This window comes from Ruditapes philippinarum, unplaced genomic scaffold (genome assembly GCF_026571515.1).
Source record: "Ruditapes philippinarum isolate M1 unplaced genomic scaffold, ASM2657151v2 ctg3815_1_1_1_1, whole genome shotgun sequence".
Lineage (NCBI taxonomy): Eukaryota > Metazoa > Mollusca > Bivalvia > Venerida > Veneridae > Ruditapes > Ruditapes philippinarum.
The window spans coordinates 125286-197374 of record NW_026867207.1 but is presented as its reverse complement, the minus strand read 5'-3'; the positions used below and the strand labels follow the sequence as shown (position 1 = coordinate 197374).

Genomic DNA, 72089 nt, shown 5'->3' with positions numbered 1-72089 from the left:
CCAACAATATAAAAAGAAAATAGAAAAGAAAAAGAAAATCAGACTTAAAATTAAAAAATATATTTTGTGCGTTGTAATTGGCGAATTACAAGCTGAACTACGATGTACAATGTACAAGCCAACTTCACATACCTGTAAGTGTCGAATGGTGTAAAAATATTAAAGAAAATATATAAATAAGGACATATATATATTCTACTGTTTTATGTTGAAAATCATGGACCTGGTTCCCTAAATTCAAATGGTTAACCAATATTTATCGTTTTGCTCAAAACATGTTCTTTCATTTGAGTCAGTATTTGATAGATTAGTGTCTGTTACAATGATTTACAATGATTCTGAAGTTTTTTTTGGATCCATTTGTTCTTTACTTATATAGAATTTCCAATAATATAATATGCATGTATATCATTAATCAAAGGGCTGCAAGCTCTGTGGTATTTTCTGATCTTTGCAATCTAAATTGTACTGTATATATGTATGTATTTTCCTGTATAAGTTTATTTTTTTATACTATAATTCATCTTGCAGGGCACCGAGATGCAGCGATTGCGTTTAGATTTTTTTACTTTTACAGTTTGAGTCTGAAACATACAGAATTTTGCATGACTAGAGTTTTATGAAAAAGCATTTATGTTCATTTTTTATGACAGCCACACTTTATCCTTGCATATCTCGGATACTTACTTAAAAAAGACACTTAAAAAGAAATAATTGCCTCGACTGGGATTTGAACCCCAGAGCTCTCACATCCTAAACGAGCGCGTTTCCTCTGCACCACGGGGAAGTTATACGAAAAACTGAATAAAATCAAATAATTCTAAATTCAGAATGTCCATTCCTTATTAATTTCGAGGTTTTTTGTTCACGATAAACCTGTTGTTTAACACAGATGTAAATAATTTAGCGAAAATCTTCTCGCTGTTCAAGAAGGTATATCTGCATGATTTTATTTTTTATTAAAAGTAGTTAAAGTAAGTGTCACAACATTTTGGCTGTCTTAAGAATTTGACCACTTTTCTTTACTAAAAATAGAGAGTCCTTAAGAGTAAAAAAGGTACACAATTATGTACAGTTTTCGAGTTCTTTTAAATATGTTAAGCTCAAAGGCCTTTAACACAAAACGCATATCATTATTAGTACAGGTGAAAATTAAACGCTATAGCCGTGACGACTCTGAAGTTCCTTGTATTTTTTATGATGAATTCTTTAGTACAGCTGGTCAGAGTTGTTCATTATAATTAAGGTACATATAAATACAATTGTACTAATGTTTAAAAAATACAAACGAATGTATCGTTCTATAATACAATAATACAAAACAATCACGATTAAGCAAAGCAGCAGCAGTATATCGGATCCAATAAATGTTTATTTCATTGCGTAGAATCATAATTAAAACAATTGCATTGAACTTCAGACACTTTCATTCTTGTTTCACCTATTTTTCGCACTTTGAATAATTCACTGACCCCTAATTACACCCAAAGAGTGTGTATGTCTGCGGGCAATGTTAAGTCCTTTGTCCTTAACATAACCACGAACCATCATTTTAACATTTCTAAGCCTTGTACAATGTGGGTACAAAATATCAGTTATTTTGGATTTCTCTCAAAACAAATTTTAGCATCAAGCGTGAATGTGTAGATAAAACAAATTTCTGTGCAGTCCGGAAAATTGGTACCGTCAGTAAAGAAGCATTTTTTTTTAAATCCATAGAAGTATTAAAGCTGTAATTTCACACAAATATGAACGATGACATAGTTATCTAATATATGAGATACAAAACGTTCATTAAAAACGACACTTTATATAAATTTCAAAATAGTTCATTCATAATAGAGATAAAATAAAATGTGTATCTTGATGAACAGAGCATTAATCTCCTGATTGAAATCTAATTAACAACACCATAAGAATAACCAATTCTGTCATAGAAAGTCAAAAGAAAATATATCATTTAATGTCTTGTAATAGATGCAAACATCATAAATCATCATTAGTTATTACAATATCTTATCAGCGTAAGGCTTATATAACTTCACAATGTCACAAATAGAATTAGCATTGACCTTTACGCCCACTTCAGATCTTATGTTATTTCATTATTTTAGATCTTTAATAAATTAAATTATCTGAAATTCGATTCATGGCCTTACAACACGAATGACAGGAAAATGATTATAAATTGTACATGTAATACATAAGTATGATACTAAAAGGAATTTATCTATCCAGTCTATTGAAACGATGTTCTGCTGTCGAAATGAAAATTATCTAAGAGATGCATTTATTAGAACTTACTACAGTTCATGAATTGTAGGTAACAGTATTTCCAAAATACATAAAATAATGTTTTATTTAGCTGTATTTATGTACAAACAACTTTTAGGCTTTAATATTGTGTACGAAAGCATCACATTTTCTATTGATGAAAAACTGTAAGGTTGCCCCAAACTGCATAATTGAAAATGAAGGTGGCCTAGTTTGTGCCTGTTGGTAAACGCAATCTATAATCCCCTCCCCATAGCACCGGGATAGACAGAACTGAAACATGTCAAAAGTCAAAGAGAAATTTTACAAACGCAACATATTATGGGTCTTTAAACAATATTCAAGTAGGAATAGTGGACCCAACCTACTAGAAAAAGATTCAAGTCAATTGGTACAATTGACAATCCGATATCACTAATAGAACTTTTTTTCAAAAGTATTTAGAATTTCCTACGAGTAGTGACAAAAAGTCAAATTGCGTTATTCTAAATGTTTCAAATTCAGCAATGCAATACAGATCAAACCCAAGGGAAATACACTACAATTTAAAGGGACTAGTACACCAAGACGCATCTCAAATTGAGTTTTATTTTGTTGCTATAGTAAAAAGGAATGTCACAACGTTTGAAGGATACAAATTATTTTGTTTCATAACAATTAATAACAATAAATCCAAATAAGAAATTTATAATTAATAATTCGGTCTTAAATATAGCCCTATATGCGATATCGGCGAACAAATGCTTGCAAACAATGTAGGACCTTGGTCTTGCGCGCGACACATCGGCCTCTTATGGTGATAGTGTACATGTTTATCAATCACGCAGAAGTTCTTGCCCAAATACAAACTCTAAAAGCACCTTAGGTTATATGACATTTGCTTAAAATTCAGTCCCTTGCTGTGACCATGACATTCATAAATACAGAATTTACGTACCGGACACGAACTCAAACTGCACCTAGGACTGCATCACAAATACACTTTGTTCAATTACTTGACGTTTCAGCTTAGTTTAAACATATCTGTGCATTGTTGGCAATATTAACCTGAGACTAATTAATTTTCGGATCAAATGCTTTTTCCTTAGTTTCCGTAATTTATTACGATTATCTAACTAATGTTAACGGAAAGTTCTGGATATTTAATTTTATACAAATGTCCCAATGGCCTAGTGGTAAGTATGATAGCATAGCAATCCCGAAGTTGTAAGTTAAATCCTCAACAATTTTATTTTTCAGATTTCTTCATTTTTTAAAATTATATGCAGAATTAGTGGATGATGCTTATTGTATATGAAAATTTTCATAATTTTATAATTTCAATTTGAACAGTCGTACAATGAGTGATTGGCATGCACAAGAACTTAGCAGTCAAGTTTCGCAAAATATAATATAGAAAAAAATCATTGATATTAGAACCTGCAGCCTTCAATGTGAAACCTTTAAAAAGTCTTAACTCCTTATCGGCAAGTGTTGTGTTGGTAACTTTAATGAATATGCTGTATTAGTTTTAGACAATTAACAGATTTTTCAATGTTATGCAACATATTTGGATCACGATTTTATTGGACTGTTACCAAGACTTAAAAACATGTCAAATCAGACACGTGTGTCCTTCAAGCATACAACTATATGAAGGTTATCCATGTTGCTTGATAAAGCAGAAATATTATGGGAGGAGTAGTCTATACTGAACAAATTTGTCCAAGGACAATGTCTTCCATCAAATAATCACTGTCACCCTAATGACGTACACAGTCTTGTAACAGATAATGTGAAGGTCTGTGATGTTTCCAGAAAAACTAGCGGATATAGAAAAATAAGAAAAGGTGTTGAAATAATTGCGTAATTGTTATCATACCGGAATGTAATCATGTAACGAGATTCTACATTAGAAGATAATTATAAGTCATATGATAAGACAGGCTTCTAATGACATTATTCATCCTTGTAATTATGTTTTCATACATGGTTCCCCCCACCCCTATATTGATGTGCATTGTAGTAATGACGTCCATACGTTCATAATGAGCTATTCACCGCTTTCTAAACTTTTAAAAGAACTCCACTGAACTCCAACAGCCTAAAATTATTAAATTTGAAAATCTTACTTAAAATAAATACGATACGTAAACAACGAACACTATTAAAACAAAGAAATAAAATCAGAACTAAGGTAAAAATACATATCTAGTGCGATTAAGTCATTTTGAAAAAATAAAAGACAAAAAAGGGATGATAATTCTGAAGAAAAGAACTGAGAGAGCGAATGGTCCGACATTTTGCACACAAACTATTGTTATAAAGAGCTACTTCGAATAGTATAAAAATATCAAGAAAAGATTTAGTTCGTTGATGTCATGTCCATTTAAGCGGCCAGAATGTTCATATTTAAATAAGGACATGTATATATCATAAGGTTTGACAATTATGGATCTGGTTCCCTAAATTTAAATGGTTAACCAATTGGCATCGTTTTGCTCAAAACATGTTCAAAACATGTTCTTTAATTTGAGTCAGTATTTGTACCAGTTGATAGTGTCCATAAGCAAGAAACAAGAAAAAATCCCAGTACTATTTTTGGCTTTAATAACGCGATTTTCATTTTTAATAAAGAAAGAAATTCATTTATATACGAGCATTGAAATGGAAATAAAAGACATTGACACTTGAAGACTTGGCTTTCCTTTCTAAACTTTTTACTATGGCTGTTATATAAATTAATTATCATTGTTATATAAGTCAATTTGGGAATACATGTATATACATTCAAAATAAATGACACAATTCATTAGAATATGGAACATAACTGTGTTTGCACTTGGTGAAGAAACTTCCCTAGATACTTCCATATATTACATTTAAATGATTGCTGAGAAAAAGCAAATTATGTTAAATGAGTTGAAATATTTCCTGTATACTATATTTCAAAAGAATAAAAGCGTAACAATTGCGTGAAAAAATGTAATGGGTGAAAAAGTAAAATTTTAATCACGAACATAGTAGTATTTGTCCATTTTAGATAGCGACAAATTCTATAAAGTTTTGTAAAACTTCAATCAGTGGTCATCGAAATATAGCCCGGTCAAGAATGCCAAGATGAAAATGACGTTAAAGGGCAACCATTTTAGGAGAAACCGATGAACTGGCACTTGCTCCACTAACCCTAACCCTAAACCTCTTTCAAAATTCCATTTTATTTAGTCCCGCCCATTGTTTTCTCGTTTAGGGCAAACTGCATTCTTTTACTTGGGGACCATACGCCGCTTTTCATGGAATGGCACTACTGTGTCACATTGAAGGTTCCATGATAACCGCCGTATGAACACATCTGCGGATGTCTCTATATTCAAAATTTCACCATTTTCGTGTTAAATGTTTAATTCTGCTTAAGCCGGTGCAAGGGGCGTGGACGGTAACTTGCACTTTCCAGTATCGTCCATGAACGGGCTCAATCAAATCGAGCCTGCAACATTTTCAATTTTGTTGTGTTGGAATTTCTTTAGGGATTCTGTTTTACTGTATTTGATAGTTCCAGTGTGCTTCCTGTGAAATACAAGCAACAATGCATTCTCATTTTGTACAATACAAAATTTAAGATATGAAAATAATTTTGCAAATGCTAAGGCATCGTAACCGCTTTATGTTAAAGGCAAAATTATGGTTAAAAATTATGTTACACTTACATCGAATGATTAATAATTGGTCTGATTGATTGGCTAACACACTGCGAAGGATGGCAAACAAGAACAAATTTTCAACTCTAGTAACATTCATTAAATGTTTACATGATGTTTCTTATTACATGTAATGGACTAACTTCAAACGCACAATAAGATGAAAGACACTGAAGTGGTCCCTTAAAGATCCTTAGAGTGATTTTAAAAAAATTTAACAGCTGTTTATGTAAGTTAGGCGATACACAAATGACACAGGTTGGTACACACTTCTGTACCATTCTTGTATCTTATCATGCTATAGCTGCGAGACACTTGTGCCAGATAAATATATTTACATTTGTCAGATGATAACTGCCATTATCGTGTTATTGTCCTCACAATACAATATTATCCCTTGTCTGATAAAATTTATATCAATGTACGATAATTTTTCATATATTAAATTACGTCTCAGTTTCATCATAATACATTTGTAACTGTAATACAATGTATTTATTATATGTTATTTTGGTTTTGGAGTGATATATGTGGATATATTACCTGCTAAGATTTTATATCACCCGAGCCGTTAGGCGAGGGTGATATTTTATCTTGGCAGGTAATATATCTACATATATCACTCCAAAACCAAAATAATAATTTTATTACCCTTCCCCTGTCGAGTTTAAACGATTTTTTAAAAAATCATTGCTGTTTCAAATGAAACGTCGAAATAAGATTCCCTTTAGGGTACCTCTTCATCACAACATGACGTCACATAAATACATGACGTATTTTTCCCGTACCTAACGAATGTAAACAAGAGAAAAGGAGTAGTCTATTGAAAGCACTTTTTTGTAATTAATATCAAGCTTTCACAAGGTCATATTTGTTTTCAATATTGATGGGAATTTGTATCATTACTCTACTTTGGTAAATATTTATCATTTGACAGTTAAAAAGTGCTTGTAAATCGGAATTTACACCGCATAAAATCGAACCGTTCGCGCATCACCTCAGCGCATGTCGTTTACAACGTTGGGTACCCAACGGGGACATTTAATGTGTATATTACCCGTCTGGCTCGGTTATATCAATTTCTTTCGGGTGATCAATATCCAATCAAAAAGGCGGAAAAAATCTGGAAGGGTAATAAAATATTATATTTCATAATACTGCACGTTTGTAACGTCGCTTTTCATTGGATAATCGTGACGTTTATATAAACTATCATCATGACAGCTGTCAATTCATTTAGTACATATAATTTCATTTTTTTCTCAAAGAAAGGAAGTTTCCTGTATTATGAAATCGTTATAAAGATTATTGTCGGGTTATATGACCATACATAAACGGTTGTCTGCAATATTACCATTTAAATGGGAACATATAACATGTGAAAAAATCTTTATAACTGGCAATATCTAGGCTAAAGATTAAATACAGCCGAAGCCGGAGCTAGGGGCGTGAGAATATGCACATACTCGATCAAACCGATGCTTTCGAGAGTTCACCCTTTTTCAAGATTTTTTCTTTTACTTCAGTGGCTCTATAGTGGCGAACATTTTTTTATGATTCTCTTGAAATTAAAGTCACATTGTCATTGTAAGCATGTGTCAGGTGCTGTGAGGGCAGCTGTAAAAAGTTGTTCCATAATTCACTTCAGTGCTCTAATATTTTGTCTGGTCATTTGGGATCATTGATTCTAGCATTGTAAATATTGAAGATTAAATACCACTAAAGCCGGTGCTAGGGAGCGTGAGAGATGTTGCAATTTTCATTTTCTGTCATGAAAAGACACAATCAAACCGAGTCTGCAATTTATATATTATATTGATGTTTTCAATGCTTCCTTGATATCATCCTTTTTTACTACAGTGATTCTATACTGGCGAACAAATTTTTAATTTTTGCATAATTCTGTTGGATTAAAGTCATATTGTCAAGGTCATATGACCACCTTTCTTCCTTTAATGGTTAAGGAAGATGCTTTCTGTGCAATGTTTTATATGATTGGACTTCTGACCTTTCATAAGCTAGATGACTACCACACCGACATATCCTCTGACGACTCTGAAACCCATCGTAACTTTTAGACATTTTTTAATTCATTATATCCACTTACACATGAATTATTTATAGATCTACAAATGTTTGTAAATTCAAAATCCCATTATTTTCATGTTAAATGTCAAGTTCTGCTGAAGCCGGTGCAAGGGTACATGGACCGTTGCTTGCATTTATCTCTACTGACTATGAACAAGTTCAATACACAGAATCCTACAAGACACATGTCTTTCTTATTCAAATTATCAGGTTTCAATTTTTTATTCTAAATTTAAAGAAATCACAAAACATAGGTAATATTTTATATCTTTATTTCAAGATCATGAAAATCCCATTTTCATTTCTTATAAAGTTTCTTTAAAGTGAAATAAATCAAGAAAATCATACAACAATTGAAAATCATTCATATCTCAACAAATTCATAAAAAATAATCACCATTTTCTCTCATATAATATTAATATATATATATATATATACTTTATTAATATATCCAATCAAATATATAACAGAAACAAATTGACCATTTGTGCTGTTTCAATCTAATGCTATATATCGTTATAACATGTTTTCATTCGCAAACAACTATGTTCTAAAAGATTGGTCCCAATATTTCAAGAAAGCCTTTTTTCTAAACAAGAAGCTTGAGCTAAAATTGCAGTTAAAATAATAATGGTCCACTAACTAAACAGAGGTAGAAAATAAGTAAAAATCCCATTTAAATAGAAATTTGCTGTTTATCAATATGATTGAGTTCTTATAAAAGAAATCAAATCAAATGTATAATTTTGTATTTAATCAAATAAAATATCACTGCTATGTCATAGCTTTCCCCTCAATCTGTGTTTCAGCTACATAAGTTTTAAATACAAGTTCATACATTTTTTCACATTTCCATTTTTTCTCACATTTTTTTTTTCCATAAAATTTTCACATTTTATCATTTAAAATCACCTAGAAATACTTCAATAACAGATTTTGTAACATTTTCTAGAGACATAAACAATTAAACAATCAAATAAAACATGGATTCAATCAAACCAGTCAAACATAAAAACCACTCTTACAAAAATTCTCACTCCTTTTACAATTTGCAAATATAACAAGGATTTCCTATGAAGGGTTTGCAAGTTTACAAAATTGTTTACACTTTTCATAAAATATTAAATTTAAACCATGTATATGGACACGTGAATCATACCATGCCAAACTTTTAAAGTCTGATTTACATATAAAAAAGAAGATAATTATGGTAGCATTTTACAAAGCTGAGGAAATAGAATAAATATTTTGCTAAAAGCCATCATAAATTTTCTCTTACAAAACAATTTTAAAATTATTAGCCCTTAAAAAATGTCCTTTGTTTATAATTTTGTCTGCTTTTTGCAAGTAGCTACCAACTGCCACAAATAAATCATTGGAATTTATGATAGAAGACAAATATTGGTTAATAAACAGCACTAATGCAAATAATTGAACAAGCAATTTTTTGTTATAGTTTCCTGGTCCATGAGAATCATTGATTCCAATACTTTTACTTCTGATGATATACTGCTAGAAGATATTATAATTATGGTGCATGAAAGATGTTGCTCTTTTTATTACAATTTGTATCTCCCATATGAACAGACTCGGTAAACAATAATTAATTATATACAAATTTTAATTTCTAGAGCAATTTTTGTGTTGTTTTTTAAACTTCTCAGAGGAATCTCACTTTTTTTTCAAAATTATTTATCAAAATCTCAAACAAATTGACCTCCACCATCATTGGATACCCACAGCCAAACCATTAACATTTAATGATTAAATTTCATGTCACATTTTAATCAACTGTGGGTATCCTACATGGACCTCTACTGAAGACATTCTAAAAAAGCATTACATGTTTGCTTAACAGTTTGGTCACATTCATTGTAATATGAAAATTATGCCAATAGCATTTTGGTGAAAATTGAAGGAAGAAAGAAATCTTATGATGGCTTCTAGCAAGAAAAATGAGATCAATAAAGATTGAGACAATAAGAAGAGATAAATTATTAGAGAATTATTTGACAATAATTTAAAACTTTAATTATTAGAGACATAGAATAATCTCTAATCAAGATTAATGTACATTTCAAAGACAAATACATATTTTTAAAAATTTTATAGTAAATTTTATGTATTGGTCAATTTACCATATTTATGAAAAAATGCAAGGAAATAATCAAACACCCAAAATAACTAATAAAGATCATTAAAGTGTCTTTTAATCACAGTCATACCTTTTTGTAATTCATTTAGAAACTTGACAATGATATATCAATCCCTAAATTGTCAGATATGACTTTTTTCAACAAATATATCTAGATATTAACAATAATTTATGATGCAATGATAATGTCAAACAATTATTGGTACCCGGCATGTTGAATATTATTTATAATTCAATGGATAATAATGTCAAACAAATTACTGGTGCCCGGCTTGTTGAATATTATTTATAATTCAATGATAATGTCAACTGGTACCCGGCTTGTTGAATAGTATTTATAATTCAATGATAATGTCAACTGGTACCCGGCTTGTTGAATATTATTTATAATTCAATGATAATGTCATACAAATTACTGGTGCCCGGCTTGTTGAATCAGTGTATTTACAAAGCTTGCATGTTTTGAACAAGACATAACAAATAATACAGTCCATCACCTATATACAAAGTGAAACTACTTACTCAAGCTTCTTAGCCATGACGGGTAAAATTAAATGAAAGATATGACCCAAATTCTTAACAAAGACTTCTTGCAAGAATTGCAAACAAAATGAAAATATTTATTATGCTAAACTGCACTTGTACAAAAGGGAGAAATATGCAACAACAGTTAAGCAAGACAAACTGACCTGCTCAAATTCTACTTGAATAAGTTGTTAAAATAAAATCATAAAACACAAAAATGTCGTATAAAAAAAGTAAAAGAAAAATCAACAGTATTTTAAGTGTCACTCACAAATAAAATAATTTAACCACATAGAAATTGTTTATTAATCAACACAAAATACAAGCTTACCTAGGAGGTAAAATCCTCAAACTCATTATCTTTATTTTTGTCATTATAACAGTCTATAACATTAAAGAATGGTCTCCACGGACACAAAGTGGGTACTTAATAAATTGTGAATTGAAATTACCATGTTGCTTCAACACACAATAACAAGTAATAACTTATTTGTTTTAAAACCACACTTACAATGTTGAATACTCTGTATATATTTCTATATTTCTCTTAAAACAGATCCATTATAGTGTTCTCATGACATTTTAAGTCACAATTGCCTTTTATCAACCCTTTGTTACTGTATCAAATTTTGCTGTGTTAGTGGATTTTTATATATATAATACACATAAAAATAATGCACACCTTGATATATTGGCTTGATATATTGGGTCTATAGATTGCTGGATTAAGTTGCATTAGCCAAATAAATTATAACCATCCCTTGAGATCTTCGTAAAAAAAATGTAGAAAGCATAAAAATAACCGAGTAGTGGAAAAATTTGAAACACTTCATCTTGTAAAATTGATACAATTTACTACATTTGCTGGATATTACTTTAAACTGAATATCTGCAGTTGGTTCAAGGGAGATAAATCATGTCTTTATCTATAAAATCAAGGGACAGAAATCATATATAGGGAAAAAAAATGTCTACATAAAAGACCAATGAAAAAAAAATCTGGTCTAAATAATTATAAAGTGCATTTATTACATATACAACACACTTTTGACTGATACAATGTTAAATAATTTTCAACTTAATAATTTACATGTTTTAATAAAATTAAAGAAAATTAGAAACAAATATTTGCCATCAAATTGAATGCTCACTAAATATGAAAACTAAATTAACAGTAAAAAATGAACATTGTTATGTCTTCTTTACAAATTATGTTTTGCCAACAATAAACTACAGGGGTAAAAAAAGCATCAAGTATTCCATTTTAGCACAAACTTGTATTAGTGTCATTGGGGTCTTAAACACACCCATTAAACACTGTTATATAATGATTTGAAAATAAATCATTTTAACACTAAAGTCAATTTCCCTCAATTTTCATACAAACACAGTGCCATAAATTTCAATCTTTTAAAGTTTAAGAGGGAAATTAACTCCTGTATTTATCACATTTATAAAGGCACTTGTCACTGCTTCCTCCTTTGGACAATAAAACATTTATTCTCGGCTATTGTTCACATTTACTTCACTACAATACTTTCTAAATCCAGAATTGAGTATAGGTTCTATCACATTTTGCTTTTTGAAAAAAAAGTCATGAAACTTTAATGATTCTATAATGCATTGTTTATTTCCGGTAAATCAATTAAAATCAAATCATTTAATTAATTTCTCCCATCAAATCATGAACAAAACATTGCGAATAATGCATCTACGAGCATTTTCACATTTCATTATTGCATAACGTCATTTACAATGAATAGGCGTTTAATAAACATCACAATTTGAGCAATCTAGATGAGATAACATGATTTATCGCTCAGTATTTATTCATTTTTTTTGCCTATTATTGTATAATTAGAACACTTTGTGTTACGATATCGGGACTATATATTGATATATTGCTCTCCTTACGTTAAATCACCATGAATTATGTAATGAACGGAGTGTTTTTATTTGTTTTACCTCATATAATAAATGAGCAAGGTTTGCATCACAGATTTGCAATATTTTGGCTGTTTTTTTTTTATTATATATTCTCTCACTGAAGACCAACTCTGTCAAAGGCTGCAGACGTCACTTTTGCATGCATTTGCAATCTCATTATATCGTTATGCCTGAAACAATCCTTTCGGCTTAGTACCTCAAACTTTATGACCAAACAAATTAATTCATTTTTCTGTCACTGAAGAATACATTACTTCTACTCTTAACAAGTAGAAATAATCCGTTCATATTTCATACAACTTTTGCCTTTTTCCTATAATTGTCTGAATCAAGTTTGTATACATTTTTTCACCTTATCCTTGCCTTTTATAACAGCACTTTTGACAAACAGTCACTTTTAATCACCCTTTAAACGAAAGACATTGTTTTGTTTTTTGTTTTATTATGCCACATAGTCTCTATCATAAGTAACTTCTATCCAGTTTAAATATCTACACCTTCGATGTCCACTAGATTTTTCAGCATTGACCTTGAAAATGTCATTCGGTCCATAATATCGCGTCGGCAGCCATCTTGGATTAGGTGCACCATGCTGTACGTGGTGGCACATCTCTCCTCGTCTATATACGTCACAAAATAATCATTGCGCATGTAACTTAAAATAATTTTTGTGTGGTCATCGAAGAAATTCACCTGAAAATACAAAAGATTTATGATTATTTTGCTTTTATTGAAGTTTGATAATATTTGCATTTAGATATTTGAGGATTTAAAGAAATGTGAAGGATTTCTAGACTTGATATTTTTATAAAGACTTTTTTAACCCGTAACCTGCTGTATTTGTGAAATGGATTTGTCCAGCTTTGAATTTAGAACAGTCCATTCAAATTTGAAGGGATTTCAGTATCAAAATACATGTATATAATTAAATTCCTGCAGTATAGAGCCTGGTCAGACTGCATAGAAGTGCAGGCTGGCCTGACTCTATACAAGTGGAAAAGGCTTATATCACTTTAGTTTTAGGCAGATAAAGAGTTAAAATGTTAAAGATTTAAAGAAAGATGTTGCATTGATCGCATAATTTCTGAAATTAATACAATTATGATTTGTTGAAATGATAAATACATTCTCTTTCTATAGTAAAATCATAACTCATGTATATATGTGTGTACCTGTAATGTCCCATCATTGAGATAGAGAACAATTGCTTTAGCTGTTCTGAACCACTTCTTCAAACAAAGGGAGCCAACACTGATATCATCTGAATCCTTTGAGCACTCTATATTACCTCCCTTTAATAAGAAAAAATAAAATTATGATGATGGATATGATATGAATAATTCAACAGAAAATTTTTCATCTTTGCAGACTACTCATTAGACAGTTTAATTATTCTCTAGTTAAATAAAAAATAAGAGATTATATTTATTTGTTTCTTTTTAAATAAAAAAGAAAAGAAAGAAAGTAAACTGAAATAAAAAATTATTGTACCTGAATTAAATGCTCGTCCATGTATTTAGCAAAATACATTAGGAGAGTGGTCTTCTTGTCAAGGTCATCTGGTGGCTGGTCTACAGAGAATGCCATTAGATGTCCGGTCATATCATAATACTGTACGGATCTGTTCATAGAATAAACAAAATATAAATGTACACAAATTTAAAGATACAAAACACCCTATAATCTCCGATTAAAAGTGTATGGAATGACAATGACAAAAATATAAATACTTATTGGTATGTGATAATTAAATCAAATCAGCTACTATACAAAAAATGTATAATGAAATAACAAACACAGTTCTAAAAGCAGAGCCAATGGCGCCAAATGTGACAAAATATTAATTCTGGTGCATAAAATCTTCCTTCCATTGCCAAATTACTTAATAGAGGTTTATAAGATAAAATGTCAATTATCCAGAGTGACGAGAAAACAAAGAACACTAAATTTACCTTCCATCAGGAGAAAGTATAATTTTGGACGTGTCATTGAAGAGTACTCCAATAGAGTCATTGGAAAGCTGGAAGCCGAAGCCATACTTGTTGGAATAGTCCACCCATTTACTGACCCACAGGATTGTCATGTCACTCATGGGCTCAGGATTTTTGATCACATCTGTACAATATAGAATGATATTACATATGTTGGATACTTTTTTTTTTATTTGTTTTTGACAAATTGTTTTTGATTTACTAAAAAAATGACTGAAATAGTGTCATTATATAATAATAATGAACTGCACTATGGAAATTTTAATTTCATTAAATTTTATGAGGTGATGTGAATTTCCTTTACAATAGTATAATATTATGCCGATTTTATTCTATTTACTAGCTTATTAATTTGACTCCCTTTCAAAAAAATCAGGTAGAGCAAGAAATGAGAAAAAATTTGCTTCAAATTAGATTTACACATCTCATTCTATATAAAGGAAAAGACTTATCAATCAATTTCAAAATCTGAAAAAATAGTTAATCAAATTTTTTATCTTTCTTTTTTGTCTATAATTTTTCACCCAAGATTGCTCCACATTCATTTAATGTTACAAGTATTTTTTTTTATCTTAAAAAATTTGGCACAAAGTCTCCTACGTACATTTTCCTCTCGAAGAAACACATGTCACAAGATAAGAATCTTACACGTTAACATTTTTTTAAATAAAATTAGAATGTTAACTCTCCTTTAGTAGTGTTGGCAATACTGACTTCCTATGCTGCGAGTACGTACATCCGTACAATCTGCCCAATAACTATAATGTTGGCTTCTCGTTTGCATAATTTTATCACTGAAATCCCCTTTTACTAACAATGGACTGCCCCAAATTCAAAACAGAGCAAGTCCATTTAACAAAAATTAGGAGTGTAAAAGTAACGCTTCTGTGTATGTTATCTTTATTACCGTACCTTTTGGCATGTGTTCTAAACAAGTTGTGAGCACATCTAGAAGATTGGCAGCAGAGCGGGGTTTTGGAGATGACTCTGAAAGACAAGGGGAAAAAAACATCTTATATTAATAACAATGAAGATCGGCAATAAAGATAATCAGCAGCATAAAGATATAAATTCATGTAAAACATTTTGAACAGGTAATTTAATAAATGTAAAGATAAATGAAACTGGTAAAATATTGGCTTATTCTGTGGTTTTTGCTGCATTTTTGTGGTAAGGAAATGATCGTCTAGATAATGGTACAAAAAACCATCTCATAAACCTTTACATTCAATATGCCGGGTATCTATTTTAGCTGGATGATGAGAAAAGCTTTAGGCTTATTTATATCTCTTTCTGAGTCTGCTTTTCCAACTAATAAGACTCATGTCAGGGAAAGGAAAATGTTCTTGGTCAAAAAAGGGCTCAAACTCATTGTTTCTTAGTTTTGGAGACATCACAGTGACATTAAGCCATCCATATCCTAACATAAACATAACATAAGTTACCTCCCTTTATTTATATTTAAAACAGCAGTCATTTACCATTTAAATTGTTACATACTTGTAAATTGATTAATTTCTCAACATTTATGAATGAGTCATTGAGGTTTTACAATTTACCTCTGAGCGCAGGTGAGTCGGATCTGTCTGAACGCGTCATCTCCGAGCCCGAAGTCCTTCCACTGATCCTTGACATAGGAATGGAAAAGTCTGGCGTGTGACGGCCTTTTGAATGCTGTCGTTCATGACGATTTGTGATCTCCAGTTCTCGGATAGGAGAGGTTATTCTGTCTACACCGGACTCGGGTCTCGTTTCAGGGACGGCATAAGACTTTGGTCTGAAAATATTGATTATTTCTGTAAATATTATGATTAATAAAGCATCTATTACAATGAAATAATACAAACAAGTTGAAAAACTGCCATCATGTATAGTTTTAAAATATATGGAAGTTGAAGGGCATATTGTTTTCTTCTGGTTAAAATGCTGAGTCATTTTAATTTGCTGAAAAATTTACATATGTAACTGATGTATTGCAATGACCTTCAATAGACTCATTAAAAAATTGGTTTTGTAAAACCTGTTTATTATGTGGTAATTATATGTCAGATAATAATAAACTATTGCTATAAATACATTATATATGTGCACAAAGCTTCACATTATTTAATGTATTCATATTATAAATGTCAATCAAAACTGTATCTATTAATAAATTAAAATGACTTAAAGTGCTTAAAGTCAAATAAATAAAGTTAAAATAAATAACACCTGCTTTAATTTAACTGCTTATTGCATAATGTTACTTTTTCAAACTTAAATCCCCAACACTTATAATGTACAGTTCCTACTTCAAAACAGGGCAAGTCTATTAAATGCAGCAGGGTAATGCAACCACACTTAATTTTGACTTATAATGGACTTATCCTGCATTAAAAATGGATTTAATGTCCATTGCTTATGTCCCAAAACAGCCGAAAGTTAAGGGACTATCAGACTGCCTAAAACAGTGTTGATGTTAAATTGTTAAGGTAAGTGAGTCAGTTAACAAATTTCTTAATCTGGTAAAAAAAAATATATAAAAAATACTTTAAAGTTACAAGTCATTATTCAGCAAAGAAAAAAAATATGAATGACATGACTAGTGTAACATGAATATAACATTGTTTTTTTTACCAACATGATAAATGACCATGGTGGAGGTGATACAGTCAAACATGGAGCTGAAGACCACCTCATGGTAACTAAAAAATTTGTTTGTATTGACAGGTGTGCTTTCAAAAGAGGTCATTTAAGGTTAATTTATCAAAGGAATTTCATGCAGTGGCCCGTCATAACTTTAAAATTGAAAACTTTTGAAAGTTACTGTCACATTTTAATTTGTTCTGACAACAATTCAAGGTCATTAAACTAACCAGCTTAACTCGTGAAGAAAAAAAAGTACATTTCTCCACTGTTTATGCACAAGTCAGCATCTTGGAGAAATTGTCAACTTTAATAATGTAGTAATAAGGTCTATAAAATAGGTTTCACTGTAATATGACTTACAAATATATAATGTGGAGGCATATTTTTTTTTTCCACATTGTAAGAACAAAGAAACATGATGTGTGTTTGAGTACATGTTTGACATGAAGCATGTGTGTATATAAGTTGTGGTTTACCTTCAGACATTTATATATGGTGTAGACAAATTGAAGTGGTCTATCAAAAATAGCAACCATTTAAATATAGCAATACTTCCTATCAGGCTAGGACTGTAATTACCTTTAATTGAAAAGGCTCTTTTAACTTAATTGTATGTTTCAGTATTTTTTGTAATATGTCTGTCTAGTATTCGGATAAATCTTTGCTTTCAAATCTACAATTTTTTTTTTAACTCGGAATGCTGAATTAATTGATCTAGAAATTCAAATAACTTTAAGCACAAAAATTCTTATCCTATTGGAGCAATAAACTTTGTCAATTTTTATTTGTGACATTCAGTACAGTTCATTACACTTTCAATTCTAGCATTTTTTTGTTATTCATAAATTTATTTTAAGAGCAGAAAAAAGCAAAGCAGTTTCAAATATTGTATTATTTATAATAACCAGTTCACAGTGCAATTCAATTAAGATTTTCCCCGGAAAATATAAAGGGTTGTTATTACAAATTTAAGACAGCGCTGAAATAATTGCCATACCATTGGGAATATGTTCTTTGTTTGATTAAAATGACAAAAAGAAGTTTGCCATTTATGAATTTTTTTTTTACAAAACACAACCGGAGAAGAATTCGTTTAAAAGTTCTTTGTTTTGTAACAATACCATGCAAATTGAAGCTCGTAAAACTATAGTTAATTCATGAGAAAAATAAAATCGGAAAATGTGGGACAATGTTGTTTCAAATAATGCATACAGAATAATTGATTTCACTGATAGTTAAAGAATGCCTTTGAAATGCATTCAGAACCTAAGGGTCTTAAAATAGCACAAAGGCCGATGAAAGTTATTCATTGTGCAGTCAGAAAACTTGATTTAAAACATTTAAAACTCTTTTATTCACTTGTCAATGGTATCTATATACAGTCTGGCATTTCATTTACCTCTTATCTATAGATAGCTGAAGTTACAAAGTATGCTATCTTGATAAGCTAAAAACAAACAAACACAAAGAAATATAATGCACCCTGCACTATGTTACCAACCGGATCTTAAAATATAAAGTGGTAAAGACGGTTAAAATCTCGTTTTAACATACCTGGAGACTCGAACAAATGACCCAGCCGAAGTAGCTTGAAATCGAGGGGGAGATGTACAACAACTAGGCGGCAATCTATTTGGATAATGTCCGCACTTAAAAAAATCATCCATTAAAATACTGTCAAGACTAGGTCTAAGTTCTGGTTCATTTGTCAAGCACTTTGTAATTAAATGTCTTGCTTGCGGAGAAATCCAGTCTGGTATAGAATAACGGTTTTCAGTTATCCGGATATATGTTTCCTTCAGAGTGGCTGTTTCAAATGGTGGATGACCGACCAATAATGCATACCTGGAAAATGATTTTATCGTTTTTAATACTAATTTATGCAACATCATTAAAAACTATTTATTCATATCACAACTGCCAATAAAAAAAAGCTTGGGTAAAGATTTTTGATGAATCAGTGAACTTTTTAAACTTATATCATGTTCAGTGTAACTGACAGCAGTAAAATTAACATGATCTCTTTTTATGTAACTGAGTCAAATTGTTAATTGAAGCTTGATTTATAACTAGGAGTTGAGCTTCAAAATTGCACGCTACATCTTGTAACTTTATACCCTAAACATTGACTCAACTGAATTAATCATATACATTTTGGTAATATATATGTCTTATGTGTCAATGCTTTACTTGGATACCATTTTCTCTACTTTATTACAGTCTTTAATTTTTGTGCCTGTGTGTAAAACTTACATTACACATCCGAGGGCCCAAGTGTCTGCCTCGTAACTGTGACCTCGCTTTTGTAGCACCTCCGGCGCAATGTAATTTGGTGTACCACAGACAGTCCTGAAAATTAACAATAAATGTACTCAAAAGGTTCAGTATTTGACATGTAACATGTTCTCACTTCATTTAACATTATTAATTTTTATTAATGCACTTCTTTAAAATTTATAGAATATGTATAACTTACAATTTCATCAAAATTAAGACCAATTGGACAATTTTAGGCTAAAAGGATAGGAACAAAGCAATTGTTAAAGATATACTTACATTTTCTTTTCACCGTCATATTCTACCCGTGTTGCGAGACCAAAGTCAGCAATCTTGACGTCCATGTCATCATTAAGAAGCATATTGCCTAACTTGAGGTCACGATGAATTATGTCATGTTCTTGAATATATTTGACACCATCTACGAGTTGGCCCATGTAGTAACGTACCTCTGGCTCGGTCAGCGTCTTTCTGTGTTTGAGCATGTAAACAAGGGACTGAAAGTACAATATAAGTAGAATATAAGTAAAAAGTATCACAAAATTAGGCCAGACCATATAAATATACGATTCTATATAGATTTTAAGAGAATGGTTATACATCTTTTTTTTCATGGTTATAACTGGTTACTTGAAACTTGGTGTGATTTTCACTGCTCAAATACACCGACAAGTACCGTATGACAAGTACCGTCTGCACGACGAGTACCGTACATATCCATTTTAAAATGTAACCTTCGTACATTACATCAGCATTATATCCGTCTTTCATTTACATTTTTTTCATATTATCAACCATTTAAAATCCCATTTAAAACTGAAGTTAATTTAAAGTGATCATATAATGTATGTGTACAATTTACGACCCAGTAAGTTAAGTGTAATAAAATGGGTTTCGAAAAGTTGCAATAAATCATAAACCATTTCGATCAATGCGATATATATTTTGTAATAAAGAATAATTGCAAAAATTTGGGAGGATACCTCTTTACCTATTTTCATTTATCAATCAAAACAGTTTGAATATCATTAATAGGTAGTATTTTGCACTCTCTACCCTAAATATGAAAAATGTAAAAGTCACATCAAGTCGGATATGTATGACTTTCTTTAAAAAAACCAACAAAACTTCACTCTATTCATCATCCAGAACAATTTTTACTTCACAAGATAAAGATTTTTTTTTATATATTAACTTTTATGTTTGTCTTTATCAAGATGAACAGTTGTCGTCTGCTCCATGCCCTGTTATTTACGTCTGCTGCTAAATCATGTTTTCCCATAATTCCCTCAATTTATAGCATTTTTATGAGAAATTTGTGCTCATTCAGTCCTGGTACTGGTGTGCACCTTGCAGTTTCTGGTATTTGGTAGATAAAGATAAGGAAATTGGGCTTTTTTTGTTCTCCATTTTGAAGAGCAAGTCATAAAGTACTTTTCAAGTATAGAAGAGTGTCATAGTTAATGCAAAATTTCATGGCTATTTAATAAGCTAACTGCATGTTTTATGAAAGAAATTTTTTACTTTCCCACGCACAGGGACGCCATTATTTATTTATCCTGGTAACCGATTCATGAAATTAATTCATATTTTGCGGTAGTTATTCCCAAGTTTGTAATTTATTGAATAAAAGATGTCATCAAAGTAGGTTTAGCATGATAATTTACGATTTATTTACAATACTAGTTTACTTACTAAACCATGTTTAAAAGGGTGAAAATGAAATTTATCTAGCATCAAAGGTCATGATATAACATATTTCTATCATATATTTTGTTCGTAATGTCATATTTCATTTAGGGAGTGGTATGTACAGTTAAACATCCACATGTAATAGATAGTGTACGAGTTAGTAATAAAATAGATCAAAGAAAAAAAATTATTTAGAAAACCATTCAGCTTGCTTGTCGCTAACCATCACTTGCTCCCATAATTCATCAGTAAAATCAGCCATTAAATACCCAAGACTGGAAGTTGGGTGCATATCCCAAAACCCAGCAGTGCAAGGTGGTACTTAAAAAAAACCTTTGCTCATGTTTGCAACTAACCCTGGTGTCAAATTTAATATGTTATAATATACTATTTAAACTTAAAAAAAATTAAACAGGGATTTTTATTTTCATATTTAATTACAAAATGGTTTAGAGCTGAGGGGTTTGTTTCGACAGGAATTTAAGTTTCATGACCAAATAACACAATTGTATAGGAAAGTGCTTCCATTAAGGAAGAACAGAAATAAATTTATATGAAATGTTTACAATAGATGTAGATATTATTTACATGTTTACAAATTTGGATGTCATTTACAGAGACCTCCTTTAGGTAATGGAAGTGACATTTATTTATTATTTATTTCACATTTCAGTAAAAAGCATTTACATGTTTATGGCATTATTTGAAATAGCAGAGGTAAAAACATATCAAAAAATGTTAAGCACTGCCCTGCGGTACTTATTATTCTTGCAAAAAGCCATCTGATTGACAGCTGCATTCAAAATAAAGCAGTGGCAAAAAAAAACTTGGCAATGGGGGACCTCAAATTTCAAATAAAATATATTTGGCAATATGAAAGAGTAAAAACTGTTGTGGAACTCAAAAGATTTACTTATAAACAAAACAAAACTCGAAACACATGTATTTCTCCTGAACTGAAATTTCATTATTTTATGTCTAACATTTTTGTTGAGATTTTTCTATGACATCCTTAACAGAGTATGAAATCAGTATAAGATAAGCTTGGCATTTTTTGATATAAATAAATTACATAACCAGCTGGCATGTCTTGGGATTTTAAACATTATATAAGCGCCCTCTATGACTTCCACATTCAAAGGATGATAAAACTTTGACATTTATCATAATAAGTAATTTATAGCACCTGTTACTGTAATAAGCTGAGTGTAATTGCCACCAGGGAGGACAAAAGTTTGAGCTAAAAAGTACCCTGCTTTGTTAGAACATTAAGGATTTTAACAGAAAAATTAAACTATCAACAGTAGTGCTGCTTGGGCGTACTGCCTCCGAGGTTGAACTCCGGTTTTATACCAGTGGTAATTTTGGTTAATCACTTCCTGTTCCAGCAGTTTAAGGGTTTCAATAGGTTAAAAGAACGGGATATTAGAAAACAGTGTCAAAATTTATTCAATTTAATTATAGCATTATAAGTTACAAAAGAATGGAGTTTGCTTTAAAAATACTTTACAGTCAAACTTATGTTAACGACCAATTCTAAAAATGAAAATCTTGCAATTAAGACATTTTTACATATGTCTCGACTGCTCTTTTCCACAGGATGTGACTGTATTCTGTTTAAGTCATGTTTTCTAAGGTTCACAAAGTCCATTTTATTTTTTCAAACAGTAACCAAAGCAAATACAGCCACCAGGGACTACTGAATGTTTCATTAAGTCTGAAGAATGGACCCAATCGAAAACAATGCTATTAATTCTATGTTTAGACTGGAATTTCTCTGCCATGTTATAGATGTTTTTTATATAGATCTTGTAACCCCAACAGTGAAATATGTTTAACAGTGTGTTATGACTTAATTACTAAATCAATTAGGTAAACAAGAGACATATTGAGTTCACATTATTTCCAAGCAAGCTGTTGCTGGGCTGACTTGAAAGGACAACATATATTAATAGAACCATTTGAGAAAGGGGAAAATATACCTGTAAAGTGCAAGGTCATAATGTAAATAGATTTAAATGAAGTGTTTTTTCAATAGTTTTATGTTGAATATTTCATTGGTTTTACAAGGAAATCTGTAATGAACTGTTTTTATTATGTACAAAACAAGAGGTCAGTCAGTCCTGAAGAACACATTTCCAGTACTGACCTGTTAACTCTACTCTCTACTTCTGTTTTTCAGACATACCCAGTAATGTTCACCACCCCATCCCCATCCCCCACCCTCCGGCCACAACCCTTAATGGTCAGTTTACCAAAAACATACATATTCAATTTCCTATGTGCTGCAGGTTTTAATTATTAATTGACTCAATGTACCTCTAAATTACCTTGAAATTTTGACAACTTTAATGGGCATTATATCAATAAAATTCTGACTAAACACTTGGAAACAGTTGGTTTTGATTTATATACAAATCATTGAAAATCTAGTACTATGAACTAAAATGTAATAAATTGTCTACTCTAACTGAAGACTGTTACAGGTTTTCTTAATTTCCTACTATGATAAAGTCAAGTTCAATGGTATCATCTATCAAAGTTATAACCACTCATTCTTGGGTCAAGATGGTCAAAACCTGATAAATCAAGACATCACAATTTGATTTAATGGGGCAAAGTTCAAACTTTGAAGTTAGATATTTTTTCTTCCTTTAGTATAGATCTAGCTAAAATTTGTCTGCATTTTAAATAATTTCAATGTTTGTTTCGGTTTGGTTCAAGTAAACACAGTAAAGATCATATGGTGACTTTTAAGCATTTCTGGAGGAAAGCCCCTTTTTGTGTACTATTTCTGATTTATTGTCAGATAATTGTCAGCATTTGGTAGGTATTTGTCAGTGTTTATTTATATGAGATATTACTGCTATGATTAAATATTAATCAACATAAAAAGTTGTCAGGATTTTGAAAATGGCTTATTTTTCAGAATTTAATCATAATGGTTTATTTGTCAGAATTCAATTAAAGATTGCTTATTTGTCAGAATTCAATTAAGAGTTGCTTATTTTGTCAGTATTTAATTCAAATAACATTTTGTTACATTTAATTCTAGATTTTTTTAGTTGGCAATTAATCTTTATGAGATGAGATTATTCAGTGTACTATAATAATAGAGATATTATGTCAGCATTTTATCAGCACTAATTTGTCAGCACTTTAACGAAATAAAGTTTTAGTTGAGGTATAATTTTTTGCTATAAGTGATTCATGAAACAGTTGGTTGAGCGTTTTTATGATGTTTTAGTGTACCAACAGATGTTTATCATACAATTTCATTATAACCCTCTACATACAACTAAATATTTTACAGTTTTTTCCCCCTCCTATTTTATATAAGTGATAAGATTTCTTTGTTTATGTTGTGTCTGTACGTTCAATAATAATAAATTATATACTGAGGGTACTCTGTGAACCACGTTTTGTCTAGAGATTACCGCAAAATTGTCGTAACTTATTTATAATTTTATGTCCAGTTACAATACTGTTTCCTTTCTCCCTCAATTTGCACTTACATTAAGTAAAGATTTTAACAGCAAATAAAATACAATTAACACTTACAGAGTATCAAAAATTTTATTTCTCGCAGTGTGTTTTATCTATTAGACAACTATCTCAAAATTGGACATAAAATTCAATATATCACAAAGCCAGGGGCAATAATAAAAACTTGGTTTACACCTTGCATATCCGTACTGGAAGTCAAATTTACACCTTGACATGTGAAAGGGCCAGACGTTTTTGATGTTTATTTGAAATTAATTTGAAGATTTTGTCAGCTTTATATTTATTTTGAAGTCATTTCCCAAAATAATTTACGCTGATTTGTAAATAACAATAGTAATTATATAGAATTCAAAAGTTAGCAAGACATTGAAGAAGATAATTTGAAGAAAATTGTGTATTCAAATTGAACTTAATTGTACACTAGAGATATTTTCTTTTATTCCTGTCCTATCTCATAAATTACATACAAAAATTGAGTCAATCTTCATGTCCATGTGACCTTCAATAAAATAGTTTTGATTGAATAAGAACAGTAAAATTTATGACACAAAGTACAATCATTTTTTTAGTAACAAATAAAGTAAAGAAAGAGTACACTCGACAGCAGACATCATTCTAAGAGTACACTGACAGCAGACGTAATTCTAAGAGTACACTGACAGCAGACGTAATTCTTAGAGTACACTGACAGCAGACGTAATTCTTAGAGTACACTGACATCAGGCGTCATTCTAAGAGTACACAGCAGACGTCATTTTAATAGCAGGCGTCATTTCAAAAGCCTTATAACTGATTACATCCTCAAAGTCTACAGTTTAGAACTTATGGCATGGACCTTTAACATTCACTACTTGCAGTGGTCAACAACTTGAATATGACATGATGATTCCCCCAAATGACTTTATCTAATTTATAATCTGCCATATTTATTCAGAAAATAACTCTGACCAATTACTCAGATCACAAGGTACTCAAAAGCTTAAATACAATTGACAGGAAATTAAGAGAAAAATATGTACCCTCATTGAGAATGCTGATTAAACATGAAATATCAATGAACTGAAATTCCTATTGTCCCTGAAATAAACATCATTCCCCTGAAATAAACATCAATCTTTCCACAGAAATATGCCAGATGTCAGTCATCCATAATTCACATAAACAGGTGGTTTTGTTCTGGTCTTTATTCAGTATTTGACCAAAGGCTATGATAAGATCTCAAAGAATTCTAAGAATGGAAAAGCATGAATTGGGAAGCAAGTTCAAGTAAATGCCTAATGATCACTGACTTAGTTTGATACCAGGTTTGATGTTATAAAAATTTGTATGCAGAAAAAAAAAATCAAATACAATTTAACAGTTTATATATACAGAATTTATTTTAGTCCACTTGTGTACCTTATAGACATTACTCTTGAATCCGTTCCTGGAGTGAAGCAGTACTGAGCAGTGAGCGCAAAAGAAACAACAGCTTGCCACTGACAGGGTTTTGAACCCACACAGGTAGAGATCGTTAGATACTATTCTGACCCAATTAAACGACTTGGCCATGCCGCCCACGTAACAAAGGACATTGGTCAAATTCAAAATGTCACTGATAGTGACCAGAGTGACACTGCCCCAAGGACATTCTATTCTAATTTATAAACTGTTTGAATTTACCACAAGTTTCCCCCAATCCTTTCTTCTTTCCTTTACTTTATAAACATTGAAACACTTCGACAATTATGTATTTCAATATTATTGAAAAATGTGAGAGTATAGTTACAGTCTGTACTTTCATGGAATTCCATTTATGATATTAATTATTACTTATATTTAAATTTTAAGTCTATTAAAATATTTTAATCTTTTCTACAAATTTACCAGTATTTTGTTTAAATCTTTCAATGGGCCTAAAGAAACGAAAAATGCAAAAAATTGCTTTAGACAAGGGTGCATTTCAAAGGAAAACATTTTATACAGTCAATATTTACAAATGATATTGCCGAAACATTCTGAATAATATCTATAGGCATGATCTCAACTCTCTTGAAACTTCAAAAGTGAACCCCTGTTGTCAGTATTGACATGTTTAAAGTTTTCGCTCAAGATAAAATAAAAAGTTCCGCACCCAACATTAAAACAAGACCGAAAGATTGGGCATGTTTTTATTTTCAATATCGATCCTTTTGTTTGCTATTTTCTTTTAATCTTTATGACAAACCCCACTCACAGTCCTGTTTCCAAGATGAACTATATGATTATGTCTGAAACAAATCTATCATGTACTTTTTTTCATGTAAACTTAAGTACAGTCATATGTATGTATAGGGTTGTTAAATTATTCAAGACCCCAGACTGTTTTTTCCCCCAGCACAATATGAAAAACGATGGCATAAAAAATTGATTATTATTCTTTATATAGGCTTTGGTACTAAATTTTCTGAAGGAACTTTCACTGTGTATTTACACATTATATTTTATTTGTTTGGCCGTTTATGGTAAAAAACCCTAATTCTTCTCTGAATACTGATAAATACTTACTTTTCTATTGCAATTTTCTAGGACTATGTACACATTTTCTTCATCTTCAAAGAAACTGTGAAATTCTACAACATTTCTATGTTTTAGTGGTCGTTGAAGTTCTACTTCACGCATAATCTGAAAAAAAATAGAAAAAATATTTTCTTTAATACCACAAAATCATCTATATTATTGACATCATCACTAACAAGTTATATCTTTTTGTTAATTCATTATCATTACAATCATCATCATTATCATCATCATTATCATCAGCAGCAGCATTATCACATTCATCATAATCATCATCATCATCATAAATATCATCATCAAATCATCATTATTTTCAACATTTTTACTATGTATATTACAAAGTCCAATATTTTGAGCAATTTTGTCAGTGTTTGCGTGTTTTGTGTGGCTGTTCTATTTAATTGATATATTTTGAGGAGTTTAAGCATCTTGACCTTTGCAGGAAATTTTCAATTTTATTATCCAACAATATTTAAAGATTGGTAATCATGTAATTTTCTTCCGTTACCTGGCATTTGTTACCCCAGTCAAGCTGGACTAATATTCACAAATGATAAAGCACTTTAAGTCTTAAGTATAGCATTTTTTTCTTATCATTTGAATATAAAAGTTTGTCTACAATTACCCTTTACAGGTGTAAATCAAGGATTTTATATCTAATTCATCATAAAGAATGAGGTTTTATTTTCCATGTTACACCTGGCATATAGGTATTAAATAAGTATTCAAATTTTGATAAAAATAAACAAAGTAGAGGTTACTTATCTTGAAATTACTTACAAGTTTTGAATTACACTGCAAATAATTACATCTACAAGTTGAAGGCGTGTCTTAAACTTTAAATTATATATCATTAAATACTTACTGGCCTTCGGGGTTTAGTTTATAGCTATCATGTGCAAAATGATTACAGGTTTCAAATGCAAAATGCATTTTGAACATTTTTTTTTATTTCCAATCAATTAATCAATCGTTTGTGCACCTTTGCACATTATCTATACAACATGTTCCAGCAAAAACAGACGAAAAAATGTCGAATTTGCATAATTTATTTGCAACAAATATTTTATCAATGCAATAAAGCTGAGAGTTCCCATTATTATAAGATTTTATTAAAAAATAATGAGCAAAAAAAGATGTTGGAATGCCTTTTATAAACATAAATAACATCAGCATGTCACAGAACTTTAATTTACAGCATAACAAACTCATAAATTCTATCAATTCATCCATGGATATTGAATTAGGATTAGGAACCAAACACAAATTCCTTGTACAAAATTTTTTTTTTTTTTTTAGAACTCACGATAAGGAAGACTTTATTAATTTCAAGAAAAAAAATTGAGATTCAAATGCCTTAATTTGTGTGTGCCAACTTGAAGAATATGAAATACAAGCCGTTTAATTTGTTACTTTAATTAACTTGCTGCCATGTTGCTGTTAAATTGACTGATACACAAACTAAATTGACTTGTACACAATCTAAATTGACTTGTACACAAACTTAATAATAATAAGTCCTGCTAAAATATCAGGAATATTTCAGCAAATAAATTCAAATGCTTCATTAAGTTCACCTAATTACATTTAGTAAATTAATATATAATTATATTTGGACAAAACTTGAGACATAGTGCTCTGTTTACCATTCACTTTAAGATCGGGACAAACTTAATTATAAAAAGCCTGATTTAAGTTAATCTAAATATGTACAACAAAATTAAACCTATAAAGAAATTTTTATGTCTTAATTTAGCAACAGGATTGGCATCCCTCAAAAGTTCAGTAAATGCCTCATTAAAGTCAAAGAACAAAAAAGAGGGAGCCGGCATTGATACACAACACTTGCTAAATCTCGTAAATTTTCCAGTAGCTTCAAGTAATGATGGGTCAATTACCGCTGATTAAGATAAAGTACACCGTATCATGCATGTGGAATAGCCATCATTGATAAGAAAGCCAGAACTGACAACGGGAGGCCAGTTAAATGTAACACAGAAGCATATAGACTGGCACAATTAGGAAGTCCTTCCCTTAACACAGGAGGCCATACCAGCGCAGTTAGAAGTCCATCCTTCCACACAGGGAGGCCATACCAAAGTCGGCAGTCTATAATTCTCACATCATCACTTCAGACAGTTTATAAATGTAAGGCTTTCTAGAAGATTTGCAACTTTCTACTTGTGCAAATGTACTTTTTTCTTAATATTTGAGCCGCATCACGACAAAAACAACATAATGGGTTTGCGACCAGCATGGATCCAGACCAGCCTGCGCATCTGCACAGTCTGATCAGGATCCATGCTGTTCACTATCAGTTTCTTTACTTGTTATAGGGTCTGTAAGTGAACAGCATGGATCCTGATCAGACTGCGCGGATGCGCAGGCTGATCTGAATCCATGCTGGTCGCAAACCCATTATGTTGGTTTTGTTGTGACGCGGCTCATTTTTTAAAAAAATAACTTCTGATGGATATGATTGTGACTCATGCACTATTGTGCTGGTAGATCTTTGTGTGGATTGAGCCACAAGAACAGAAATATTTAATGCTCTTTAAACCTTTGAGCAATTGTTTCCGATTGAACTATCTCAAATGATTCTTATACTATTTCAGCAAGGTACCATCAATTTAGATCAGTTTTATTGAGGTTAAATTGTTTCAATTAGGCAAATTACAAAGGTTGTTTTTTGGTGTTAAAGATTGCGTCCCTGATAATTCAATTAAGCATGAAAGCTAAACTGATTTTGGGAGTTGTTCGATTCAGCCAGTTGGAACGAGTAGATAGATATGTATCAGGACATGAATGGGTTTTGAATGGTTTGTAAAAAGTCAAATTATATACCCATGATTTGTTTGTTGACTTGATGAATCATCTGAAGGATCATGATATAGCCATGTATCATGGTAGAATAGAGGCTTTTAACAACAATGGTAGTGTCAATTTACATAAATTAAATCCCACCCCAATCACTTGAGACACCCTAAAATTGTGCTATTTAACATCACTAATATATCATACTCAGTCTTAAAACAATTAATTGTTTAATTCGGGAAATTAATTGAGAATTAATTATTTAATTCTGGCAAGTGTTATTTTGCTTTTTTTTCCTTGTGTGAAAATGATCATATTCAAGTTTGTATTTTTTCTCAATCTTTCAAGTTATTTTCCAATCTCTTCCAATTTCAGCTACTGAAACCAATTTGAAAGATAAAAGCCTGAAACTTATAACTATTTAACATTACATCCTTTCAAAGAAAAAACCTATTAACTAAGATGTTATCAAATATAGATTCAGGTTATATCATGAAATATCAGTAAATTATCTAAGGTTATCAAACTATTCACACTTATCCAGAAATTCCAAAAACTGCTGACACAACACTTTTTTTATCTGTGCTTTCAAAGAAAGCTGTACGATTACTCAATGCATGACCATTGGGTGCATTTCTTGACCTTTGGTTACATTTTAATACTTGGAACTAATTAAATTGCTCATTCCAAATTCCATGCAACTTCTGAAGCAGAAAATTTTCATTAAATGGTTCAATTGAATTCTGTTTGATTTGCAAATCATCAAATCTGAGTGACAACTTAACAGGTCTCCCTTATTTTCAATCAAATATTCAAATAAGACTTTTTCACCTTTATGTTCTGCAGTGACTGGTATCCCTTGGAGCAACATTTGTAATGCAGTGAAAGCTACTGCCTAATTTGATGTCTCATACCAATTAAAGGTGTAAGGTTTCATGGGCAAGCAATAATGACCATTTACAACTGACAATTTGCATGATATTTTCTAACCAGGGGGTCTGTTTCAATGGAAATTTGTATTTCAATGTCCACCATGACTTTGCCTTGTTAAGGTGCTCTGAATAGGGTTATAAATCAATTAGAGATTGCCAATTTAAAAAGGATTAAAAGAGATCTTTTGTATTGTATATGTCTGGGGGATTTTGGTCAGTGTAAAAAAAATACAATGCTACATATCAACTAAAATCTTGCTTGATTTGAAGTACCGAGGCAGAAAAAGGCAGTCAATGTCAAAGGCCATCTTGGTCATACACACAATTTCAATGATTATAATTTATATTGCTACAATTTATCAGCATTACAATAAAAGCCCAGTCGGTTTACTTTCCTCTTATGGGTATTTAGATAGTTAAAGAAGAGATGAAATTGTGGATCAGAATGAAGTTCCTCCATTTTGAAGAGCGTTGCTATAACAAGGTACAATCACAGAATAAACAAGGAAACAGTTAACTTTATTGTTTAAAACATATAATTTTATCTTGATACAGTGACAATGATCTGATAAATGACTTATTATATTTCCTTACAGTTCTTTTAACAATGTTTACAATATCAACATTTGTCAAAGGTCCCCACTAGCAAACACTGACAAAAACTTCCACCTCATTCTTTGATTTCTCCTCAAGTATATGCCATGCTGTGACTTTTTCCTATCTTCCTTCAAGAAGAGTATTTCTTTATATTCCAATAGGGTTTTTTTTTTGTGTTCACTCGCCTTTGTTTACTTTTGTTAGTGAATATAGGTCAATGATTCATAAATGGATTGCCTTATCAAATTTCAGTATGAATGGATCACTTTTTAAGTACTTGTTTAATTGAACAAAGTCACCCACAGGCCATAAAATTCATATAGGGACGTTAATAGTAAAAGTTTGTCTCAAAAATATTGTCCATTTAATTTAAATTTGATGCTGGTGTTCAAATGGGTCAGTGACATTGAGGATAAGTGATTTGTAAAGAAGGGCTGAAATTGCTTATTTTGGTATATCTAATGAATGATCTTGCAAAGCTTTAATAGCCATCCATTTGGTAAAGTTGAGTATCACTTTATGGGGAGATTTCAATCAAAGTGTTTAAACAAATTAGCCTCGCTGTGTCATTTGAAGTCAAAATTCATTAAGACTTATTTTGAAAAACCTGCTGCTGTTTAGTGAATTTTATTAACATATAAAAATTAAGTATCAGTCTCATTCCACTTCACACGGTTACTGGTACACCTATTCATTCTTAATGTTTAATATCAGTTTAAATGATTCACAAAGTCGATATTAAGAACTATGGACTTCAAACCTGCTGTATGATTAATTTAGGTTATAATCTAACTTGTGGTTTATTGATTTCAATGATTAAATTCCTTTTTTTTCCTTCAAGTTTTTTTTTTTCAAAACAATATTAAACCCCATTAAGGTTACATTAATTGTAATAAATGCAACTGTTTTTTATAGCTATTTCACATAATTTTCTTACAAATTCATGTAAAGTTATAAATCGCACAATTGCAAATGTCACTTAATTTGTACCAATGAAAGGAAAAAATTTCAGCAGCATTCTTGTTGCATTTTGGGTCATACATTTTCCAAGTTCTGATTCATAAAACCATAAAAGCTGTTCCAACAATGAAATGCCCAACTTGGCAGCTATTCCAACATTATGAAACACCCTCACAGACATACCAAAATTGGCAAGGATTTATAAAATAGGTTATCAAGCCACGCAAAGCCTGTGGCGTCCCTTCAAATATGTCATTCATATTTTTTTTTCTTCTCACTGTAAATGAACTTGCACAAACTTTTAAAGGATTTTATGTTTGAAAGAGCTTATTCATCATTTAATACATTTTAATTCTTTATCTTTACAAGCGGTCTTTTTGGGGGTGAAATATTTCATTTGAAACGATAATGCACTCTCTTAATGTGGTATTGAATTTTAATTCTTTCACTACAATTTGTTACTTTGGCTTGTCAAGTAAAATGTCTAAATACACTTCCCATACAGACATATTTTTATGGAATAGCTATTTTTCTTTGTCTGGAATGTTGAAATTCTGGCCCAAAGTATGTGTAAATATTTTATACTATGTAATCCACCTTAATCTTTTCAGTGTTATTTTGTTTTATTCTATCAAATAAATATTGGATTTTGTCATAAACACATCTATTTCACTATATGAATAATCTTTTCGGTGAATAGGTCATTCAGAATTACAATCTATATTGAATAGGGAAAAAATTAATTTCCTTAAAGAATTATTGAAATGTCAAACTGTTATAAACAGTTTTTGGCATTAATATTTTGGGTAGATATAACACTTTGGCTGACTTTCCTTTCTTTGACTTATACTTCATGCTATTTTTCAGACTGTGTCACCATGTAAATTAGTCTTGTTACAATCATGTTTACAGCACGTCAGTTTGACATTTTGTTGAGAAAATTACCCTCTGTAGAATAGTGGCTGAATTTTATATTGTACTTTACATGTGAAATAAGAACTGTCCATTTTAGATGTGTTTATTTAAGGGATTTAAATTTAATTTGGTGTGAATTATAAGTTTGACTAAAATATTATAGTCTGTTTTTATTTGTAATTTCTTGTATTTCTTTGTCAAACCATTGTAAAAAAACAGAGCCTGTCAAAAAACAACTAGTTCTTGAATTGATATTTCTTCAACAAGCTGGACTGGCGTCTCACAGCAATAATGAAGCTAAAGATGGCCTTGGTGATAATGGCTGCCATTATTTAAATTGCTTTCAAAAATGCTCTCAAACAATGGCATTGAAAATACAATGTAGTAATTCTGCAGTCAATGGAGTGGGTAACTTCACACAAAATGACATCACTGTGATTTGAACATATGCAGCACACAATATGACATCGCTGTGTTGTGAACATATGCGTCACACAATATGACATCACTGTGTTGTGAACATATGCTTTACACAATATAACATCACTGTGTTGTGAACATATGCGTCACACAATATGACATCACTGTGTTGTGAACATATGTGGTACACAATATGACATCACTGTGTTGTGAATATATGCGGCACACAATATGACATCACTGTGTTGTGAACATATGCGTCACACAATATGACATCACTGTGTTGTGAACATATGCTTTACACAATATAACATCACTGTGTTGTGAAAATATGCGTCACACAATATGACATCACTGCATTGTGAAAATATGCATCACACAATACGACATCACTGTGTTGTGAACATATGTGACACACAATATGACATCACTGTGTTGTGAACATATGTGTCACACAATATGACAACACCGTGTTGTGAAAATATGTTTACCTTTTGTCTTTGATGAGGTTTTGATATTCTGTGTTTGGAGATGATTTTGCCAGCATAAATAACATTCGAGTTGAGATCTAACATTTCGTAACATCTTGCAAAACCTCCCTGAAATTATAAAAGAAAATGCACTTAATATGACATGTAGGAAAAAACATGGAAATTATTTAGCAATATAACTGTATTGTAGTATAAAGCTGATGATTCAGACCTAACACTTAACTTGTTGCACCTTTAATTCTCATTTCAAACAACATTGTCACAGCGTTTACTTTATTCGGCATGTCAAAATTTGATCCCTAAAATTTAAGTGTGTGACATGAGCAGTAAATCACAACAATGTTACTTTAGTTAAACCTAAGAATTATACATTAAAGCTTGGCAATGACTCTGCAAATTGAGTGTACAAATTCTATTGTGTTTTTTGTTGTTTGTGTGACATTTTAACACAGCTGTGTCATACCAAGTAAGTATGACAAGTCACCAAAATTATCAACAGATAAAAAAGAACCATAACACCATAATACTTAAAGAGATTTTATAATAACTCATTCATTTCCCAGATGTCAACTACAATTAATTTTGAACTACATTTTCATAACTGTGTCAGATCAAAAGAAAAACAGCTCGGGTAATTAAGAGCCCAATTATTTATTAATGATCATCGTCAGCTCATTAATGAGCGTCACATCAATGGAAACTTCATTATAAAAATGCCTCTTTGAAAATGAATATTTTAACATTATATATTCCCATTTCATTTTCACATTCTTCTATCATAAATTTATAAATAGAACATTCAATTGTCAGTCATTTACAAAGTATTTCTATGACCAAATTTTTGTAACAGTGACTGGGGATGTTGCCACTGATTCTGTGAAATCACAATTTTCTTCTGCAACTAATATAATTAGAGGTAAAATATATTCTCATTTTATTCTTCAGATCTTCAATACTCAAGAGACAAAAAAATAGGACACATAGCATCATGTATTGTTATAACTATTAAATTATACAAATTAAAAATAAAACCATTAAAAAACATTAAATTATGTCATAATTTCAGAGACCTTTTCTTTAATTAATCATCTGGGACTGGTTTATATTGATTATGGATACTCTCCAGTATTGGAGAACAAATGATTACTCTTCAATATTGGAGGACAAAAAAATGAGATATCACTTTCAAAATAACAAAAATATCAGAATACAGGAACATTACTTTATTATCATAAAAATGATATCCTGAAGTATCAGATTTTGTTCAATATTCATCACCATTACTCAGTTATGAGCAAATATAACCACTGGTTTTTAGAGATGACAAACTTTCACAGAAGTTAATATTTTATTATGAGAGCTGCAGAGACTTATGTTTATGAAATTTCATATTCGTGGGAAAACTATAGTAATTCTGAATGCTGACATATAAACAAGCGCTTGTTGATGCATGATGAAAAAGAAAGTTCAAGCATGTAACATTTGATATCTTATAAGCAATATACTTGCATAAAGATAGTAAATTGTGGCATTTATACATGTTCCTTATTAACTAATTTAAGATATGTCCTAATTTTCTTAACCTTTGGAATACTGTACAATATGACATGTTCTTTTAAGAGTATCTCTTAATATATTATACTATGAAAAAAAACCAAATTCAAACTGACAAGTTAAACCTGACAAATTAAACCTCTGACAAATTAAACCTGACAAACTCAATTCACTGAGAACCTGATTTAAATGCTAACACATTATTTTCAACACTTTATCAAAATCAACTTGTATTGAAAAAATGCCTCTCTTCAAAGACCAAAATCAATGAATGTGTACAACCAGTATACATCTTTGGTAATATAAAATTTATTTAAAATTCCCATAAGGGTCAATTAATATGAACTTTATGACAAAGAAAAGCAAGAAATTAAAAACTTTTCTGCCAGACCCTGAACACAAGATAATAATAATATACAAACATTGCAAAGTTTAAACCTGAATGTGCACAAACCAGTTAAAACAAACATTGTGGTCATAAATGGAAGACATCAAAGATTAAAGACTCCAGGGTGACAATCAAAAAATAAACAAAAGATGAACAGAAATATGAACAAAAATATTGACTTTCAAAATGGAACGCCCTTTATTGTATATGGAAGTAAACTTGTAAACAACAAAGGTAAATATTGAGATTTTTACTCATAAAGATAAAATAGATGTAATAAAACAATATAGTATACTGTACACTTGATTTCAAATTCACATATTACTAATACTATAACACTTGCAAAAACAATATTAAAAGCTGAAACCTTGTCAGAAAATATGAACATGTATATTACATTAAGAAACCAAATATGTTATTTTGGGATCACCAAACAACTTCTACACCTCAGCTGCTTGTTGCACCATGCCAGGAAAGGGGCTCAAACATTGTGTTCCTCAAATAATAAGTTTTATCATATGAAAGGGCTTGATATTTTAAATTTGTAAAATAATATATTGCTTAACATAATTTAAGACAAGTGTGTTTGAAAAAAAAAATCAGCCAGCTGTCCATCTTCATGTGCTTTTTAAATACCTGAACATATGTAATACAAATAACTTTGACAATTTTAGAGGAGTTTCAAATATCATGTTGATTTAAACTGTTATGTGATGATATAATGTGTTCTCCAATTATCAAACAAATGTATAACGTTTCAAATGTAATTTTCATTAATTTATAAATTCATAAATATTTTTTTATAACATTTTATACACATTGAAAATACCACACATATTAACTCATGAAACATAGTTACAAACAGGGAGAAAAAAAACAACAACAAAAAAAACAGCACAGCTTTCAATGTGATTGACAGACAAATGGAAAATACACATTTAATATACATAACAGCTGGGAATTTTATACTTGTTATCCCCATAGGAATCAAACATGAAGAGATAATCATGTTGTTGTTTTTTTAACACAATTTTCCCATGTAATGAAAAAAAAATCATTCACTATAAAATAAAACAATATTGCTGTTTACAAAACAGCAAAGACTGACATATTATTTTTGATGCAATATTGCAATATAGAATTTATAATCTGGTCAAGTTATAAATAAGAAACAAAGAAACAAAAAGAGCAAACAGCTGAACTATGGGCTGGGTAGTCTTAGATGAATCAATAAATCACCAAACAAGATGCAGTTTCCTGTTGTATTGATACTGGTTCCTGGCATGATTAAACAATTCATGTGGTCTGGAAAACAACACAACTCTTTCATTAAAAGTGGCTGGGGCATTCAAGATCATTTCTTGAATAAACAATCAAGAACATCTGATGAACTTTGTATCAACACTTGCAGGAAATCAAGTTATCTCTAAAATATACAAACAATATTCATACTTGAAAGCTAGATCTCTCGCTAATTACCCTAGAGACCGGTGTGGCTTTCAGTGGTCTTTAAAACGCCTGGACTTTCCCACCATGCCGTAATGCATGAAGAAATACCCCTTAATCTGTCTATGTCAGTTCAAATTCGACATAATCAATGATAAATGAGGATTTTGTGTGGGAGATAATCAAAGCTGAGTTTTCTTAACATTAGCACGGTTTTTGCATGTTTCCAAAATTAGCATTACTTTCTACAAGGGTATATATAAATGTTATATATTTGAATCGATTCAAACGACGGAACTATTTGACAAGTATGTCTATATACAAACTACCTTGCAGATTTGCCTTTGTTGATATTAACTGGTATAAATCAATGAACACAGACTTGGTATGATTATTTCACATACTTCATTTACGTTAATGACAGTGATGCCGCATACAACCATAAAACTGCTTGTTAACTCAGACAGTCATGTATACCGGGCCATCATACATCAAAGACAAATTAAAACAGTTATTATGTACAGTAATAATGAGCTAACTGTAAATTATGCAACCACATATGTACAAGTCAATACACACGAGCTCGTAGTGTACATCTCCGTCTTTGGTATAAGTCAAAAGGCGACCGATCCATCAAAACCCTTGTCAATAGACAAGTTGAGATACTAAGATGTACGGTTAATATGGTTTGGAAAACCAATAAAAAGTATCCGATTTCTTTGATGATCTCAGGCGGTCGTTACTCACCAAACACGGAAGTCATATGACAAAAAGGTTTCATTCGAGAAAAAAATCCGCATGTTTATGTAATATCATGATGAAATTTCATGTACTATTTCATTTCAAACAGTTACTTGTATACAATGCATCATAGGTGCATAAATAACTCGACAATAAAATGATATGCAATTTAAAATGACAAGAGTAATTGTTAAAGTAGGCTGCATAGATGATGATTTTATACATATATTGTCAAACCCTCATACTTTTCCAAATAATACAACGATTTGAATATAAATATATATCATTAAAATGCAAATTCTTTAGTGTACAAAACTAGGGTAGTTAAGGTGTGTCGTCTTCAAGGATTAAATTACTTTATATCAAGACCATAAAATAAACTTAAATTATCTTTTATTATATATATACACCACTTCTTATGTTATTTTATCACACCTTTAAACCCACCAATTTAGATTGAAAAATACAAATGTAGTTTCTTTTTACAAATAAAGTCTTGTCTAGGTACGTCCTTGTTAGGATCAAGTGCCTACGTTTAAGTATATAAGTAATAGCATATTCATGATATTATTAGTACTGGTTATTAGTCAGCGCAGAGATTTTTTTACCCCGTGAGATTATCTTTTAAAACTGCGGGTAGATTTTAATCTACTTCAAGAACGAAGGAATGTAAAAAGTATAGAAGTGGGCGATATAAGCAGTGAGCGTGAATGGGAATCGAGCATTATATATCAATTAATCCATGTCGAAAATGTATGTTTGTATTATATAGACACTTATATGACTATCAAGTGCGGGGTAAACACTGTCTGAGTCATGCTATACCAAAAAAGTTCATGGCGCTACCTAAATGCCTCCTATTCAAGTACTTTTGATAAATATTACAAAAAAACAAGGCATTAATCCCATTTCTGGCGTCTAGAACATTATGACAGTAAAATTGTTTTTTAAAAACCTTCGTATCGATACCAAATGTAAATATTTGAAATCCTCCAAAAAGTCCGAGGAGTTCCGTTAAGTCAACATTGATCTTGAAACGGAAATACAAATTTTTATGGGGCGAGAGCAAACGTTGCTTGTCCAGCAATTACATCGTAACCTAGCATATAAACATTCCATCTTGTCCAGTAAGATTACTTACAAAGCTTGTTTAATGTTGTTCAAGCTTAGATAATACTAACAGATGCGAGAAATATTTAAAATATCGTTGTCAGGGTGTTAAAGGGTACCTGGACAGTGTTAACAGATGAATGACAAAACAATCAAAGGAATTAAGGTCTATCATGGGAGTAGACCGTTTGGCTCGTTTGTTTTCCTAACATAAGTGACCAGTCTGAACAAGTCAATATTAAACTACTTCCCTTGCCAATACCAGTTTACCGACATATACAAATTATCTCCGATCGTTGTATAATTGTGTGTAAACATGTCATGGGAATAGCTTGTATATAGATAACACAAAGGTTGCCTGACACTTTATATCTTGCCAATTATGCACACATTAGAAAATTCATTACAAATTCGGCTCTGCATGATGTTAATTATTCGATAAGTGACCAAATACAAACGTGGTTAAAACAATTGGCAACTAATCTATTTAAATTCTAAATATAGTAACCTTTTATCATAGGCCCATTCGCACCTGCTGCTCGTGATATCAGGTCACGTGTCAGTTTTGACACAAGTCTTTCGATACACGAAATCTTTTATTTTATCTTCACATCTATCAATAAAACCAGCTGATTTCTTTATTGTTTTATCAAAACCACCTAAATGCGCTAGCAGGTATGACAAGCGCTAACGGTAACATTGGCAAGAGATGCTCCGTTTGTCGGGCACAGAGAAACAATAGAAAACAATACTGATACTAAAGATAAGAGCGAAACAGTCACTGCCGACGTTGAAAAGATATCATACATCAGTATATAGCCGTATCATCTCAAACATTCGTCAAAAATGTTATCAAAAAAATGAACCGTCTTAATTTCACCATACAGACAGCTGTATAAAGTTCAAAGAGTGCCAAAGTATGACCTGGGGGGAGGAAGAAAAAAACAACAACACAAAGAACTTCTTGATTTTTTATTTACTGCCACAAAAAACAACGTGTGTATATTTTGAATAAAATTTCCCGTGGTTTTATATTTCTGTATAAAGTGATGAATCGTACGTGGACCTGCATGGAGATTTGTACCGGAGTGCAATTACCGTGGTAATTATAACAATTGGAGCATTCTGTGCATCACTAATAACCAGTAATAAGAGGAAAAATGCTTCATCACGGGTAGAAAAGGTAATGTCACCTTTACATGCAATGTGAGTCATGCCAAGTTAAAGGGAACACAATTAGAAGAGTACTTTAATGCCCTTATCTTTAAAAGAAATAGCTTTATTGATTAGCAAATTTGTCGCCACATTCTTAAAGTATAGTATGATAATATACATGAGCAGTTTTGTTTAATTACTAGTCTACCATCTATAATAAAAGGAGCTAATATATTGCCTCAGCATTTTTATAAATTACAATGCAATTTTGGAAATTCAATCTTTAAAATATATATCGATAAGCAGGGTAAATATAGCCCCCACATTCTTTGAACAATCGCAGTATAATTCTTAAGCACATACTTGAAATATTTATCAAAATGCTAACTGGGATATACGATATCTGAACATGATAAGAAACGAGTTACAATTATTCCATACAATGGTTTCTTATTTCAAGACGTATTGCCACCGTGAAAAAGCTCTGTCAGTTCATGGCGGTCACAAAAAAATCAGAAACCATTTTTTTCTTTGAAAATTATTCTATTTGATAATGATATAACTTACAAATATGATTTATGACTTGTGACATCTTCTAATAGCGGGGCACCATTCTTTTCTACACAGCCACCGAAAAGTACAACTGAGATGTTACTTCTTTTGCCTATACATTTGTCTCTTGTTAAGTGTTATCTCGGAAAAGTTGTTTCTTGCACGAAAATTTCGTGCTTATGCTTAATGAAGGCAATCTTATTTTTTTAAGATTTACTGTCTCTGCTCATTCTGGTATATATAGTATACCATTGGGACATTGATTGATTCGGTTTCACTCTGTCATTTCCCCTCACTAGATTACCGTGAATAATGTTTGTGTCCTATTCGCTCTATTAGATTAAGGCAGCAGCAATAAACCAGGGAAAAAACACATGCTTGAAGTCAAGTGATAAACTTTTTTATGTTTCTGTTTCGGTGTATTAAAACTTGCAAAAACACATAAAAACATATAAAATTGAGACGCCGCGACATTCACGTATTGCATAAGAATTGCATAAAAATTTAAGATGTACAAGAAAAGTTGTTTACAAGAAGAAGTGTTTGCTGTATATAAACGAACTCATAAAGCATGCCCTTGTGCTCATTGTCAAAAGATTTGGCACAGTTGAACAAATTGGCAAAATACAATAATATAGTTAGAAAAATCGCTTGAAATAATACGCCACCAATAAAAGTCTTAATGTCATTTGCAAACATTGTGCGAGGTCTACATAAGTGAGAATGTTTTGCAAATATTTATTTTTGCAATTTATTTATGGAGTGTGAAAGTAGTCTGAAATCCAGTAAAGAAAGGAGTAAAATCTTGGTTTTCTTTTCTTCCGATACAGTATAGAATATTCTTTACATGTCTTAATGCGAAAACGTTTTAACATGCGGAATTTGTCTTTTAAGACCGGAAATGAGATTTTAGTGCACTCGATAAAACGAAGAAATTTTAACTGATATCGGAACAGTGTTTCATCTGACGTGACAAGATTATACGCTTAATTCAAATATCTAAGAAATATCAAACTAATAAGACCCCATTAAACACTTTCGTAAATAAGTTAAAATTCACAATTTCTTGCAATCATTTGGAACTAAATTAACAAAATTTAAAAATTAACTAAATTAACAACGGACTTTGACAAGATGACTTATAGAAAGTTGGTCGTTCTACTCAGATTTCAGTAAGATAATATAAAGACAAAAAGAAGAATAACAATATTATAAAACAAATACGGTCAAGTATAATAATCACATCATCAGATATTTGAATAATATACACCTACAAAAGAGATGATGGTTGTAGAGAAAGCTGTTATATTTTATTAGGATATTAGGACAGTTAATGTTGTCATCTATATGACACGTCATCATTCATTAACCACAACTATTTCTACCCAGGCGCATCACAAAGAAATAAGTTTCCTGTATGCAGCATTATGAGACATGTCTCCTAGTAAATTAATACAATATATTTATTCTCTGACAAGAAGGTCTGACATATACGGTCATACATTTACAGCTTAAAAGCTTTTCGTGTTTTTCCTCTTTGTTTCCAGATTTATGATGATCTAAGTCGAGCTATTTAGATAAAATTGTCAGAAACTTTATATCAGATTGTATGATGTTATACTGTGATTTCAGTAAAGTGTTCATTGAAGGATAAACATAAAGCTAATTCTGTATATCAAGTTGAGAAATCTGTAAGATAAGGCACTCCACGTGCATTGGAATATGACGTCATTGTTTTCTGTTTTGAAACACACGCATTCTGAATTATTGGTCAATGAACCTGAATCTTTCCCCATCAATTGTTTTCTTCATTTTTCTTATTCATGTTTGCGTTTTAACAAAGAACTTATTGACGACGCAGCGGAAAATTTGAGCAGACAAGTAAGGCTTTCATGTGGAATTAAGGCCGTTACTAAACAAGTTAGAAGAAAGTCTACTGCATCTGTTTTCCAATCAGTTCCTCGTTCTGTGATCACTGTCTGATTTCATCTAATGATAGTCTAATAATTGTTCAATTAATAAATTGACTGTTATTCATCAAGTTGATGTACACTGTCAGCTCTGATCTACAGTTTCTATCAGTTCACTTACTCTAATCTAATGTACAGTTTATCATACATCAAAAAATCGCATCCACTTTAGCATCTGATTTCAATAACATGACCATCACTTTATTTGCTTGTTGTTTATCTACATCACGGAACATCGATGGCGTTTCTTTCCGTTTATTTCATAACTTATTCGATAAAAAAATACTGTGAGAAAATGAGAATCGTGTCAATTACGAGACTTTTCGCTTATTTGGGTCTAAGCTGGCAGAATTGAACGTTAATCATGAACAATCCTTATGGTCTAAAGGAAGAAAAATCTCGTGCGAAATACCATCAGCTGATCTGAATCAATGTTATAATAATTCATCAATGTATCTCTGCTCGTTTATCAATGTAAATGGAACGGATATTTGTTGGTTTTCATGTTTGCGTCTATGATAACCACTCAAGTCTTTACTTCATCCATTGTTAAGCTTTGTCTTGAAGAAAAAAAACCAACATACACACACCACTGATAACAATCTTGCTTATTCTGATTTCTTAAAAAAAGTACAGATGTTCAAAGATCTATTTCGCCGTTATACGAAATGGCAGCGTTTTTTTTTTCTTTCTTTCAATGATCAAGATCGGAGTGATGTTTCAATTTGCAATGTTTCGGTGTAGAACTTCAAAATCTTACATCATTTCTATTTGTGCTCACTGAGTTAGACATACTTTAATTGCCAGCGAGGTAACTGAAGTGTTCGGGTACATATGGGTGGTCATGAATAAAGCAACAGAGCGTGTGAACATGCTGTTAAGGAATTTCTTAATGCTTGTATATGTTTATTTATACAGCTTACAAAAATTTTGCTAAATTGCAGGTTTAATTGTCAAATAAATTGAACAGTAATAAAACACCGTTTTTTATCCAAATTATAATATCTTACGAAGTTAGCAAACAAATAGTTGGCATGCCAATTCTTGTTAGAATCGTTTGGGAAAACTTTTAAATCTTTCACAAATAGACAGACGAATGTTTGCTAAACACTGTGACATTGCATAACATCCCAGACGTACCGTTCAAGCAAAGGTTTTTGCAACAAAAAGATACAACGATAACCTCTGACCTTAGACGTTCAACGACATGAAGTTGTCAAACATTTCACATCCTTTACAGTTCATGTTACACTATAATTTCATATTGTTTCAACCATATCACATGCATCTTTGAATTCTTGTTTTGTTGTGTATTTCATTCTTATATTATCGTCTGCAATCCATTCATCTTGAGCCCTCTGTCATCGAATACGTTTTTTTACTCAATATGTCTTCTTAGTTAGCCCCATTTTGAATAATGTGTGGCGTGAATGGTTAAATAGAAATTAAGACCTACGTCAGTGACATTTGCTTATTGTTAAAATATCCTTGGGTGAATAAAAGGCTTTGAGTAAATGACAATTGGAGGCGACTTCCTTAGTCAAAACTGTAGTAATAATAATAATAAAGACACAATTGTTTAGTCTCCTAACTATATCTCTTACATAAAAATTACCAACAACAATTTCAGAAATGCTACGTTTTTTTCTCTCTCTCTTTCTGTCAATTTTGTAAAGCTAATCTATTTGACAACGTTGGCTAATTGTATAAAGCTATGATATATTTGCGTCATTGCAGCAAATTTTATTATGAAGCCGAAAGTTCAATGAAATCATCAAAGTGTTTTGAGGCCTTTACAATATCTTATAATGAGTCTCTTACCGAATGTTCGTGTTAATTAAATAACACAAAATTGGAGCATACCAAGAAGCTTAATTTCTCCAGAAATGAAATTTTATTTGCCAACTGTGTATTATTTATATCAGTATAGGTTAAGGCCTGTATTTATTTCTGGTGTAATTTGCAATTATTGCCAAGAAAACAGGTTGTTACAGATGTTTTTATGCATAGAACTTTTGATGGAACAGCATGGCAGAACAGTATGATAACCTTATTGTGTGTGCTTTTCTTTTTTATTAATTTTACAGTCGGCTGTCAACTTTTCCATGCTGTTTAATATTGATACTGCAGTATATGCAAGTAAGTTGTTAATATGCAATTTTGTCTGCAAGAAACCACAATAGAAACGCATGTCACTCTACAAATTTACTCTCAGTTCATTCATTTGTTAATGAAAGATTTGGTGTGTGTTTTTAACAAAAGACAAATTAGCATAGTTCGGTCTAAAAATGCCTGCGTGCACAGACGGCAATTTTATCTCTTTTGTTATATAATGCAAGTGTCAGTTTGTCCGCGTAATACCGGGGCTTTACTGTCTGAAATCCAGATCTAAACAAGTACGGGTTGTCAAAGGTTTTATTCTCCCCGACTGAGTGATGTGCATTCAGTCTCAAAAACGAACTTTCAAGTGCTGTTGAGAAATGTATTTTTCGTAATTAGCAGTTAGAGCCGACTTTTGCGTTCGTAAGATTTACCCCCATCGGTGCTTTATAACGTTAATAAACATGTTCATGATATGGGGGTTTTGCAAATGCGCAGATAAAAGGTGATATTCACTTCCGGAAGATTTATAAACTCAAATACGCCTGATTAAACTCGCCATGAAATGTTAGAAACTCTTTACAATATTATTGTCGGGACCTTTCACACTAAATGAGTCAGGTTTTGGTAATTCGTCCCACTGCCCTGATTTTGAATGCCAAATACATTAAATGTTTCCTCTCTTGACAAAAATATTAGAGATTAAAAAGGAGCTTTGGCGTTCATTGAGAAAAAAAAGCATGCTGATTGCAAAACTATAAATCTCCGGGTCTTTTGAACTGAAGGGCTCTGCGGAAATAATTTGTATTGAAACTACCATATGTCAACAGGATATGTGAACACTTAAAAGTCAGCTTAGTGTGCAATGTTGTCCAATACGAACAAAGGTTGAACAACCCTTAAAGGGCGAAATGGTTTAAGCTTTAAGCAGTATATACTTGAAGTATTCGACATTTCGAAAAACCCTACGGGTATTACCTAATAAGAATCTAAGACTTTTTAGAAAATAAAAAAGGTTGCAAATTCGTTGTCAGACTATTTATTACTGTGCAAAAACATTATATATCACTAAAATACGAGTGAAAACAAGTCTAAAATTTCATGTGAAGTCGTACTTTATCGCCAATATCAAAAAGAATGTCAAGAAATGCATAATTCTTTAAATGGCGACAGTTTGTCGACCAATGTGAAGAAGAATAAATGAAATATTTGCAATAAAAACAATGGAATAAACTTGTGTAATTAATTATATGCTCAAATTGACAATGCAAACAGTGTATGAAAGATTGAGAGATACTGCCAATAACTTGTATAAACTTTGACATCGATCTTACATATATGGCCATCCAGGCGTCGAGTGACCTGTGGCCATCTCTCAGGACACCAGTGGTCAGTAACTTAAAAGCGACCGATAACGATCAAACTAAATGACTCTGTCCTCGTAAAACCAAAGTCCAGGTCTCCATTTATGATAACATCCCATAGGCTATTTTGATATTTATCAACGTTAAGTGAAGTTACGTAACGTAACGTCAATGATCGGTATTAAAGTAATAAATTAAAATTAACAAGGTGTGAATGAAAAGTTTTACGCGAGGGGGTAATTTTGATGTTTTATGGTTCTATGTGACTAGACGTCGTAAGTCATGTTTCTTGCAGGGGATCTATTATTCAATAATATGATATAAGAGGGGGGGAAAGATTTCAGAGATTACATATGATTTCCTATAGCTTAACTTGTCTGTCAACAACTACATGGCAACGATGTTAAGATAAATGAAGATAACGTTAAAGAATTAAAGGTGTCAGACGCAATTTAAAGAGCAGACATTTTCAACAAAGGGGTGTCGATTTATTTTTTTCGTTAAGAACGACAAATTTCCCCTGATCAGACCCTAGAGAACGTTCTGTCTGCTATTTCTTTGTATCTGGTTGTTTTTGAAAGAACGTGAAACTTTTTTCCAAAGGAAGACAAAGAAATGTCCCGTTAAATCGACAGCATAATTAAAAGACGAACTTTAATTATAGTAAAACTGTACGGCTTCGAAAGTGGAGAAGAAAATTAATGTTTTCAAGTTTACAGAAACAAAAGAAAACTTGGTTAACAGATCAAACGGTCACAGGCTGTCAAACAAAGAAAAAAATTGGAAAGAAAATACATGAAAAGACGGATTTAAGGTCCTTATTTACAGTAGTAGTTTCTTGATAGTTATCAGAGCCTTTTATAATACTTCTTGGGTGACTTTAAACTGTGAGTGGCAATTAAAACGGCATTGTTTTGCACAAGTTTAAGTCCAGTTTCTGTCTGAGCTCGGTTAAAGTTATTGTGTCTTTAAAACAATTAGGTATGTCACAATATCGCACATATCAAATATCTAAGACTTCTGGTGCCTCGGTCGGAAATGAGTCCTTAAATGAATGTCTCTGAACAATAAAGTGCATTCATACTTTAAAGAACAACTATTGCTACACAAAGTACAATGTCATGTATATCTCAACATTTGGTAACAATTCATTGACATGTTGTTGTTTTTTTCATACTGCTATTTAACGGAAGATAATTTTTTTTGATAAAATATCTAAGTTAGATGAATATTAAGTTTTTGGTTGAACTAAATGGTTAACTTGATCAACATTAACTTCGACTGTGGCTTCTTTAACTTGACTGTACTTTTAAGTGTATTTTATGCTTTTTAAATATGTGAAAAGTGGCAATTTCCTGAACACTCAACATGACGACTTTAACGACGAAAAAATAAATAAAAGAGAACCATTGGGAACGCTTCATTACGCACGAGTGCACGTGCTAAGAGAATCTTATATAAGATAGGGAGTTTGTCCGATGAAACTTTTACCATTTTCGAGTTTTGCGGTTTGCTCTAAATCAAAATTCATTTCACTATCTTGGATATGTACTTGATGAAACTTATACCTTTCAATAAGGTTTTGTGCTGATTTTAATTCCATTTGGAAAGAGATTTATTCGTTTTAAGTCAATTCCATTGAAACTTGCTGTAGAACGAAACCGCAAAATATAATCGTCTTTGTTTACTATATATTTAAGTTTTCTATTCGAATGTCAAATGGTGTTTAGATGCGTCATAGGAGGGACTTGGCCCTGATCCGAGTGGTTTTGTTTGACTTTGTCCTATCTAATAATTATATCAACTGTATAGTAACAAAGTTAGGGCAATAAAGACCCGAACAGACCATGATTATTCATCAATGCGGAATACGTTCACAAGTTTACATAGAGGTCTTTTTTTGATGAAGCAATTTATTTTAATGGGAAACAAAACAAAAGAATAGTACATCTGCATTGTGTTTTCTTCTTCCAATTACTTAAAAAGAATTGATATCAAATGCAATAAGTCAATAATCATATTGAAAATTTGCTTGTTAACGTATATGGCTGAACTTCCCGGGAATAACACGATGACAACGATTTTTGTTTCAATGTTCGTTTAAGTTTATATGCCCCAGAGACAATCCGAAGATACAAATATTAAAGCGAAAAGGACTTCATAGTGCTTATTGTATTAGCGGAAATTGATATTGACTTTTTGTTAGTTTTATGTAATGGGAAGCCAATTTAAGTTCTTGACCTTTTTTGTCTTTTCTGACTCATGTAATCTAATCATGAGTGGGCACTTTTGACATCTTTAACAAAAAAATGACCAAAGTTTGATCTCGTTGGCAGTTTTGTCATTCCGCTTTATAACTTTATAATGGGCTTAAATGTTTAATCGGATTTCGCCTTTTCTTTTCTTTATTTTTCAATTTATTAAATTACAAAAGAATTATGATATTATTAGATTAATAAATACCGTTTTGAAGTCTTACACGTATTTAAATTGTCGCCGAAATGCGATGTATTTATTCATACAGTATGCTACTCTGAACTCGGTGCTTTAAAGTGGAAGGGGTCAATTAGTCATTTTTTATATTGATTAATATCAATGATTAGTAAAATTGCAACAGAATTAACTGCCTAATCATAATATCAATAAGATTAATATTTCTACGTCAAATTTACATTTAATAGACCTGTAAAACCCCACGCTATGAATTTCAAATTTTCTCCTGAAAACTCTAAATAATTTGTTTTATTTAATCGCGAAGGAAAGAAAAAAATCGTTGACCCTTTGCCTTCTGTTTCAACACATTTTTCAAATCAGGTTAAAGAATTTGACATTCTTAAGGTGATATGTTATCAAGGAAAAGCGGTTTCTGACGTTTGATTCTTCATCTTCTGGCATAACTTCTGCGACCTTATCATGGTTTTCTGTGAAACGAATCTGATTCAATTATTGATCAAAACCGAGGATCTTCTTCCCGAGGCAATATGAATTTATACCTTTTTTCAAAGTAATTTGTTTGAATCCTTTGGGTTTACTATGATACAAGAAAATAAATTTCTGCTATTGGATTTAGTATTTATTTCGCTTGAAAAGTCGTCTGCATTTAGGAGCATAAAGTCGTCTGCATGCAAGCGTTTGGTATATTCATTCCATCTCAATTTCAGACGATATATCAGGGAATTTGCATTTAAATGTTTCCTTATCGACTAGCGCAACCTGGCCAAATACACTTCAATTAAAGTGACAGCAGTTTTATCGAACTGTCTGGGAGTGCTGCGTGATCGATAAGCAAAAAATATATACCCCCCTCTCTCTCCACCATCACTCCCTCTCTCATGTCCAAGTTAACAACACATTTCGAAAAACGCTGAGTCAGCCGCGTCTATTTTACCATGGCATCGAACTTGTCACCAAATTAAGAAAATAATTGTCCTTGGCCAATCAATAAATACAACAGATGCACCACTAAAATTAATTATTTCCGTCGGTAAGATCAAAGGATATATCGATTCCTGGATTTACGTATTTTTTCTTGTCAGTTCGCTCGTATATTATCGAGGCATAAGCTTGAAACTGTACAGTGTATGTCAATCTAAGATCGTTAAAGTCTTGTGGGAGATCGTGTCACAGATTAGCCCTTACTGAGTGAGTTGATCTCAACGAATGGAGAAAACTCAATGAAATATGTTTTCTGGTAAGTATGTAGGTAAATATTTTCTTACAAATGAAAGATAATTCATCATACGGAATGACATGATTTATAGATACTGAGTTATTAAATATATAGGGGGGGATTCAATTATATCTATGGAAAGTATGGTTTGTTACTTTTTTTCCACAATTTCTCCGGTCGTGAATGACAACTACAGGGGTTCATACCAAACACTCAATTTTTGTCATTAGTGAAATGTTTTCATCATGTTTCTTCAATGGTAGCATATTTTCGACCATCTGTTTATTCTTACAAGTACCGGGAACAAAGTTTCGTTCTGCTGTCTCGCTGCACAACATAAAAACTGCACGATTTTCACAAGATGCACAATGGTAATTAGGCGTTTAGGGACTTGAAGTTTTTATACATGATAATTGCCATTCGAAAAGAAGATATTTGAAATCCAGGAGAACATAGAACAAAGAATCTGAGCGAAACACGGTTCGGTGTTGGGGGGGGAGGGGTATATCATAAGTTTTTTATGTATAAGACATAATGAATATCTCTTCCTTCTCGATAACATGTAAATTAACTTTAGAACATGACTTACATTGTAACCGTCATGTATAGGAAAGATGGTGTATATCAATGAACCATTATTGCGATGTTAATTTGCATATGATTATCAGTACATGTATGTCCAACTGAACTAGGCTGGCAGATATCTTTGATAACTTTCATTTGTTATTACAAAATATTGACACTATATTATCTGTGTAACATTGTTATTTTCTTTATCTGGCATTATCTAATCACTTATTCAATTTATTGTGTATGCAGACGACAAATTTTTATTGTGCAAGATACACAAACCACATGATGACACTGTAAATACTCTAAAAAGGAGTTCTATACATGTAATCCGAGTGTAGAAGACATACAAGGAAATATGAAAGTTTCGGGGTAAAATATGAAAAAAATCGTCCGTGAAAGTTACCGCTATCGAGAGATTAGTCGGGACTTGTACAAAAAGATACATGTACAGAAAACAGTCCATAAATAATCTTATCGTCTCAAACTTTAAAAGGTCAGTGTGTAGATAAGTGATTTATCGTCTGATAGGAGGATATCATCTGTATTTTATAGGTTAGTTTCAAAATAAATTAGGTGACTAGGATCAATTTAAAAGTTCGCCATTGTGTTCAATACATCCATCGACATACAAGATAATGGGGAAAAAATCAAAACAAGAATGTTTTACATAGCAAAATGTCCCCTGCTTCGAGCGTCAATCATCTGTCTTAATTGAAATGACAGTTCACGAAAAACGATTCCGCTCTTTAAAACAAAAGAGAAAAAAGAGAATGTAATGTAAACACTTAATGTCAGATTGTCTAGAAACCATGTAAAGCGTTACTATTTATAGCATTGCACGTGCATTTTGATATCTTTGGCACCACTGAGTCTTCACAGCACGGCTCGCTAGAAGGACACGATGCATTTGAGAATTGGCTAATTAAGTCTTTGATTACAGTTTCTTCGGCGGATCATGTGACATGATGGTGGGGTTATTAGGACTACATTGGCCGATCCGAGGCGTAAATCGACCGTAATTCAGCAGACGAAACGTGTGCATTTCTGCGTGCAATGTTTGTGTCATGAAACCAAATGCATGCATGTTTTACACATGACGATTTTATTTTGTTAAACAAACAGAACAAAGTCGAAAATTTCATTCGAGTTAAAAAGTTTATCATGAATATTGTGTGTACTTTTATAAACCCTCTTACTTTTAAGCCCACTTAAACCAAATTTAACGCATCGGTGTGATTCTCAAACATAAATGTCGTCTCAAGTGAAGAAAAAAATTGTTCAAACATTGTAATATAGTTGGTAATGTATAGTCCTATTATGCAGTGACAGATGTGTAGTGTATTTGTTCGATTTGTGTTGATATGTTAGACCTATCGATCATCGACTGATCGAAGTCCAATTAATAATTGATCATAGATACGTCTGTGTGTAGTGTGTAATAAAATACATTTGTGAATATGATACTGCATTAAATACATGTGTATATAGAATGGAAACTACGTCAATTAATGCACGTCAATGAATGAATGACGTGTCAGTAATGTGACACAGTTACTAGTATAAGAAATTAACGTTTCTAAAAAATGTGAAGAAGTCTGCTTAACTGTTCCTCTGTCACTGATGCTCCTGCTGACATTTAAAAGGGGAGAGGGGTTTGTACTATGATTACACAATGTTACTTGCAAAGTCGGTAAGTCCTTGCCACTTCTCTAACAATACAACAAAAACACGCCTTCAGCATGTAAATTTTGTCTATCATTTTACCTATGAAAGCTATTGAATGTCAAAGGAAGAGATATCTCTGAAAATTAAACACTTCGTGTGTAACATTGGGTCATATCTCAACTTTGTATATATAACACGACATAACAGATACGTATTTAGGCCCCACAGCTATTTGTCTACCACTGATTTTCAAAACTTGATAAAGGACCTTACTTCTTTTGACGTATATCCCTAAAAAGTCAACTTGAAATACTTGTAGAAAATTAACGAAGAATTTAAGAAACAGAAAAAGACCTTTTACAAACTAATCATGTGAAACGCGTGTCTTTAAGATAATGTCATTTAAAAGTCCTCATTTACGCGAGAAAATCGTGCTATTTATAGAGGAAATGAAGTTAAAATGGGTTTACACAAAACTGGTAGTTAAATGTCTATCAAATACGAAAGGTTTAATTGTGTTCGTCTTAAATTCAAAACCAAAATTGTATACAAAAACCATAAATCCTACAGATACATTAGGTATTGTCGATATTTCTCAATGCAAGTTAACAAAAGATCTTATTATAAATGAATCAGTGAGGGAAAATAACCAATTAGTGGTTTTTCTCTATTCTAGACTAAAGTATACTTGAATATAAAGCAATTTTCCACAATGCCATTTGAAATATGTAATTAATCAGAAGTAAAAAAAAAAGAATAAAAAAAAGAGTATTTCCCTTTCATTTTTTTCTTTCTTTCGTTTTCAACATAATACTTTGATCGATGTTTTTCGTATTATAAATCTTTAATCTCCCCATAATCGTTTGATTCAAAAGGTAAATACAAAAAATAGCTACAAAAAATCAAATCGATTTCTGACTGAGACAAAAATAATATACATGTATACATGTATCTAAGTCTTAAACTTGAATTTTCAGGACTTAAAACTTTTTTTTCATGTTATCAAGAAGGAAATGAAATATGTCGTGCAGATAGACTGTATGTGCGCTAAGTCTTTATTTACAATACCCATTACATGATTTTTTTGGCAATTATGCCAATCCAGTTAAAACAAAGGGACACGTTTTTTGTAAACCTTGAGTTTGTCAAAAGATTTCATATTAATCATAAAAGAAAAGAAATACTCCCAGTCACGTTACTTTGCCATGTAATCAGTAATTTACTTATGCTTAAATGTATTTGTATATATTATGAAAGCTGTATATGACTTTTTTGAGAGATAATTTGCACACAAAAATAGGTTTTTATTCATATTACAAATTAATCTAGCCGACAATAAAAAAAAACAGATTCCAGCCATTTAAAAAACAGACCTACATAGTAAGATAGAGGCTAAAAGTCAAATCCCAAAAGTTCTCTTCTGAAGTTTATAGTAACTGTAGTAACACTTTTAAGTAATTTACACACAAAGGCTGTCAATAACAATTATATGGCACGTGCTGCTCGTGGCAGTGACCAATTCTGCCTCTTTTTCTTGACAACTCTACAACCCCTTAGGACAAATATTCCCACTAATCTAGTTTTGCAGACCATAACATATAATCAAACAAGATTATTATCGGACTATAATAAACGACCATAGAACGATATAAAGTTGCGACATGAGGTCCTTATTTTTTTCTCATCAATATAAAACACCACATTTCTGCTTCAGAAAATGTAATCATTTTGTAATGTCAAGCAGACAACATCTGTGAAATCAAATGTATTCACATCTTTAAAAAAAAAAATACCACTGTGTTATTGGCGGAATACAGTTCATGGCCAAATATTTTATGGAAAGCTTTAAATAATATTTGTATATGAAATATTTTGAAAATAAAATTTAAAAAAAATCTAAACTGTACCTTTCCTAGAAGTTTTCCCCTGAGATAAGTAGTGTCTGTGTTTGAGTCATATATAATACAGTTTGGATCGAAATTTGAAATGTTCACCCCCTTAGAGTCTCGTCTCTTCATTGGGGCCACATTTGGTAGCCTGCCCTCCTTCATGTTTGCCAAATGAGGGTACTTGAACGCAGGACCCTGTGCCACCTTGGCTGGTAGTACATCAACTGACATCACCGCTTATAAGTCACAAGTCTGAACACTTTAAAATGAATTTTACACATATATTACACAGTTCTGTAGATAAAAAAAATACAATTTCACAATGTCAATTTTACATTGAAAAATAATTCACAACATTTAAATTCACCACAAAAGAATTTTTGTATTCCACTTTATATCGCAGTTTTGTTATAAAACGTTAAAACATATCATTATGATTCCAAACATTTCGTCTATTAAAATTTTGTCTACCGTCTTTTTCCCACGGCGGTTAAGAACTAACTGTCCAGTTCTGAAGTGCTCTGAACGAATTATAACGGAATTTGTCTAGCCCCGTTCACAGTTTATAATTCTCCAATTAATCCGTATCCGTTAATCTTCCTAAAATATTTCTTTTAAATATAAAATAAACACCTCTTCAAAAGAAAGAATCATTCGCTATTAAACACTGAATGTCACACCTGTAAAATTGTACAGGTATTAACAATGTACATGTATACACCTTGACAGTCAGCTGTTAACTGAAAGTAGATCGAGGTTTTCGTGATGTCATAATCTTTCACGGGAATTCCCTGTGCATTCGTCCGTGGATCGTTTCGACCCAGTGAAACTAAATAGTATTTTATACACAAAGAAAAATGTGTTTAAGATTGCGCGTATTTATTTTAATTCTGTGATAACGTGGTAATAGTGATTTCATATTTCACACGATACTATTCCAGAAACAGCTGCATAAACAATTTAAATTGCTATTAAAGAACATGTCAGATTTTAAGTTTTGTGAATTAGAAACACATGTACCTACGCGAGAAGTTAATGAGTTGTAACCACCGACACAGAAAGTTTTAGTAATTAATAAAAAAGTTACAAAATGTCTAGGGAATTCTACCGACGACCAATTTGTCACGCACGTGTAACTCTAAGCGTCAAGCACACACCACTGGGAGTAAGAAATAAATCGGATAATTCTCCGAGCCCCAGAGATCAGCCCGCATGGAACATTAATTGAATCTGTCAGAAGTTCATGCAGGACATTGGCCCGAGACCTCGAATATCTATAATATCTGAAAGAGAACCTAATTAAGTCAAATTAGCGTTAATTACAACCTTTATTAACTGGAGAAAAAAACCCTCCTAAAGAAAAGAAACAATGGAAATTGCCTACAAGAAAATAAATACCCATGTTTAAAGCTACAGTCTCACTTACATCCCGGCAGAGCCCCGGTAGATGTCCGGGGTGATCCGGGAACGACCGGGAACAACCGGGGTACATCCGTAACTCTGCCGGCAACGTCCTGGATGATCCGGGATGATCCGGGAACATCCGGCATTCGACCCCGGATGGAATAAAATATTTAATATCACCGGGGTGGTCCGGGATGATCCGGGAAGGTATAGCTTTGCCGGCTTCATCCTTAGCTCTGCCGGGAACGACCGGGGTTATACCGGGAAAGCACCGTAGCTCTGCCGGCACAAACCGGGGATGATCCGGGGTATGCTATAGCCGGTAGAGCTACGGTAGAGCTACGGTAGAGTCCCGGTATATGCCGGCAGAGCCCCGGTAACTACAGGCAGAGCCCCGGAGGATTAAGGTAGAGCTACGGTTGATCCCGGTAGAGCCCCGGTAGAGCCCCGGCAAAGCCCGGATCATGTCAAACGAATAAGGACAATTTGCGATGGTTGAACTTGTTTGTATTAAAAGCCTTCCCATTTCCCTTCTATCCAGTATGGCATTAGGATTTTTCAGAAAATCATCATGAATTACTATTCTGGAACAATAGATATTGTATTAAATAAAAATTATGTATCAAACTGATCATTTTCGGGCGTTTTCAATCCACCGGGGTTCTACCGGGGCTCTACCTGGATCGTCCTGGGCTCTGCCGGGGCTCTGCCTGGATCGACCGGGGCTCTGCCTGGGTCAACCGGGGCTCTTCCGGCGTCATCCGGGAACGACCGGGGAAGCACCGGCATGAACCGTAGCTTCACCTGGGCTCTGCCTGGATGATCCGGAGCGCATCCTGGGTGGTTAGTAGGGAACTACCGTAGTGCTGCCGGGGTAAGTGTGACCGCGACAATAATTTCATCCCGGATCGTCCCGGATCATCCCGGTAACTTACCGGGATGGTCCTGGGCTCTGCCGGGAGTAAGTGAGACCGAGGCTTAAACAAAAACTGTCTTTTTCTTTATTTTAATACTAAGATCGTCAATCATATATATGTAAGCATAAAATGATGTCTCAGATCGCATAGGCTTTGTAACAAACAGACTGTATACATTATTTTGAATAAAAAAGGTCAGAAAGACATAATTTGCACGTGCATGTAATCTTATTGCATTGTATAGCAACCTGGTGCACCATGACATTCTGAAAGTTAAAAATGGCCCAAAGTGTTGGAATCCAAATACTTAATATATTAATAGGGAGATCTTTCTCCCTGTCATTGCTATTATGCATTTGCAATTATAATAATTGCTGTCAGCGGTAATTAATCGATATTGGCAAATTGCATGCACATATATATATATATTAATCAAGTTGGCAATTGTGCAACAGGAGAAATAACGAAAAATGTCGATATTCAGCTAATATCTATAAGCGAACGACAGCGGTCACTAATTAAACAATACACACAAACCTTTGCCCGGCTATGTATATATAAGATATAAGTCACACGTGTTTTATTAATATATTATACAAGGTAATCAATAGGTGATGATATGTAGTTGTTTAAAGGTGATGACACAACGCTTAGTGTCATTTTAACATTCAGTTCATTATTTTATCAAAGTTGACATTTACTTCCATACGTTTGACACATTTCCTTATCAATTTAATGCAAATGTGTTTAATTAATTCGTACATTTAACAACTTTTACGACCAATTATGCAACAACCTGTATATTTTATAATGATTGAAAATAAGGGTCAGGAATTTAACACATACTTACGATGTAAATAGTCATTTTTATACACTATGACACCGTTTATTCTAAAAGGGGAACAGTAAATTTTGTCTCGAGAAAAAAAATCAGCAAATTTAATTACTTTAATTATCTAACACATTTATATTACCTATAAAGCAGTTCATAATGCCAGACATATAACGATATTAAGTTTTCATAATTAGACATGAAAATGTGATTTTTGGCTTATAATTTGGTTGGTTTGTATTTAGATATCATTATAAAGTTGAAATGTTTATGTTGATATCTCAGAGGTTTTTCCTTATATTGCTATACGATCCCTTTTTCCTGTTTTAAAGAGACTCCACGACATGACATATTTTGGATGCTAGCATTAAGAGGTTCAAATCCCGCCAAGACAAAGTGGTATGTGAAATAAAGAAGTCATTAGACATTGTTAACAAAACTGTCTGCCTGATATAATACTTGTATATTTTCTTTATTGTCTCGATGATATCAAACATTTCTTTATTGTCTTGCTGATATCATACATTTCTTTATTGTCATGATGACATCATACCTTTCTTTATTGTCTGGCTGATGACATATATTGTTTATTGTCTAGCTGATATCATATATTTCTTTATTGTCTTGCTAATATTATACATTCCTTTATTGTCTGGCTGATACATACATTTCTTTATTGTCTTGCTAATATTATATATTCCTTTATTGTCTGGCTGATATCATATATTCCTTTATTGTCTGGCTGATATCATATATTTCTTTAATGTCTGGCTGATATCATATATTTCTTTATTGTCTGGCTGATATCATATATTTCTTTATTGTCTTGCTAATATTATATATTCCTTGATTGTCTTGCTAATATCATATATTTCTTTATTGTCTGGGTGATATCATACATTTCGTATTGTCTTGCTGATATCATATATTTCTTTATTGTCTTGATGATATCATACATTTCTCTATTGTCTGGCTAATATCATATATTTCTTTATTGTCTGGCTAATATCATATATTTCTTTATTGTCTTGCTGATATCATATATTTCTTTTTGTCTAGCTAATATCATATAGTTCTTTATTGTCTGGCTGATATTATACATTTCTTTATTGTCTGGCTGATATCATGATTATTTATTGTCTTGCTGATATAATATGTTCCTTTATTGTCATGCTTATATCATATATTTCTTTATTGTCTTGCTGATATCATACATTTCTTTTTGTCTAGCTAATATCATATATTTCTTTATTGTTTGGCTGATATCATATATTTCTTTATTGTCTGGCTGATATTATATATTTCTTTATTGTCTGGCTAATATTATACATTTCTTTATTGTCTAGCTGATATCATATAGTTCTTTATTGTATGGCTGATATCATATATTTCTTTATTGTCTGGCTGATATTATACATTTCTTTATTGTCTGGCTGATATCATGATTATTTATTGTCTTGCTGATATAATATGTTCCTTTATTGTCATGCTTATATCATATATTTCTTTATTGTCTTGCTGATATCATATATTTTTCTTTATTGTCTGGCTGATATCATATAATTCTTTATTGTCTTGCTGATATCATATATTTCTTTATTGTCTGGCTGATATCATACATTTCTTTATTGTCTTGCTAATATAATATATTCCTTTATTGTCTGGCTGATATCATATATTTCTTTATTGTCTGGCTGATATCATATATTTCTCTATTGTCTGGCTGATATCATGATTATTTATTGTCTTGCTGATATCATATGTTCCTTTATTGTCATGCTGATATCATATATTTCTTTATTGTCTTGCTGATATCATATATTTCTTTTTGTCTAGCTAATATCATATATTTCTTTATTGTCTGGCTGATATTATACATTTCTTCATTGTCTTGCTGATATCATATATTTCTTTATTGTCTGGCTGATATCATATAGTTCTTTATTATCTTGCTGATATCATACATTTCTCTATTGGCTTGCTGACATATTCTGGAGATATAAATATCATTTTCTGATCCCTAATTTGGTTTATATACTAGTTGCTTATTTATTGCAGTTGTAACATATTAGTAAATTCATTATCAACCACAAAACATTTTGAATATATTTTTTTTAATAATATAGTAATATTACTAAGCATGGACATGCATTTAAATTAGCAAACAGAAAGTTGCTTTGTAATTGTTGACAGATTTTTGTTAGTTTTTGTTCAGTTAATTCAATAAATAAACTACGCCCTCTGAAGATTGTCAGTTGTTTTTTTTAGAAGAAGTGCATGGATATACAGCAGTTGCCAAGGCCCAGGGGTGACCCTTGTTAATTCTCATGCCTATCATACAGCACTGGGGAATGGGACCTCGATTTTAAAGGTCTTTAATACAGAAGGCCATAATTCTAGCTTTGTAACTGGTTGAGTTGGGTATTTGACATAGTTTAAATACTTGACCACTGGACCACTGAACAGCCGACACCACTACCAATTTGTTACCAAAAAACAAACAAAAAACAACAACAGTTTGTTACCACTGGACCACTGAACATCTTGTGTCAGACTAAAATGGAATTGTATGATAAGTATGCATTTATATAAATGTTTGACATCACAGTGCCATATGATGCATACTACAAACAAAGTAAAGTTTTCTAAAATACTTCAACTGGGTTGTTATCTGACATTATCCCATATCCGGCAAATGCAGCTGTTTTTGTAGAACAAACTTATCTTAAAGTAATCTAAATACAGGAGGTAGATTAGGCCAACTTTATCTTTCCTGTGATAGTCTCTGTGAAAACTTGTTTAAGTACAGAAAGCCTACTGGGGCATATCAGTTCAACCTTTTTTTATGATGTTCTCAGAAAAAAATCAAAACATTTCCTCACATGTGTGTATCAAGCTAATCTGGCAGTAAGTAAAGTGCCTAAAATGATGTTATCAATACAAAACCTGGCTTAGTTTTGCCAGAAACACTGTGCCACCAGTTTGCTGCCTGGATACATGAAGCAAGATTGGGTAAATTTAAATGAATAGATCATTCATTTCTAGGTGTACTTCATGTATCATTGTCTGGAAAAGAATTCCAGGAATCTTTTTAGTATGAAAAATGAGGTTTTAAATAAATCTAAAAAAAAAATAATCAAGATTTCAGGGGATGGTAAATTTTTCATTCCAAATGACTGAGTATTATAAGTCATACTAATTTAGAAAATAAACTTATACTCATATAAGCTATAATTATAATTTTGTTAAAAAATGATCATACATAAATTATTTGTCTTTTTAATTTTGTACATTGGATTGATTCTTGTCAATAATTAAATGTGTTATCAAACTTTTAATTTAATCTTTTTATCTATTTTTGTAATTATTTTAGGTGGGGTTGGGGGATGAGGGTGTGGGGTAGGGAAAAGGGAGAGGTTAAGGTATTGTACAAGTATAGAAACTTACAGTAGTACATGTATAAGGTTGTTGGCTAGACTGCATGTACTGTACAACCGGGTTGAGCACCTGACTGGTGGCATGAATATATACTACTCCGGTACAATGATTATAAGGTATTTGCAAGGTGGTTGCTTAATAGTAAAGACTAATAGTCTTACTTACTTGAAAATAATAAAAAAATAAAAACTGTTATTTATATCAGTGTTATAAATTTATAGGTAGGGAACATTTTATTACATTTTTATTTACATGTCAATAGTTTTGTGTTTAAAAGTTCAAATTGTGGTTGTTTTATCATTGGTAATTGTCAATACAGGGAAGTATTTTAAGGTATACTTTGTATTTCAGACAGTTATGTGTGCATATGGTATTGTCTTTTTTTCTATAGCTATAATATAGTATAGACAGTCTCGGAGTCTTATTACTTTGAATATATCAAATTATTCCAGTCTATATTAATAATGTCTAGTATTTATATAAAAAGAAATCATATCACAATAACTGCCTTCTTTTGTATAACATCTCACTCTCTATTTCTGGAATTGCTAACATCTGTTTTATTAGGCGGGGTAGGGTCTTTCTATATCTGCTATAACTTCTTTACAAACAACTGTATTTCACATGACAAGCCGTATACACTCAAAACATCTGTTTTACAAGTTTTTCTGTATAAAATAACTCCATCAGTCTTCAAACAACCGGTTTATTATGAAAGAAAATCCATGTTCCCATAACATCACATGACCTCACTCGAAAGAGTCATTTCAAAAACGAGCAGTAACGGAAGTAATGGTGAAACATTAGATTTGTACGAAAAGAATTCGAAGTCTATATTGTCTTTATGTTTGTAAATCAATTAATTTTGCTCGAATAGATGAGAACATATCAAATAGCAGATATAGGTTTTTATTTAGTGAAACCTGAATCTAAATCAAAAGAAAGTGCGTAATCAGCAAGAAAAAAAGATTTGTTCATGAAAATAAAATGATATGCCAATTATGATCCGAATTAACCTCTACCTCCTGGATTATTTAAATGGACCTGTCCTAGTTTGAAACTGAACCCTGTCCCTTGTAAATTTGAGGCATTTTTATATCAAAATAATAAAATTTCAGGGCCTCAGGTCACACTAGACAGGGCAAGCCTGTGGTTCTAAACTGGAAGTTACATTAAATTAAAGTACTCAAGAAATAAATAACATAATAGTATGCCCAAATGAGCAAAATCAAAAGACGAAAAAAAAAAAAAAAACACCCAAAAATTATAATTTTACTTTATTGTAAACTACCAAGATTATGGGCTGAGATATTGTTCGTGACTTTTATAAAACTCTGCATGGTGCCAAATTTTTAAGATTTTAAGAAAATCACTGTTTATTGGCATTTAATCATTTGAATTTGCATCAAAAATGGGAAACACTTAGAACTCTTTAATTTCAAATCCTATACATTTTTTATCATTTTTACTTTGAAATAGTTTTTTGACAGACAGCAAAAAAAAAGATAATTATTTAATACTTCCTTATCATAACCTTAATTGAAATGTACTACAAAAGTGAAAATCTTGTAATTTAGATAATAAAAATTATATTGCTAGACATATTCATCTATCATAAGTAATTGGCATTCATTACGTATATTTATTTTTAAACCCCCAAAATCACAAAAAGAATGTGACTTCACTTTAAATTACTAAATATAAACACTACATCATTATTACCTTTGTACCTTTGTGAAAGGCGAGACGTTAAGTAGCCAGTGGGCAAAATACACAATACCAAAAATAGAAATGAAATAGTATTTTCATCGCTGATGAAATTTCATGTAAATTTTGTATCTTTTCTCCTCCTTAAACATTAGAAATTCCATCAAGGTTTTTAATTAATGGGATTCTACATTATTGTACCTGGAAAACAAAATACTGATGTAACATCTCTAATCTAGTACAGTTTTTATCTTTTCTCCTTTAAAACAATTGACATTTTTATCTCTTTCAGGTTTTATTTTAACCTAAAATAGACCAAGTCATATGTTTTCCTATTTTTCACATCTTATTTCCCCTTTTATTTACATTGTAAATATTTACTGAGTGGGTTATGTAATACTATTACATAACTGGGCTTTTCATAAACAATGTTTTTTTTATTCATAAACTTACAACACTTAAAAAATAACAATGCAGTCTTGAAGTTATTGTGATAATCTGGGTAAACAAACAATCTTTTGACAATAATAAATCTGCTTAAGTCATTTGTTTTCTGACAATAAATAATCCTTATGTCACTTATTTTAAAATAACTTGCAAGACAAAGCTCTATAAGGTTCTAAAACTTTGTCTGAGCTTTTTCTCTAATCTAAGGATTTTCATTGGTCAGTGTACATTCTGTGCTGCTTTCTGACCAATCATATACCTGAGATCTGAGTTTGAGATAAAAAAAAATTCTTTATAACCCTTCAACTCAGGTCAGTCTGTACATCTGTGCACATTTGGAACACCTCACCCATTACCTAGTTCCAAGTTTGACAAAAATTAGAACAAAATTGTAATTGTTTCTATGTTGTTTGCAGTTAAATTAATAGATTTCTGTAACTAACAATAAATAGCAGATCTAGTTCATTACAAATTCAGCAGGATCCAAGTTTAATATTCTGTATCATGAAATATAACCATTTTAAAAATTAAGCAAAGGAGATTATTACAGTTCTTTTTTCACTCACTTTATATTATATAACTCTTTTCTAAGAATTTAGAACAGTTCATTAAAAGGGATAATGTCATTATCAAACTACAAACGCACCCCACCCCACTGGCAAAAAAAAAAGTTACCAACATAGGCTTCAACTTTTGACCAAATTACTAAGACCTGTACAAGAAGGTGTTTTATAATCAATGCTTGCTCTTAAATGAAAAATTCTCATTAAAAAAAAACACAACAAACTTAAAGTTAGTAATTAGCCACTCATAAAGAAAACAATTAAAAAGTAACCTAATTAAAGATATGATAAAATAAACACCATGACAGTTGATTATTGTTATCTTTTATGATGTTTTATATAAAAATTATCTAGAAAGTTTTTATCAATCTTTTAACCTTTGTACTTTTTTATCTCCTTTACCTGCATAAAATTGTTATAACATAATCTAATCATTCGCTTAGCTCAATTTTATCACCATGGGTTCCCAGCATACATGTATGTACCAGTAAAATACAAAAAAGATATTAATACATGTATATTTTGTCATTATTTCAAACCCCAAAAAAAGTTATTACCACAAATTTCTTTGTTTGATTGGGTTAATACGTCGCACGATACAATTAGGTCATATGGCGACGTTCCAGCTTAACTGGTGTAGGAGACCTAAGGGGCCCATCATGCATTATTTCAGGCTGGGACAGGCCCCTGAGTAGAACCATCGATGATCTGTTAGCTAGCTGGATATCATGAATTTAATGACCCAGGACCCAATTTTTAGCAAAGCTATAAAAATTCCTTTAAAAATTTTTCCTACAGAAAAAAAATAAGAAAACAAGAACTGAAATGCAAAAGTGATGAATGCTCCCAAAAAAGATCATCTTAAGCAATGCAGAAAGGTATGAGGAAAAGAAAAAAGAATGAAAGTAACTACAATGTAATTGCTTAATATTCTTCATGTGAAAAGAAGTGCTATTTATAGCAAACTTACCACGTTGGGACATGGGTCTTGGATGCGACACATCATCTTGATGTGGTATCAATTTATGCCAAGTTATTTTAAAATCTTTCAATGCATGACAATATTACAATTTGGAAACTAATGTGTACCTTCAAACTTTCTTATAAGCATAAATAACTTCAAACTATTAGTGACCTTGACCTTGGAGGTAGGAACATGCATCTTACAAAACGTTGTCTTGATGTGGTAGACATTTGTGCCAAGTTATTTTAAAACTCTTCAATGAATGACAATGTTACAGTCCGGACACAATTGTGTGTACCTATTTACTTTAATTGTGATAATGTGAAACTTCAAAATGTTAGTGTGACCTTGACCTTTGAGGCACGGATGTGATTCTTGAACCAGACACATTGTCTTTATGTGGTAGACATTTATGCCAAGTTATTTAAAAATCCTTTGAAGCATGACAAAGTTATAGTCTGGATATAAATGTATGTACCTATAAACTCTTATTGTGATAATGTGAAACTTCAAAATGTTGGTTTGCCCTTGACCTTTGAGGTAGGGACATGATTCTTTGATGCCACACATCGTCTTGATGTGGTAGACATTTGTGCCGAGCTATTTCAAAATCCCTCAATGTATGACAAAGTTACAATCTTAACACTAATGATGTGAGGAACACAGACGGAGACGGACAAACAGACGGTGTGATTTTAATATGCCCCCCTTTAGGGGCATAAAAATAAAAATTGTGACAGGTGATAATTGTTATCTTATATGATGTTTTACATTAAAATTATCTAGAAAGTTTTTAATAAACTTTAACCTTTGTATTTTTTATCTCCCTTTATCTCCCTAAATATCATATATTTTACAGCTCTATTCACTATTTTATCACTAAGGGTTTCCTACATATATATGTACATGTACTATCAAATTACAAATGTAATTAATACAATTCATCACCTTAGTGCAGTAACGGGTTAAGTCCATCTATATTTAATAGGAATTTAACCAGTAATTGCACTAAGATCATGTGTATTTTGTTAGAATTACATGTATTTGAAACAAAAAAAGAGCTGTTGATAGGATAGCATGCTCAAACTTTTCTTAATGCTTGATTATAGTGAAACAAGAGCCAGGATAATGTTGAATTTTCGAGGTTTCAAAAGGGCCATAATTCTGTCAAAATTTGTTAAGAGTTATGGGCCTTAGACAGTGACCTTTATTGCTATACTCACAGGAAGTCTGTGTTTTGGGGATACCAACTTGCACACAGAAACTTAACCAAAGTGTGCCGCAAACATCTGGTTGAGTCAGTTCTCCCTATTCTTCAAATAGTCAAGCTTATCCTGAATCCAAAGTAAAAGTCATTATTTTAAGCAAAAGCATGCTGCAATTGATTAGCAATAAATCTCCTTATTTTCTCCCCCAAATTTTAGCAAAACTGTATAAAAAAAACTCTCCTTAAATGTGACACACAACTATAAAAATAAGAAATACAAACATTGTTATTCTTGATAATTGTTATCTAATAAAGCATGTTTTACATAAAAATAATCATGCACTTTAACCTTTGTAATTTGTATCTCCCTTTATCTCAATTTTATCATTTACTGTTTTATTACCCTGGGTTCCCTTTGTACAAAACTAATACATGTACAATTGTATTTGATGTCATTATAAGATTTCCAATGTTCCTTTCCCTCTAAATTCCTAATCTTAAATTTTTTTAAATAGGAAATTTACAAAACTTGAGCTGATGTGCTGTTTTCAATTATCCAATAATTACACATGAGCTATTTAAAGAGGGAAAAAAATCACATTAATTAAGTTGAACGAAATGACATTTTAGTAAAAAATTCAAACAAAAAAATGATTTCACTTTTAAGACATTAATTATTTAACAATCTTTTTTAGAATAAATTTAACAGGAACAAATATTAGATAATATTTTCAGAATGAGGAGGGATATAAAGTAATAAAAATTGAAGATTTACACAAGTGTGGCAAAGTTACTAGTAAGCACTTTCCATACAATAGTTATCATAGTTTTTAATACAGTAGATTTTGACAATTCTTTCCCCCTCCACCCAACACCCCCCAAACTCCCCCTACAAAAAAACCCTTTATATTTTTTTAACACCCATTTTCACTTTAAAAGGACCCAAACCCCTAACCCCCCCACTTACCCTCTCACCCTTCACAAAAAACTTGTTTCATTCAACGGGACCCCCTTTTAAAAATTTATTTTTTTTTGCCACCCAAAAAAGAAAATAATAGATACCGGTATTTTAAAATGATTTTGAAATTAAAATTTTCAAGTTCAGATTTAAAATTACCTAAAAAATATTTACCAATAACCCCAAAAATTTTACTTGCCCAGAGAAAACAAAAATTTCGGCTTTATTAACAGGTTCTTAAAATAATATCATGGTCTTTACAAAAAGGTAGCCTTTTAAGCACAGGTGAATAAATTGCATTCAAAACTTTCCCTTAGCCGAGAGTGGAAAATGTAATCCTTGACCTAAGTGACCCCACCAGCATTCACAACATAAAAGCAGAAAACTGTCCACTTTTGATCAAAGTGCACAGTTGAATTACAAGCAATAAAAAGTTTGAATACATGTTCAAATATTGTAGCAATGGGTGTCAAAAAGTCAAGAACATTAGATAGTTTGCTATCTTGATGTGTAAAGTTAAATGACCAGCCATGATTGTGCATTCACATATTGATGATATCATGATTCAAGTTTGAAAATCAAGTATTTATTAAGGTCAATATCTCTCCCTTTGAAATTTCACATTTCATAAATCATTCACCTCTCGAACAAAGTAATTTAATTTGATATTAATTGATAAATATAAAGTAATAAAAGAAATTGTCAGCAGCTTTTTAATGAAATGATTTTAATATTAATTTTGTAGGGAGAAAAAAGAAAAGGCAATATAAGATCTTTTGTTACTTCATATTTATAGTATAAGCATTAAGGATAAATTGGTCACACACAATTGATTGATTCAACAATGAATTAAATTCAATTAATAATTTAATAAATTCCGAGTAGTTTGAAAAGCAATTTTCAGTATAAATTTTTTTACCAATCAATACTCAAATACTTGATGGATATTTTACTTCTTCCTTTTATTTACACCATTTTAAAATGTAACAAACACTTGAAAATCCATTTCCCAAACAAGACTACCGTAGTTGTTCCCCTTTTTGATTGAAACCTTTATAAAGCAGGCTGTATACTGAAGTACCTCAACTTTTATGTTTTTTAAACCTCTTAAACTTGGAATAAACTATTCCAAACGTAAAGCCGGGCGAGTTCATAACATAAATTCATTAGGTAAGGGTTAAAGGGACTCCACTGAGGTTTTTTTGACAGGAAAGGACTAGAATTTTTTAATTTTTTTGTGAGATTTGTGTACCATTTGATGTACACCTGCATTATGACTTGTTTTCCCAAAATTTTATTCTTTCCTTCCTTCAGTTTTTCCTGAAAAAACCTTTTTTACGGGTGCCAAAAAGACCCCAAAAAAATTTTTTAAACCCCTTTTAATTTCATAGGGCTGTGAAATTCCCACAAAAATTTAATTTTTAAATTTTTAATTTTTAATTATTTTCTATTTTTTTGTCTTTTACAAAAATTTTTTCCTTTTAAGTCCTGAAATGATTTTATGTAAAAATTTTTTCTTCATTTATAAGCTTTTGGACCTATAAGGATTTCCTTTTAAAAATCAAAAAACCATAAAAATTTAATTTTTGGACAATGCATTCATAAAAATTTTTATTATTTTGAATAAAAAAGTATAAAAAATTTATATGATTGTAATAACTTACAAAGTTATAGAAAATTACGATTATATCCTGAAACAAACTAAAAGACATCCAGTCATCATTTAAACTCATTCTTTGGTCTATAAGAACTACTCAAAACACATTTATTTACCATTCATATCAAATATCAAAACTCGGACCATCTCAATTTATATTTAATCTTTAAATAATTTAAAATGAAAAAATTATTTGATGCCACACAATACAATACATGTAGTAATAAATACATTTTTTTTTGTTCAAACTCAAAATGTTGAAGATCTTTATTTATTTTTAAAAAATGCTATATTTTTCAAAAGATATATTACTTTTGAAAATTCTGCAGATTTCAGCAACAACTACATGAACTATATCCAGTCACAATAAAAGTAGCGTTGGTTAAACAGGAACCTCTAATAAATCTTGTTAAGTTTTAATAGTTATGAACATTAGATGGAGATAATAACCTATAGCGTCTCAGATGACCTTGACACAATAAATTATCTAATTTTAGTCTCAGATGACCTTGACACAATAAATTATCTAATTTTAGTCTCAGATGACCTTGACACAATAAATTCTTTAATTTTAGTCTCAGAAGACCTTGACACAATAAATTCTCTAATTTTAATCTCAGATGACCTTGACACAATAAATTCTTCAATTTTAGTCTCAGATGACCTTGACACAATAAATTCTCTAATTTTAGTCTCAGATGACCTTGACACAATAAATTCTTTAATTTTAGTCTCAGATGACCTTGACACAATAAATTATCTAATTTTAGTCTCAGATGACCTTGACACAATAAATTCTTTAATTTTAGTCTCAGATGACCTTGACACAATAAATTATCTAATTTTAGTCTCAGATGACCTTGACACAATAAATTATCTAATTTTAGTCTCAGATGACCTTGACACAATAAATTCTTTAATTTTAGTCTCAGATGACCTTGACACAATAAATTATCTAATTTTAGTCTCAGATGACCTTGACACAATAAATTATCTAATTTTAGTCTCAGATGACCTTGACACAATAAATTATCTAATTTTAGTCTCAGATGACCTTGACACAATAAATTCTTTAATTTTAGTCTCAGATGACCTTGACACAATAAATTCTTTAATTTTAGTCTCAGATGACCTTGACACAATAAAGTCTTTAATTTTAGTCTCAGATGACCTTGACACAATAAATTCTCTAATTTTAGTCTCAGAAGACCTTGACACAATCACACTGAAACCCAAAAGTAACACACAGACCAAATATCTTAGATATATCACTCTATAAAAGAATGTGCCACAATTGTAACAGTTATAGTGATGGAAAGTAGGTAAAACATATTGGCAACTATATTTATGCTCCATGTACAGGTAACATAAAAAATCTTATAACACAAATAATGAAAGATTATAAAAGATTATAATGTGTTAATCAAGACTAGCATTACACTACAGATATAACTAATGAAACTCAAGATGTAATATTTGGTGTTAATAATTAAGATGGAATGCAACAAGATTAACTGGTTATTATTAAATTTTAGACATTGAGATCAAGCAAAAAGAAAAAAACAAAATGCAACAGGAAAACGACAAATATTTCCACACAAAATTAAAACATTCATTGATTCAAGATGTAAAAAAATATTTGCATACAAAATATTTGTTCTTATTTTTAAGTATATCACAATACAATGTAAAACTTTTGTGTGAAGGTCTTAGCATTTGTTCAACATTGTTGAGATTAACTACCTTTTGTTTTCTCTTGCTCCTTTCTTTTGTGTAGTTTTCTTTTTAGACCATCTTCTAAGGCAGTGGCATTGAAAACTTGTCAAAGTTTTTTTGTTTTTTTTTCTGTCTTTTTAACTTAATGTGTAAAGTTGTTGGATGAAAGGATAAAAAGTGAGCAGAATTCAATGCATTTCTCATTACAAAAATAATAACATTTTGTTTTTGTATCTTTCCTTTCTTTTAAGTATCCCCATAAAACGAATATAACTACTGTTGAATTTCTTTTAAACATTATTTGCTGTAGCCAGTTCATGTTACTATTTATACATTTTATCATTGATTCAAAACTAATCAACCCCCACCATGTAAAATCTTTTACATGGATTTGTCCATCTTTTAATCTGGACAAAACTATATCTTGTGAAAAATTACAAATAAGTACTGATTGAATAGCAAACAGTGAAGATCTTGATACATGTGATAAGATGGCACCGATACGCTGGTTAATCTTGGTCAACACAGGTACAAGGGTAAATTCAGTTACCATAAGCAGGCTAAAGTCTGGTATTCTACACCAACAACAATAATAATCTTGTACCAGTAAAGGAAATTCCTTAACAAAAAAATCACGGTGAAATTGTAAGTCTATAATATTTACTAATAAATATCTCTTGATTCCATTTTGACTCCATTTTTAAATATAAATATATATGATGATTATTGAAAAGATACACTAATAAAAAAGGGCTATAGTACAAACAAAAAGTAAAATAATATACATGTATACATTTTTGTATAATATTTACATTTAACATCTTTCATACATTCTTTCACCTTGAATGACACATACACATATTTTCTATGACCAAAGAAAAAAATCTTTCCATGCTATTATTTACAGCGAACACAAAGCCTAAAGCCTAGCTAAGTCTGGACTCCATGACAAAAAATAATTATTTAAGGCATCAAGCTTACCACAATTTGGAACATCAACAACTGAAAAAAAACCAACAAAAACCCAATCCATTTACACATATTGTGACATACATGTACATACATTACTGTGTACATATTGCCTATCAAGTACCCTTATAATTGCTTTTTTTCTTGTACATATTCGTATGTACAGTTAATTCAAAATGATTTGTTCTTTAAACTCATTTGTTCTTTAAACTCATTTGTTCTTTAAACTCATTTGTTCTATAAAGGCATTTGTTCTTTAAACTCATTTGTTCTTTAAACTCATTTGTTCTATAAAGGCATTAGCTCCATTTAACATCTTTATAAAAATGAAAGAGAATCCTTCATAATTATCTATTCATGTTCAAAACAAATTATCGATTCATCTTCAAAACAAATTATCTATTCGTCTTCAAAACAAAAATCAAACAAAAAACTAAATTTTGACCCAAAAAAATATGAAAGAATTCACTATTAATTCAGCACAAACCACCTTTTTTCTCAGTGTAAGTTGCTTTTAAGCTCAGTGGATGCCACTTTCTATCTTAGAAGAAACCACTCTCTATCTCAATATAAGTCACATTTCATTTCAAAAGCCATATGACCTCGACCTTTGACCTACAAACACAACTAATAATCCAGGCATTTACCGATCAAACATGCACATTTTATAAGAATATAAAAATTTAACTTTAAGGATATATCAC

General features: G+C 31.3%; 1 protein-coding gene across 2 annotated transcripts; it reads right to left on the bottom strand.

Moving 5' to 3' along the window:
- Window positions 1-11604: 11604 nt before the first annotated feature.
- On the bottom strand, window positions 11605-55359 carry LOC132735301 (serine/threonine-protein kinase PLK1-like). 2 transcript variants are annotated; one of them, XM_060722241.1, is made up of 12 exons: window positions 54625-55359; window positions 34430-34537; window positions 27289-27405; window positions 19843-20060; window positions 19540-19635; window positions 18841-19131; window positions 16218-16435; window positions 15571-15645; window positions 14620-14782; window positions 14159-14288; window positions 13840-13959; window positions 11605-13360 (listed from the first exon to the last, which is right to left on the bottom strand). In XM_060722241.1, exons 1-12 carry the CDS (start codon window positions 54835-54837, stop codon window positions 13151-13153), a joined length of 1959 nt encoding a protein of 652 aa, XP_060578224.1. In that variant the 5' UTR covers window positions 54838-55359; the 3' UTR covers window positions 11605-13150. The 2 variants fall into 2 exon arrangements, with proteins under 2 accessions (XP_060578224.1, XP_060578225.1); XM_060722242.1 differs by lacking the exon at window positions 54625-55359 and adding an exon at window positions 37824-37844.
- Between the last annotated feature and the right edge of the window lie 16730 nt (window positions 55360-72089).

Coding starts and splice junctions, on each gene's coding strand:
- LOC132735301 (XM_060722241.1), bottom strand. CDS start 54,837: ATGTCAGTTGATGTACTACCAGCCAAGGTGGCACAGGGTCCTGCGTTC. Junction 14,783..15,570: donor TTTAGAACACATGCCAAAAG/GTACGGTAATAA, acceptor TATATTGTACAG/ATGTGATCAAAAATCCTGAG. Junction 13,361..13,839: donor TCAATGATGGGACATTACAG/GTACACACATAT, acceptor TTGTATTTTCAG/GTGAATTTCTTCGATGACCA.